The 64,098-nt window shown below is 32.3% G+C and overlaps 1 protein-coding gene, 1 long non-coding RNA gene and 1 pseudogene across 2 annotated transcripts; all 3 read right to left on the bottom strand.

The window, feature by feature from the left end:
* Positions 1–29,890: 29,890 nt before the first annotated feature.
* Positions 29,891–31,827, bottom strand: LOC114179892. The gene is made up of 4 exons (XR_003603544.1): positions 31,263–31,827; positions 30,965–31,020; positions 30,566–30,605; positions 29,891–30,058 (listed from the first exon to the last, which is right to left on the bottom strand). It is a non-coding gene; the product is annotated as an uncharacterized LOC114179892 (long non-coding RNA).
* Positions 31,828–41,050: 9,223 nt separating this feature from the next.
* Positions 41,051–42,792, bottom strand: LOC114175087 (berberine bridge enzyme-like 18). The gene has a single exon (XM_028059845.1). It carries the CDS (start codon positions 42,763–42,765, stop codon positions 41,131–41,133), a length of 1,635 nt encoding a protein of 544 aa, XP_027915646.1. The 5' UTR covers positions 42,766–42,792; the 3' UTR covers positions 41,051–41,130.
* A 7,223-nt stretch (positions 42,793–50,015) lies between these two features.
* LOC114177454 lies at positions 50,016–51,919 on the bottom strand (annotated as a pseudogene).
* Positions 51,920–64,098: the final 12,179 nt, after the last annotated feature.

Here is a 64,098-nt window from a genome sequence, read left to right as displayed (position 1 = left end):
GTTGATAATGTACCAATAGTCAAAGAAACTTTATTGAATGATAATTGGTGGATGAAGGTTGACTATATACTTGTTTTTACTGTCCCTATTTATGATGTTCTTAAAAAACAGATACGAATATGACTACTCTTCATTTAGTGTATGAGATGTGAGATTCAATGATTGAAGATGTGAGGAAGATTATATACCAACATGAAAGAAAGGAAAGACACAAGTTGAACATTCATCTATTTTTGAGGTAGTAAACTCAGTATTAATTGATCGTTGGACTAAAAGTATATATATATATATATATATATATATATATATATATATATATATATATATATATATATATATATATATATATATATATATATATATATATATATATATATATATATATATATATATATATATATATATATCGCCGAGTCCGTGTCCTACACTTTTTCAATTTAGACGTTTTCCCGTGTCCGTGTCGTGTCCGTATCCGTATCCGTATCCATGTCCGTGTCTGGACTTCATAAACCATAACTCTTTTATGTAACCTTTGTCGGTTACTATTTTCTAAAAGTCAATATTCCTAATTTATCTCATTTATAAAATTATAATACTATCCGTAGAAGAAAAACACTTTTTAGAGTACCACGGCGGTTATAATAAAATGCCACTATATTAGAAAAAAGAATTATATAATATGTACGGTCGGTTTAAAATCGACTGCATCTTTTACGTAGGTTTGGTCGAGGTGAATTGAGACATTGTCCTTCATTTCGCGCTTCTTGTTTACTGCCACTCGCGTTTCTCCTGTTGCCCCTCTTCATCATTTGTTCTTACATCTATTCTCATCTTCATGATTCTTCGCGCTTCCTTCTAAGTGCTATGTACAATGAACCTACATGCTGAACAAAACAGAATGCAAGGTAAGTTACATGAAAACCAATTGCTCTATAATTACTTGTGATTTTTGTATCAAGAGAATTTATTTTAACTTCGAAGTTTAACTTGTATGATGTAGTTTTTGGAAGATCATTTTAAAGCCGACATTTGGAGTGAGATGGGGTTGTACTAAACTATTAGCTTTGAAGCTTATAGTCTTTGGAAGCTATTTTAACACCGACAATTTGAAGTGAGGTAGGGTTGTAATAAACTAAGAGCTTTAACTGGTTGTATTGTAATGTCATTTTATGGTATGAAAAGTGGTTTTCCTAACCCTGTTAAAAGTGAAGATTAGACAGATTGTTAAGAAAAACGTTCTTAATTGATTAGGTATTTAAGAGGAAAAAATTGAAGGCTCAAACAATATATTGATCTGATAACCACTGTTTCACTTCCACTGGGAAATGACAGTTTTCATGTGTCTAATTTTTTCATTTATCAATTGTTGTAATTGGAAACAGACAAGATATCTTATAGAAGCAATGGAAATGTAGTTGTTGATCAATATCATCATTATAATGTACAATCCAAACTGGTATTGAGACATGATCTGCAATCTTTGTATCTTCACTACTAAAAAAATTCATATTTTCTGTTAATTTTTGTTTTGAAATTTTTTTCGTAAGAAATACTTACAAATTTTGTTATGTAAAAGAATTTGTAAGAAATTGCTACCAACTTTTTTACAAAATATTTTGTATTAAACATTTTTCGCAACAAAATTTGTAGAAAATACTTGCAAATTTTATAATTTTATAAGAAATAATTATTTATGAAGGAATTAACTTATAATTAAGATTTATAAAAATGACAGAAAAAAAAGTCTTTTCTTGTAATTTTTTTAATAAATTTGCAAAAAAAATCTCAATGTTGTTAATTTTATATCATTCTAATTTTATCATAAACAAAATTAGAATAATATGAGAATGGCTCTAATCCAAAAAGCATTGCATTAGCACTTACTGTTTTTGTTTATAATTTATCATAAACAAATTTCATGTGGGAAGATGTTGGGATCATGAAGTATATGGATTAGTTTTAATGAGCCATGGAGTTACAGTATGGGATCAAAATCCTACATGTAAGATGAGAGAGAAAAGTTATTTTATTATTGCAAAAGGAAAACTATATATAGAGTACAGAGGGTGACTTGTAGAGTCACGTGATATTCCCCCTTAAACTTATGAGGGGTTTTACAGACACCATAAGTTTATCGGTAAAGTGCTGAAAAGAAGAAAAAGATAATGGCTTTGTTAAAATATCTGCGATCTGAAAACGTGATGGCATATGAATGATCTGAATTTGCTTTTGATGAGCCCTGTCACGTACAAAGTGCAAATCCAGTTCAAAATGTTTCGAACGAGCATGGTTAACCGGATTGGCAGCAAGTAAAACTGCACCCAAATTATCAGAATAAAGGATGGGTGTTGAAATTTGAACGCGCAGCTCCTTTAATAGCAAAGTAATCCATATAATATCAGTGTGAGCTGCAGCTAAGCTTCTATATTCGGCCTCCGTACTACTCCTTGACACAACCTTTTGTTTATTTGATTTCCACGAAACAGCATTCGATCCAAAATATATGCAATACCCTGTTATGGATTTTTGGTCATCTACATCAGTTGCTCAGTCTGAGTCGCAGAAGCCCATGACAGTGAGTTGCTTTGACGGTCGAAGGAGAAGACCATGATTAATGGTGCCGGCAAGATAGCGCAGAATCCTCTTGACTGCCTTCCAATGGTGTTCTTGAGGATTGGTCATGTACTGACATACTTTATTCACTAAGAAAGCTAACTCAGGGCGTGTGATGGTGATATAAAAAAGAGAGCCTACAACAGAACGATAAAGCGTGGGATCTGAAATGGCAGTGGACCCTTCTTGGGTTAGACGTAAGGAAGATATCATGGGTGTGGGTTGAGGACTGGCACCGGTCATGTTGGTTTTGCGTAGAAGGTCACGTATGTATTTGGACTGCGAAAGATGAAGATTGCCTTCTGGAGTCCATGTAGTTTCAATTCCAAGAAAGTAGTGCAATTTACCTAAATCCTTGAGAGCAAAGTTAGTATGGAGAATTTTAATCAAGTTTTGAATGGCTAAGGAAGAACTTCCTGTGATAATAATATCATCTACGTAAATTAAAACAAAAACAGTAGCCACTTTTGAAAACTTTATGAATAAGGATGTGTCACTCTTTGTAGAAGAGAAACCAAGAGTGGTTAGAGTGTTAGCAAGTTTTAAGTACCAGGATCTAGGGGCTTGTTTTAAGCCATATATAGCTTTGTTTAACTTGCAAACAAGATTTGAGTCAGGAGGAGAAAAACTTGGTGGGGGTTCCATGTAAACCGTTTCTTCAAGCTCTCCATTAAGGAAAGCATTATTGACATCTATCTGGTGTATTGGCCATTTATATGAGAGAGCTAGGGAGAGAATGATACGTACAGTGGAAAACTTGATTACGGGGCTAAAAGTTTCATTATAATCGAGACCCTGAGTTTGATGATACCCTTTGGCGACAAGTCTCGCTTTATGCCGTTGAAGCGTACCATCAGCGTTGAACTTATTTCGGAAGATCCATTTACATCCTATGATGGTAGCGTTTGAAGGAGGTGATACAAGAGTCCAAGTGTTATTTTGTTGCAGAGCTTCATATTCCTTTTGCATGGCTTGAAACCATTGTGGTTGAGATAAGGCTGCCTTGACTGTGGTGGGTTCACGTAGAGCATTGTCAGCTTCCACACTAAAGGCCTTTGGTTTGAAAATCCCTGCCTTAGAACGTGTGATCATTGGATGGTTATTTGAGGGAGAAGGTTCTGGGTGTTCGGTAGATGTTGCAGAAGATGAAGTAACAGGAGACAAAGCAATATCATTTTGTTCACAAGCAGGGTTATCCAAAGAATCATGTGGGGATGCATTATCAATGAAAGTAGGTATACGAGAATTAAAGTCTTCGGGAGAAGTGACATTATCATGCACATGTTGAATAGGTTGAGTTTTAAAAACAGTTAGTGGAGATGTATGATATATAGTAGAATCAGTAACCAAATCATGTTTGATAAAAGGATTAGAAACCATTTTATATGGAAAACTTTGTTCATTAAAAACAACATGTCTTGATATATAGGTTTTTCCAGTTGGAGATTTACATATGTAGCCTTTGAAGTTAGAAGTATATCCAAGAAACACACACAAAGTAGACCGCAAACTAAGTTTATTGGTGTTGTAAGGTTTTAACATAGGATAGCAGGCACACCCAAAGGTTTTTAAAAATTGATATTCAGGTACTTTGTTAAACAGAAGTTGATAAGGAGATTTATTGTGCAAGACAGGTGTAGGAAGCATATTGATTATGTATACAGCGGAAGTAAAAGCCTCCCCCCAATAACTCATAGGCAAAGATGAGTGAGCTAACATAGATAACCTAACATCAACTATATGTCTATGCTTACGTTCAATAGAACCATTTTGCTCATGAGTGTAGGGACAAGTTAAGCGGTGATGAATACCATATTCACATAAAATCGAATTAAAGCATAAGAACTCTTTGGCATTGTCTGTTTGAATACTTTTTAACTTATGACCAGTTTGGTTTTCTGCAAAAGTTTTGAATAATTTGAAAACAGCCAAGGCTTGAGATTTGGTATTGATTAAATACAACCAGGTATAACGTGTGAAAGCATCTAAAAAGGAGATGTAATAACGAGCACCACAAGTTGCATTAATAGGTGCTGGACCCCATATATCGATGTAAACTAATTGAAGAGGAGTATCATACACAATATTAGATGTAGAAAAAGGGATTTGATGAGCTTTAGCAACAATACATGAGTCACACATAAAAGATTGCTTATTACACGTAATATTACAATCAGTGAGCACACGTTTAACAACAGCCATAGATACATGGCCAAGTCTTGAATGCCAAAGAGAAAAGGGAGATTGTACAGAGTTACATGTAGTAGTATTAACAGAACACATGTTTATGTTTTTAAGGGATGGAAAAACATATAAACCATCTTTAACATTTCCTTGAAGAATTATCTCCTTGGTTGCCTGATGTTTAACAAAGCATTTGTTAGCATGAAATTCAAAAAAGACATTATTATCTTGAGCACATTTTGAAACACTCATGAGGTTCTTTGTGATTTCAGGGACATGCAAAAGATTGTGAAGAAAAATAGGTGATTGTGTGTGTGTAAGTTGATAACAAGCAGTGCCTACATGACGAATATTCATACCTGCACCATTACCCAATTTGACAACGTCATTTCCATTGAAAGCTTGTTTCTTGGTGTAGTTATTGACATCATTTGTAATATGGTGAGTAGCTCCACTATCAGGATACCATATTGGATCATTTATGGTGGAGGGTGCACCCAGAATGGATGAAGTTGTGTCTTCTGTTGAGAAAAACTGAGCAGAGTTAGCATTAATCTGAGGGGATGAACCTTGATCATACCTATGCCAGCAGTCCACGGTGCTATGTCCATTCTTTCCACAAATTTGGCATTGCACGCGAGTAGTGGTGTACGTGTTATTGTGTCTAGAGGGATTGCGAGACGAAGATCTTCCACCCCTGGTAAAGCGAAATCTGCCACCTCTGAAAGAATTCGACGGGGGTCTAGAAGAGATTCTTGAATGATCATCAGATGTAGAAGTCATATGAGCTTGCACCATGTGTTGTTCTTGGAGGCGATGTTTCTCAAGCCTTTCTTCTTGAGCCAGCAGTAATGCTTCTACATCTTCCACGGTATATGGATCCAAGCGAGAAGTTAGAGACGTGACGAACCCATCAAATTCCTCAGGTAAGCCATCAAGAATGGCTTCGATATGATCTTCAGTAGTAATAGGTGATCCAACAGCTAAAAGAGTGTCTACTATCTTCTTGATATCAAGAAGATAATTAGCAATCGTTTTATTATTTTTGGGTTGACGTAATTGTACCTTTAACTCGAATCTTGGCTTTTGTGTGCGTGGCATAGTACGTGCGCAGCCGATCCCAAACTTGTGCTGAAGTACGAAGGCCCACCATTTTGGTCAAGAGAGGTTGGGTCATAGAGGCCAGGAGCCAAGCAAGAAGAAGCCGGTCTTGTTGACGATGAAGGGCAGTATTTGGAGGAGGAGTGTGGGTTGTTGTATTATCACACGAAACTAAAGATTCATCCAAGAAATGTAACAGATCAAGACCTTCCACGGTTGCCAGAACTTGTTGTTGCCAAAGAAGATAGTTGTCTTCATCCAATTTGAGACTGATGGGTGTATTGAAGGTTTGGGGGAGAAGAGAAGATTTTTCTGCAGTGAGGGAAGAAGTAACAGCGGAAGAAGAGGTCGTTGAGCAAAAATTTTAGCTCTAGATACCATGTATGATGAGAGAGAAAAGTTATTTTATTATTGTAAAAGGAAAACTATATATAGAGTACAGAGGGTGACTTGTAGAGTCACGTGATACTACATGAGCTCACATTACCAATTTCTTGCTCATGCAGCAGCTGTCAAAGTTTATAAAACCAATTATCAGGTTCACTGCAGAAAAGCTTATTTCTTTGCTTGACTAAAGTTGCAGTGGCAAATGCATACAATACAACAAATTAACCACAACATAAGATCTGCATAAACCAATATAACATTTTAAACACTACAGCACAAATTTAAACCCCAATTCCAGTGCCTGAAAGAGTCACAAAATAGTCACAAAATCTCAATCCTTCAACATCCAACCAACATAAACCAATCTAACATTATAAACACTACACCACAATTAAAATCCCAATTGTAGTGGCTGAAAAGGTCACAAAACACTACAAAACATGTTGGTTGTCTCCTGTAATTTCAAATTTCAATCCAACCAACATAAACCAATCTAACATTATGAACACTACTACAACAGAAGATAGAAGTCCAAAACGAGACAGTTACATCAGTACAGCACAATCAACTACATCAGAAACAAAAAAATCAGTCATTAAGTTCTCCCATGCCAAGAGTATTTGAAGCATCCATAGAAGAAGGCCCCTTCAATGTTCCATCTTTTAATGTGTGAGGCACTTCATCATCTTGTTAAAACATGACATGTAAATGAAACAAAAAGTTAGAATATCAAAATTAGTGCGAAAAATATAAGATTTTTACTAAATTTAAAATATAGAAATTACCTTCACAAAAGCCATGCATATAACTTACAAATAAGTGCTTCAACACATTCTGGCAACCATCGATTTCTATACTTATTTAAGATTCTTGATCCAATGCTGAATGAAGATTCTGATGCAACTATAGTGATTGGGATACTTAGCAAATCCCTTGCAATCAATGCCAAATCTGTAAAACGTTCACTATGAGTCTTCCACCATCCAAGAACATCCATAGGCTCTGTGAAGTCCATATCTAATATTGGCTCATCCAAATATACATCTAATTGATTCCTTCCCATTTTTACCACAACTTGGAATATACGCTTTTTAATTTCCTAACATGAGAAGAAAAAAAAACAGTTAAGTCAGCATCAAAAATAATAATTAAACTACAAAGGTTGTACTATGGTTAGAAAACTTACATCAAAATGTGGACGTTTGGAGGAAGCAGAAGCTGTTGAGATATTACTACGTCTTGCTTCAGTTGAACTTGAAGTATTTGTAGAAATTGAGAGAAAAGCCTGTACAACTTTTCCTTGATGGTATCTAACTTTGCTTCCCAAGAAAGGGGATCAATATGCTCTAAACAATATCCCAATGTTTCCAACTTCACTATTGGGTCTAAAATAACACCAAATGCAAGGACCTCACTATATTCATCCCAATATTTATCAAATTTGATCATCATCCTTTCAGCCATATGTCTTATAAGGTCATCTTCATCTTTTCCCTTTTCCATTAAAAGAGTTTGAATATCCGCACTTGTAAGAAGTATAAATTGGATGTGGGATAACTTGAGGTAGAAATAAGAGTTGTGATATCATAAAAAGGCATCAAGAAAGTACAAATCTTTTCTGCTCTCTTCCATTTATCTGGAGATGGACAACACTTATAATTCTCATCAACTAAGTGTAAACTTCCAAACACTCGTTGGTATTGAAGGGCACTTTGAAGCATCAAGAACGTTGAATTCCATCTTGTTGGAACATCTAAACACAAAGTACTTTTTGCATCAATGTCCCCAACTTGGTTAATGCATTGCTTAAATTTTATCATTCTTCTCTCTGATCCCCCAACATACTTGATGCTTTCCCTTATTAGATCCACACTGTCACCAATCACCTTCAATCCTTCTTGCACAATGAGGTTTAAAATGTGTGCACAACAATGCACATAGAAGAATTCACCATCACAAAGTAAGGAATTTTGCAAAACAAGCTTCTCTTTTAAGGTTTTAACCAAAACATCATTACTAGAAGCATTGTCCAAAGTGATGGAAAAGATTTTTTTTTCAAGCCCCCACTCATGTAAAAACTCATTTATCTTCTTACACAATTCAAACCCAGTGTGAGGTGGAGGTAGATGACAAAAGTTTAAAATTTTGCTAGACAACTTGCAATTACTACCAACATAATGAGTTGTCAAACATATGTAACCCTCTATAGTAGAAGACGTCCACAAATCTGAAGTTAAGCAAATCCTAGATGGAATGCTTGTCAGCTCTTCCTCCAACAAGTTTTTCTCTCTCTGAAATATTCTCAAAACATCACTCTTAATTGTATTTCTAGACACCAAAATAGCATAATGATTCAAGTAGGTTATCCAAGTCCTAAGTTCTTCATACTCAACAAACTTGAATGGCAAACCATGTCTGATAATAAGATTAGCACACAACTCACGGGACACCATTTGATCTATTTTTTTGGATTTTAAATTTTCTTGCACATCCATCATCATTTGACTCACATCTTCAAACTTGATTTTGTTACATTTTTCAAGATGACGCTTTAAATGAAAGGTCCCATACTTTTTACTCCCAACAAATATTTTTTATTACAACCATTACATTGTGCCCTCTCTTTCCCATCCTCACCGACCCCTATCTTAGTAAAAAACTTCCAAACGTCAGAAGTGGTTGTCTTTTCCTTTTCTTATTCAATTCAACACTGTCCTTATCCTCAACATGACGGACATCGACAACAGGTTTACTTATAGCTTCACTAATGGGTCTACTAATTGAGTCGTCCTTTATTAATCAATTATCCCGACAACAATGCACTACAAAAAAAATATACTACACCAGTTCCAGTTTCAACAAACTCAATTCACTATAATTTCAAGTAACCTCAATAAAAACATTTTCAGCAAGCTCAAAATGCAACAGGCTTCGGCAAGCTCAATAAAAAACAATTTCAAGTTCAATCAAAACAATTTCAACACATACACACATCAAACAACACATACACATTTTGAACAAAATCTCCAATTAAATACAGTTTCAAGCTCACTCAAAACAACCATAATTACAAACATAAGCCTCTCATACAAAAAAGTACCTGCAATTTCAGTAGCTCATAGCCCACACCCTCCAATAGTTGAAAAGAGCACACTCCAATCCAATATGTGTCACCATTCCACAAATCCAAAGTGATTGCTACTATTTTTCACTACAAATGAAATGAGTAAACAATGTAGACAAAAATTAGGGCCAATGTTTCATTATTTAGGGGAAATGAAAGATCAATTGGAAAGTTACACTAAATCAAAGAACTACGGAGAGGAATTGAAAAAAATTAGGGCAAATTCAAGACAAAGAAACCTACCTCTCCACCACGGTAGCCTTTGTCGCCATTGAAATTGGTGGTCGTCCAAGACAAGGTTCAACAGCATCCCCTACATTCGTGCGAGATTGGCGTCGTAGAGATGAAAATCGAAGAAGAACATGGACGTCGTCACAGAGGAGCTTCAATCAAGAAGAAATCGAAGAAGATGAGATGTTGCTTGAGTGAAGATTGTGTTTGGGTTCGGCTATTCAAGGAGAAGATGTGAGTAACTCTCTCTCTTTCTCACAATCGCACATAGAGAAGAAGGATCTCTCTCTCAATCACAGAAGTGACTTGGAAGTTGGATGGAAAGAAGTAGAAGAAGTAAGTATTATTACTTACTAAATGAGGGGTGAACGGGTTGCGGGTTGGCCCGTTATAACCCTACCAACAACCCGTCGGGTGTAACATCCTAGCCGGAAATTACGTATTAAAAACAAATAAGAAATAAAATATATAAACACCTCATTTATTATCGCAATTTCCCAAGACGCGGGAAAATTCAAACTTCACAAAACGCATAAGTAACGATTAAAATCCGAAATATTCAGTCATTACAAAACCAATTTCTCCAAAATAAAATTACAAAAGAAATTCCATAATGAAGTCTAAAAAAAATTGTCCCATAGTGATCCCCACTCCGTCTCTATGCCTCAGCATGCCCACCTGCATCAACATCTGCTCCCATATAACAAGTTACATGATCATCACCACACACACATAGATAGGGTGAGCTCATTTAATAAATCAAATACACATCATAAAAATAAATTACACATTTCCACATCATATCCCGGGTTAGTATAATCCTTTCCTTTTTCCTTAGATTCTCATTCCCAAAACCTGCATTAGACGTCTATTATTCCTATACCCTTTAGGTGAGATCAATGATCGGTCTTTGTTGCACGAGTGTCTACTCGCCCCTCCGACTACAGGCCACCACCTGATAGTCCACACGTGGGAATAACTTTGCCACAGCATCTCACCGTGACACCAAGTGGAGCTCCCCAAAAAAAACATAAGTTTATAGTTGTCCCAGACTACCAAAACTCTATCAGAATGCACTGAAGAGGGCAATCACCCGAACCTCGCTGTACGAGCCACAACTCGCACACTCCACTAGACTTCCTAAACCACCAGGCTGCAACCTAGAGTGGTCACGTGTTACCCCAATACAAGATACACTCGTAATTGGGCCCCCAGCCAAAGCCTCGCATCATGAACATCACCTAAAGATGTATAGAACCCTTCCTCGCGCACCTTCACTGGACCAAAACTGCCTGGCGCGCATCTCACGCCGCTAGGCAGAATTTAGCTCCAGACCGCTTGGCGGGTATCACGCACCGCCAGGCGCCAAGCGCCTATAAAATCACCACTGCACCATCACTGCCTGGCGGACACTTCCCTACCGCCAGGCGCCTCGTGTTGACACTGGCCCCGCACCACTAAGCGCCATACCAGTAGCGCAATGCTACTGGGTTTTGACATTTTTCTCAGGTCTTAAAAGACCCCAAACATAGCATGCATCATTCTCATACCAATCATAATATTTACATCATAGTATTTACAGACACAATACTATAACCCAAACTCAACATATATCAATAACTCATGCCCAATTCACATATACACATTTAGACCATACCAATTCAATTATCATTTTGCACATTTAATCTTCATCAATTTCTACCCTATACCTGCCACATACACTCAAGATACTCCAAGCATTAGGATCGAATAGTCTAAAATTCATATAAATCATGTCACCACAGTTTGGACATTTTTCTGCTCAAGCAATTCATTCACTCATACTCCAAGCACAACCACACTACCAAGTATTCATAGTTTCACAATTCCAAAACCACTATTCCTTAACAATATAATTTTCTACTACTCAATCATCATCTTATACATAAGTATTTCTCAATCATATAACCCAACCATACATATCACATTATTACAGTTTTCTAATAACTGAAGTTCATATCAGCATGCATATGATTTTCTTACACATATATCTCACACGCACACCACCACTCACCATACACACTGGATTCACACTCTAGCTGGACTGGGGCGCTGCCTAGCAGCAGCTACTAGCCGCCAGGCGGCTCACAACTTCTGGATTCAATCCAGATCCTTCCTGCAACGATGCAAACTCTAACTTTTTCAATTACCACTCTTCTACACGTATTGACATATTACCATTAGCAAACAAGTTGTTCAATTCAGTATTAACTTCCATTTCATTCTTGATATTCCACAGAGTACCAATCAACCCATATGATACATATTATCTTATCTCTTATTCCAGCGTAACCTCACATACCCAATCAAACAAAGATTCATGCAATTTTCGCAACTAGTCAATACAACAAATAATTCATCAAGCCAATAATTCACGCACAATTAGAATTTCAATCCCGTCATCATCACACCACGGAAACATTAACAGACAGAGAAAACTGGGCAACCCAGTTCGTGCCGCCTGGCGATTCTCCTTCGACCGCCCGACGGTTCATAAAAAAAACCCAAAAATGAGCTTAAAATGCATGTGCCGCGTGGTGGCAGTTCATGCGCCGCCAAGCGGTTTCTGGAGAAATCCAGAAAATGTGAACAGAACCAAAATATACAGATTATGCAGTTCAAACATGAATCATAACTCATCCCTACACGATAACAGAATTATAACGCACAACAGGAACTCCCCTAACCTGTTTTCCTCGTTTGGACTTGGAAATTAAGAATTTTTCCTTGGATCACCAATGGACTCCCCTTGACTCTCCTCCAAACCAGTATCCTCTTCCGCCTCAAAACTCACGTTTCTCCTCTGTAAAACCCTCCTCACTATCCGCAACTGTTAGACTTAAAAGTGCTCTCTTTCTCCCTCAATTCTTCCCTTTAATGATACTTTAATGGTGATTAATAAAAAAAACGAAAATGACCTAAAGCTTAGTTTTAATTGTCATTCAATTTGTTATTCTATTTGATTTTCCAGCACCCTTGGCTGCTCCTCTAGCTAGGGTTTCTCTTGCCCCTTCACATTCCTACCAAAACTAAAATTGACAAAAAGAAAGTTTATTGTCTAGTCCAAACCAAGGTTTGAACCCATCTCCACACAATTGCATTTCAAGTGCACAACCAATTCAACCAAGTCTTCTTTCATGATAAAATTCATACATCAAAGATTATATCCCTACTTATCATGCTCCAAGCACATCATCAAAAAAAAATAATAAAATTAAATAACACAAATGGCATACACAGGACTTAAATCCAAGTCCTCTTACACAATCAAAGTACTTTCAACCATTTGAGCTAGTACTTTTCCACATCATGAAGGTGAACATTTAATGTCATAAAGGCTTTTCGTACCCGCATTTATTAAATAATTATTTATTTAATTATTTAAATTTAGTGGGTCTTACATCGGGCCAGCACAAAAAACAGGTCGGGCTGTAGCGGGTTAGAAAATCTGTTCCGGCCCCCCTTTCATGTGTCGGGTTGACGGGCCGGTCCGTAGGGCCCTACCCCATTTGACACCCTTAATTATATTATGCACTCAATTATGGATATCAAACTTTCACCGAAAAAATGATAATTAATACAGTAATATAAAAGCTTAATGAAAATAAAGGAACTATTTTATGTATTTACCACTTTTTTTTTCCTCATAACCTAATCCTTTAGGACAAAGTTTGTTATGCGTTTCCCGTCAATTTTTCATCTCATTTTCTATTGAATTTTCTTTATGTTAGAATATGTGGTTCTCGTTCAATTCCTTAAGCACTAATTATTAATTATTACTCTTTTTAAGTTTTGAAGACTCTTCATATGGCCTATTTACTATTTAAGTTTTGAAGACTCTTCATATAACCTATTTAGTAGTTAAGTTTTGATGACTTTTCATATGACATATTTATTGGTTTAGTTTTGATGCCTATAAATAACATTTTCATGACTTAAAAAAGAACATAGAAAAACATTTAGAGAGACACACTTTGTAATATACACTTGAGTGCATTTTATTGAGGATTCTTGTTCCCATTCAAGAGCTTTGTACTCTTTTTTAATAGTGGAACTTTGTTTATTATCGTCCCATGGTTTTTCCTCTTACATTCAAAAGAGGTTTTTCACGTAAATCCTTGTGTGTTATTTCTCTTACTCTTTTACTTACTTTTTTTAAATTTTCAATTGTCATGATCATGTGCTTTCGCATTGTTCGATACCATAACAAGTGGTATCAGAGCTTTTAGTTAGAAATTCCAAAATGTCTGCAAAATTTGACATTGAGAAGTTTGATGGCAAGATTAGTTTTTCTATTTTGCGAGTCTAAATGAGAGTCGTTCTAACCTAGAGTGGATTAAAGGAGGCTTTAGATGGAAAAGAAAATAAGCCAGCTTTCATGACTGATGAGCAGTGGGATGAGTTGGGTGAAAAGGCACTATCATCAATCCAACTCTCTTTATAAAAGGAGGTTCTCCGTGAAGTATCAAATGAAACAACCACTGCTGAATTATGGCTAAAGTTAGAGACTTTATACATGACCAAGAGCATTGCAAACAAGCTTCGTCTCAAAGAACACTTATATATCATTTGAATGGTTGAAGGTACTCCTATTCAATCTCATATTAATGAGTTTAATTCTATCCTCGTGGATCTGGAAAATATTGATATTAAAATTGATGATGAAGATAAAGTTGTTTTGTTGGTTGTCTCTCTACCTTCTACCTACAAACACTTAAAAGAAATTATGTTGTATGGAAATAATGATACCTAATCTTTTGAGATGTTAAATCTAATTTATTGTCCAAAGAAAAAAATTTGATCTTGAAGTTCATTCTATGGACAAGGGTGAGGGTTTAAGTGTCATAGGTAGAACTTAAGAAAGATGGAGTACTAGTGAAAAAAAGTTCAAATCCAAGTTTAGGGCAAGCAAATCCAACATATTTTGTCGCTATTGCAAGAAACCTGGACACATAATTTCTTAATTGTTTTATCTTGAAGAAAAAAAACAAGAAAAACAAGAAAAAGGAAAAGCCACACAATACCTTGAAGCGGTTAATATTGAAGTTGAATCTGATGGTGACATTACTTTGTCTGTTGTCTCTTCTAATAAGAGGAGCAAAACAGAATGGATCCTTGATTATGGATGTACTTTTCATATGTGTCCCTAGAAGGACTTATTCACTACTTTTGAATCTGTTGATTGTGGTGTTGTCTTGATGGGTAATGATGCCCAATGCAAGATTGCAAGAATAGGTACAATTCAGATCAAGACTGATGATGATGTTGTTAGGACTTTGTCTAATGTTCACTATATACCTGAATTAAAGCGAAACTTAATTTCTCTTGGCACTCTTGAATCTCTCGGGTGCAAGTATTCAGTTGAAGGTGGAGTTTTAAAGGTATCAAAAGGTTCTCTTATTCTCTTGAAAGCTAACCGAATTGGAAGCTTATATGTCCCACAAGGGACTATTGTGATAGGTTCAATAGTTGTATCATCTTCTATGGTTGAAAATGATGTCACTAAATTATGGCACATGCACCTAGGCCATATGAGTGAAAAAGGCATGCATCTTCTAAGCAAGCAAGGATATCTTAGTAAGCATGTCATTGGTAAGTTGGAGTTTCGTAAACATTGTGCTTTTGGGAAACAAAAAAAGGCTAGTTTCTCTACAACAACTCACAGTACAAAAGGTATTCTTGATTATATTCATTTTGATCTTTGGGGGGCTTCTAAAGTTCCTTCCTATGGAGGACGCCGTTATATGATGACTTTTCCCGTAAGGTCTGGGTCTATTTTTTGCGACATAAAAATGAGACTTTCCCCACATTCAAGAAGTGAAAAACTCTTATTGAAACCCAAACAAGGAAGAAAGTAAAGAAGTTCAGAACAAATAATAGATTAGAGTTTTGTAGTGGTGACTTTAATGAGTTCTGCACAAATCATGGTAATGCTAGACATAGAACCATTCCAAGGAATCCCCAACAAAATGGTATTGTAGAAGGAATGAACAAGACTCTACTTGAAAGAGCTCGTTATATGCTCTCAAATGTTGGGCTATGGCATCGACATGATGTAAGACCCGAGAAATTTAAATAATTAAATAAATAATTATTTAATAAATATGGGTTGTAGAAGCCTTTATGGAATTTAATGCTAAATGTTGTGATGTGGAAAAGTACTAACTCAAGTGGTTGAGAGTATTTGATTGTGTAAGGGGACTTGGGTTCGAGTCCTATGTATGCCAATTGTATGATATTTTTTTGTGTGCATTATTCTAAGGTTATGATTGAATGGGAGTAGTGATAATGTATTCCTAAAATTATAGGAATTATCATGAAACATGATTGGTTGAATTAGTTATGCACTTACTTTGTGATTGAGTGGTTGTGGGTTCAAACCTTGTTAATGACGAAATTAAAAACTCTATTTTTGCTACCTTGACTTGAATATGAAAAGGGAGGCGAAACCCTGAATGTCAAGAGAGGGCAGCCAAGTGGGCTGAAAAGGCAGCCACCATTGGTCCTTGAATGACCATTAACACCCAAAATATCAAACCATTAAGGATAATTTTAATTATTTTCGTTTTGCCATTTTACCATAATTAAGGACATATAAAAAGGGCAAAATAAGGCCAGTGGAAAGGTTTGGAGACTGAAAAACCTAGAGTGTTGAGAGGAGGACGAAATTCAGAAGGGAAAAGTGAGTTGGGATTGAGAGAAAATTTGTAATTGTTTTGGGAGAGCAAAAGAGGGTTCTTGGGTATCACAAAGCCAAGGTTAGAAGATCAATTGGAGCAAGGATTTTCAGGTTAGGGGAGCTCTATACTTTGATTTTTAATTTCACGAATGAATTGCATGATTTTATGCTTGCGTGCCATGAATTTTCGTGCTCTATGTGATGAGGTTGGAGTCTTGTGGTTTTTGCATGTTGTTTGATTAACCCCTTAAGTTTTGTATGAATAAGATAAGGGTTTCTGCAATGCATGATTGGGTATGGTTTCATCTCACGTTTTGAGAGCCTAATTAGGTTTATAACCTGTTCTTGTGAATGACTTGTAAAAATAGACCATTGGATTGTTTGGTAATGGGCAAATTGTGGGTTTGGCATTGTGTTCTGATGTTCTGCGTGCGTGAACAGGGAGAGAGTCTGCTATTTTTGCTTAAGCGAGCAAGGCTCGCCTAGGCGAAGGTAGTAGAGACTTAAACTTATTTCTACTCGAGCATCTCGCTCAAGCGAGAAGCCCAGGTTTTGGGCGATAGATCATTTTGCTCAGGCGAAAGTGGCTTGCCTAAGCGAGAAATTGTGAGGGGTTGCATGTGTTTGCAAGACTCGCTGCCTAGGCCAGAGACTTGGTTTTAGGCGAAGGATGCCCTCACCTAAGTGAGAAAGGCCTCGCCTAAGCGAGATTTCGTGCACTATCACTGTCACATGTTCACTCAGGCGAGAAAGCCTAGCTTAAGCGAATCAGGCCTGATCGCTTGAGCTAAAGCTTCTAGCCTAAGCGAGATTTGTGGTTTGTGTGTGTTGTTTGGATGCATTTGATGCGAACTTGGATCGGGAGATGTTGTGCCATGAGCGGGTAGGTTCATGAATGGTGGGGAACACGTGATGATATGAGCGGGAAGGTTCATATCTAGTTACTCTCGTGTGAGGATACAAGTGAGGTAGATTCGTATGGTTCGGCTCACACTTGAGAGATGTTGCGTGTTGGGAGGTACGTAGCTGGTGGATCATGTGTGTTGGACTACGGGCGGGTAGGTTCGTAGAGTAGGACTATGAACGGGGAGGTTGGTGAGGCAAGACCACGAGCGAGCAGGTTCATGTGAGCATCATAAATCTTGAGTCTAGGGCTAACTATGTTATGTGTATTGAAGGTTGCTAAGCCTTGGGGAATTAAGGACTTGGCCAACACTAACTAGAGTGTATCAGATGGGTGTATTGATTTTATTCTGTTAAATTATATGTTATTTTTATATAAGCTCACTCTTTCTGTTTGTGCTTGGCAATGATCGTGTAATTCTTTACACGAGAGCAATTAATGATACAGGTGAGGCTGCTGATGTTTGAGACGGAGAGAGGGGCTAGCTTGGGATGGAGCTAGGAATTTTATTACGTTTTATTATTTTATCGGAATTTTTGGAATTTGTAATCAGAGTATTACTTAGCTTTAATTGAATTTCTTTTTTTTTTTGCACTGAACGATGTTTTAAATTTCTCCCTGTTTGGGAATAATGAAAATATGAGGTTAAGTTATAAATTATTTATTCTTTTATTTTAATTAAGTAATTTCCAGTAGGGATGTTACACATGATCTTTGGACCGAGGTAGTATATGCTGCATACTATTTGGTCAACCGTTCTCCACATTCAGCACTTGACTTCAAAGTTCTAGAAGAGATTTGGTTAGGTAATCCTGTTGATTATTCCAATTTAAGAATTTTTGGATGTCCTGCATATGCACATATTAATAGTGGAAAATTAGCTCCAAGAGCTATTGAGTGCATATTTCTATGTTATGCATTTGAATCTAAGGGGTATCGTTTATGGTGCTCTGAATCAAAGTCTCAAAAGCTAATTCTTAGCAGAGATGTAATTTTTAATGATGATGCATTATTATCTTCTGGAAAACCGTCTTTTCTGTCTTCTACCAATACAACTAATATGCATGGTACGAATGAGAAAGTGGAGTTTGAATTCAAATCTTCAGACCCTGGTATTGATGTCCCATCTTCCTATACAAATGAATCCAATATTGATGATCTTCATGATGATAGTGAATGTGATGATAGAACCACTTCTCTTATTCAACAATAGGGATATGATTATTCTATTGCTCGGGACAGAGCTAGAAGACAAATCAGAAAGCCAGCCAGATACACTAATGATTATTTAACTGCTTGTGCATTATCAATTGCACAAGAGGTAAATGATGGTGTTGAGACTGTCAACTACACTGAACTTGTTTCTTGTGTTGAGTCTTCTCAGTTAGTGGCTAGGGGCTATGAATGAAGAAATTTAGAGTCTTTATAAAAACAAGCCTAAAGACAAACGACCATTAAAGTGCAAATGGATCTATAAGAAGAAAGATAGCATTCCCGGGGTTGAAAATGCAAGATGCAAAGCACGACTAGTCGTTAAAGGCTTTAATCAAAAGGAAGGAATTGACTTTAATGAGATATTCTCATTTGTTGTTCGTCATACTTCCATTCGTGTTTTTCTTGCATTTCTTGCTTTGTTTGATTTGTAGTTAGAGCAACTAGATGTAAAGACAACACTTTTACTTGGAGAGCTGGAAGAAGAAATTTACATGGAATAACTAGAGGGATTTATTGTTTGTGGAAAGGAGCATTTTGTTTGTCGTTTGAAGAAATCTTTATATGGCCTCAAGTAAGCACCCAGGCAATGGTATAAGAGGTTTGATTCTTTCATGATTAGGCAAGGTTACTACAGGAGTCAATATGATGACTGTATTATTTTCAAACATTCCAAGATGGATCTTTCTTATACTTGTTACTATATGTTGATGATATGTTAATTGCATCACGTGACAAGTTTTCTATAAGGAAACTAAAAACTCAACTGAGCAATGAGTTTGAAATGAAAGAATTAGGTGCAGCAAAGAAAATTCTTGGTATGGAGATTTGCAAGGACTGTCAAGCTGGTAAAATTGTTTTTATCTCAACAAAGGTATATTGACAAAGGACTTGATAGGTTTAATATGAATGATTGTAAATTTGTTTCTACTCCACTTACTGCACATTTCAAGTTATCCTCAAATCTTTGACCAGACACAAAGGAAGATATGGAGTATATGTCACATGTTCCTTTAGGACAAAGTTTGTTATGCGTTTCCTGTCAATTTTTCACCTCATTTTCTATTGAGTTTTCTTTATGTCAGAATATGTGGTTCTCATTCAATTTCTAAAGTCACACGTTACTTAAGCACTAATTATTAATTATTACTCCGCTTAAGTTTTAAAGACTCTTCATATGACCTATTTACTACTTAAGTTTTGAAGACTCTTCATATGGCCTATTTACTAGTTAAGTTTTGAAGACTTTTCTTATGGTCTATTTATTGGTTCAGTTTTGAAGCCTATAAATAACGTCTACATGACTTGAAAAAGAATATAGAAAAACATTTAGAGAAACACACTTTGTAATATACACTTGAGTGTATTTTGGTGAGAATTCTTGTTCCCATTCAAAAGCTTTGTACTCTTTTTCCATAGTGAAACTTTGTTCATTATCGTCCCGTGATTTTTCTTCTTACATTCAAAAAAGATTTTTCACATAAATCCTTGTGTGTTATTTCTCTCGTTCTTTTACTTACTTCTCTTTAATTTTCAATTGTCACGATTTTGTACTTCCGGATTGCTCCATACCATAACACTTTATTCATAACCAAGACTAGAAAGAAAAAACACTATAAGATAAAAAATTATGATTGTTATAAATATTAGTTGAATGTTATGCCTACTGGTAGTTTAGAAAATGTGGATAGTGTGGGATTGGGTGATGATTGATTCTTATCACGGGAATGTTCAACGCTTACTTTACTTTACTTACAATATTCAAAATTTAATAGTATATTTTTCTGATAACCTCTTTCATCATTAAAACAACATATGTTAATGAAATCTTTTTCTAATTATATGAATTTTATAAATTAACCATTACCAAATCATAATCATGGAAAAGTTTTTATGATGATTTTATCAATAATAATATTGAATGAAATAAAATTAAATAATTTCTTAATTTACCCGTTAACTTTGAATTTCTATCAAAGTCGAAATATTGTAATCACATCATAAGTACTTTTAAAATTATAAATAAAATGGTAGAGAGAAAATACTCACATGAGATATTTCTTTTATTTAGAGTATAATAAATACGATGAATAAAAAATTACAACCATTACATCCCTTCTCTGGAACAGTATTAAAGAATAGTAACACAAATTTGTTGCAAGATTTAAAATATACTTTTGTAAAATAGGGTGTGCGTAAGCTAATATATTTTTTAATTAGTAATCTCAAAATTTATTTTACGTGGAAGATATATATTATCTGTACCTTTTGGAAGATATATACTCACATTATTTTTTCAGTTTTATTTTTTATACAAATTTTTATTAAAATAAGTATTTCATCAATTTTATCTTTTAAGCGTTTTTTTTAAATTTAATTTTTTTTTACGATCTAGCAGTATTTTAAACTTAATTCTTTTCTTCATTAAGAAATTATCTATAAAATAAATAAAAAATTATTTACAATAAGATTATAAAAATGATTTATATTTAATTTTATATTTAAAGTAATAATAATAATATTTTTATTATTTTTTATTATAAAATGAACCCATGTATTTTTCACTTTTTTTTATGGAGAGAATACATCAACTTATATAATAGTTAATGTAATTTGCTATCACATATTCACTCTCGTTAACGTGTTAAAACGACAGCCAAATATATCTTTAATTATGTGAAAGATATATACAGCACTCCGTTTTTGTACACACTTTCTTTTTTTAATTTTATTTTTCAAGCAATTTTTTTTTTCAAAATTTTAAATAACTATTCCTAATAAAAGAAAAACTATATAAATAATAAATTATTTATCTAAAATCAAAATTTTAAAAAATATTTATTTTTATAATTATACTTTTATAGAATTTATTTTATAATTTAATAACAATTTTATTTACTCATTATTATAAATTTTTTTAATATAATAAGAAAGAAATTATAAATATATATATATATATAAAAGGTGATTTAATATATATTTATTTTCTATTTAATTTGAAAGAGTTGTTTCACTTGATAAGACATCAAATGATTTGTTAATTATTTTGAAAGATTAATTTGTGTAAAAGACTATTATATATACTAGTGTAAACACAGGCGCTATCGCGCCTGTGTGTACGCATTTTTTGAATTATATTAATAATTGATGATATTGTAATGTTATTAATTTAATAAACAAAATAACAAAATAAAAGTATATTTATAAAAAATAAAATAAAATGTACGGAGAAAATAAGAGAAAAATAACTGTTGATGAATAGTAAGAGAAAAAAAGAAAAAGGAGATAAGTAAATAATTTTATAAAAACTTGTAAAAGTAACCGTTAATTTTTAAAAATTTAATAAATAATTAAATTATAAAGGGTAAAGTTGGAATTATGAAATGTGGACACAAAAGAGGGAATCCCCTTTATATATAGTTATATATATATATATATATATATATATATATATATATATATATATATATATATATATATATATATATATATATATATATATATATATATATATTAGTTTTTGTTACAACTACACAAACTCCACCAGATGAACTAAGTTTTCACTAATTTCTGTTTTGCTACCTTTTTCCTAGTTGGATTTTTGTGTGTGGAAATGCAGACCGGGTTGTTCCATCCCGTATAAGACTTTTTCTTAAAAAACAATTTTATTGACAAAGCTTTCAATGTTTAATAAATTGGAAAATTTAACAAGTTCACAAAATTAAGCAAAGACTTTATGAAGTTGAATGATAAATTGATAATTCATAATTTTCATCATATTCCACTAATAGAAAATCCTTGATTAGAAATCAATTTTAGAAACCAAAAATAGTTAGTTATTATAGTCATCAATTTAGATACAAATTTACAAAACTAAAAATTATTGGTTACTAAAATAGTCACGAATAAAAAATTATAATTGGTTACTAACTTTGTGAATAATTAATTAGAGACTAATTTAAAAAATAATTTATTTAGTAGCCAAAACCTTAGTAGCTAATTTTTAGTGTTAATTTTCTTTAGTAGCCAAAACCTTGGTACCTAATTTTAAAAACCAATTTAGTGACTAATTATAAATTTTATTCATAATAGTGACTATTTTAGTAACCTATAATTTTTAGTTTTCTAAATTGGTATCTAAATTGGCTACTATAGTTACTAAACATTATTGGTCACTAAAATGGGTTACTATTTAAGAGCTTTCTTGTTGTGTTCATATTCGTACTTTGATACACACGATGTATTATTCAAATGTTAATACATTAAAAAATACATAACACTTGTTTTTTCCACTTATACAAGAATTTGGAACATTCATGCAGAAGTCCAGAAGGAAAGTAACCAATATACACAATTAAAAGTTTTTTTTATGCAGACCATAAGTCAACCTCTGCGAGTTGTGGGTTATGCGGGCTAGGCTACCCCTCATTTTTTCGACGAGCCTACGAGCTAACCTGCCAGGCCAAGCCCACATTGCCACCCTTAGCTCCTTTTACAATTATAGATAGGTCACTCTTTGACCATATGAAAATATCTCCATTTTCCATGGCATACATAAATCAATATAACTGTTAACCTTGTTGCAGCCACTTATCACTACAACTTCGTCTCTTTTTTTTATTTGTTTCTTCTTCCTTACAATGCTTGTCCTCACACCCGTTGCACATCTTTCTTACCACAATACCATCATTTCGGTTTATGTTTTTGCCTACTTCATTCTCCTTCACCTCCTCTAATATTCGGTTATTGCTTCCAGAATTCAACTTGGTAGGGACGACCCTATCGTGATGGTAGTTCTCCTCACTAAGATGGGCAAGTTCATGTTCATATTGTTTTGTGCCAACTCCCTCCATATTTGATTCTCCATAGTCAGACTCTTTACTCTTTCTTGAAGCATCCAATTAAGCTTCCCCAAGCGTTTGAATCTCCTTGTCTTTTTCTTTGAGTTTCTTCTCCACGACCTCGTGTATCGCCTTCAATAACATTCTTCATTGCATCACTTTTTTTCACATCGAGCTCCATCCACACACTCTCTGTATGTTGCACGATGAAATGGTAGTTCTCAAATATCATATTGTGTTTTAGCTTGGCCATGTTTGTGTCCAAGTTTGTCATCTTGACATCAAAATCGCTGCCACCTTTCCCGCCTCGTGCGATTGCAGCACCTCTTGTTGTAACTCCTCAATTTTCTTACTATTCTCCACACCATCACTTCACAAACTGTCAAGCTCAACTTTGAACTTGTTGAGCTCTTCCTTTCTAACTACATTCTCATTCACCAATTCATCACGCTCTTGTTGGAATACTGTAATTTTTATTGTTGATTCCTTACTGTTAGTGAAGGATTAGTGACAAACTAATGTTGTAGTTAATTAACGAGGGACTAGACACAACATAATATTGTAGCTAAGTTGAAGCTAATTAGTGCGGGACTACACACAACCTAATATCGCAGCAAAGTTGTAGCTAATTAGCAAAGGACTAAACACAACATAATATTGTGGCTAAGTTGAAGCTAATTAGTGAGAGACTAGACACAACATAATATCGCAACTAAGTTGTAGCTAATTAGTAAGGGACTAGACACAACATAATATGATAGCTAAGTTATAGCTAAGTTATAGCTAATTAGTTAGGGATTAGACACAACATAATATGGTAACTAAGTTATAGCTAATTAATTATAGTTTGAGTAGAGTGTATCATTTGGTTGCTAGTCCCTTCCAAAATTAAACTTTTAGCTACAAAATGATTTTGTTGCTAATCCATAACTAAGAAATAAAATTTCTAGTTAAAAAACAAATAATATCCAAAATATTCTATAAAGAATGAATTTATTACAGAAATATTTAAAAAGAATCATTGTATTAACAAATTATCAAAATATACTTTATTATTATATAAATTAATATTTTATTTTTAAATTACATTTATTATATATGTTTTTTCTTTAAATGATAACTAACATTTAACTAATAAAATAATTTGTTTTCATTTAAATATTATTATAAAAAGTATTAAAAGAATTCTTATTAATTATATTTGAAATGAATTTGTTAATTATTATTTTTAATTATTTATTATCTTGTACGTATTTTTTATATTTTATATCACTACAAAAAAGTTTGGTTTTAACAAAGGTTGACTAGTGGAGGTTTTGAAATCCTCTAGTAATACATATGCGTAACAAAGGTTTCTAAAACTTCTACTATGTTATGTGAGTTTTTAAAATAATCCCAATAAATTTCATTTATATACTCTTATTTTCACAAACCCTTTTTTCATTTTTTGAAAACTATAAAATTTTCCTCTCTTTCATTTTGCCCGGCATAACCTAACATTTATTTTGAAATGGATAATGATATAGTGACATACAAGATTTGACTACTTCTCTTACAACCATACATGGCAGGTAAGTGTGTATTTTTTAATTGAAAATCATTTTAACGTTGGAGGTTTTGAAATCCTCTAGTAATACATATGCGTAACAAAGGTTTCTAAAACTTCTACTATGTTATGTGAGTTTTTAAAATAATCCCAATAAATTTCATTTATATACTCTTATTTTCACAAACCCTTTTTTCATTTTTTGAAAACTATAAAATTTTCCTCTCTTTCATTTTGCCCGGCATAACCTAACATTTATTTTGAAATGGATAATGATATAGTGACATACAAGATTTGACTACTTCTCTTACAACCATACATGGCAGGTAAGTGTGTATTTTTTAATTGAAAATCATTTTAACGTTGGCAGGAGGTAGAGAAGAAAGAGAAAGGAAAGGGGTTTGAACAAAGTGGGTTTCAGAAAGGTTGAACGTCTTGAATTCATCTCCTTCTTCAAGTCCTCTTCTTCTTTGACTCTTCTTCTCTAACGCCTCTTCTTCTTCAATCTCGCGCGAAGCTCTTGAACCCTTGTTGTTGGTGTTGACTATATTGTTGTTGTTGAAAGCTTTTTTGTTTCTTTTCAAATCCTTATTGTTGGATCCTGCATTTTTGAAACCCAACTCACTTGTTGAAAGTCGTCTTCATCTTTGAACCCCTCTTATTGAAAGCTTATTAAATCGTGTTCAAGTTCCAATTCCACGTAAATTTTGAAAACCCTAAACCTAATTTTAATTTTTTTCGTCTATTTTCAATTGGGGTTTTTTATCGCCCCTTTTTTTGGGCAACTTCGGTCGTTTGTTTCAAAAGAGTGGTATTGGTTGATTCGTAAGCACTTTATCGTTACGTTTTGCCTACAATGGTTATTTGTTCGTGTCTGTTAATAACATGGTCAATGATGGACACCATGGTAGTAGTCAATTCAAAGTCCATACTTTTTTTTACATGTTTAGCTATCAAATTTTTTGAATGTGAAATACACATATTTTGGGTTTGCACTTATATATATATATATATATATATATATATATTTTGGTTACTATTAAATGTAATCGAAACATATTTAAAGAGTGGTACAAATGTTGATGCAAGAAATGTTGTGAATTTCTGAACAAGATGAAAAAAAAAATGAAAAACACATAACATAGGTTAACACTTATTTGGCCCCTAGTTCACACTTACGTTTCATACTGCACTTATATGTTATTCTCACCTAAAATGCTTTAGCTATTCACGATTACATGTACATAAAAAAGACAATGACTCAAAATATTTTGTTCAAAAAGTTGTGAATTTCTGACCTTGATGAAAAAGTCAAAAACAGATCATGTGGGTTAACAATTATTTGGCCCCTGGTTCACACTTATGTTTCATATTGTATTTATATGTTATTCTCATCTAAAAAGACGGCAAGTGCTTTAACTATTCATGACTGCATGTACATAAATAAGGCAAGGACTCCAAAATTATAGTTCAAAATGTTGTGAAATTTTTACCATGATGAAAAAGTGAAAAACACATAATGTGGGTTAGCACTTATTCAGCCTTTGGTTCACACTTTGTTTAGTACCTCACTTATATGTTATTCTCACCTAAAAAGAGGATAAGTACTTCAACTACTCACGGTAACATGTACACAAATAAGGTAAGGACTCCAAAATTATTCTTCAAAATGTTGTAAATTTCTGACCATGATGAAGAAGTGAAAACCACATAACGTGGGTTAACACTTATTTGGCCCCTGGTTCACACTTGCGTTTCATACTGCACTTATATGTTCTTCTCACCTAAAAAGAGGACAACTGCTTTAGCTAGTCATGATTACATGTACATAAATATGGCAAAGACTATAGAAGTATTGTTCAGAATGTTGTGAATATTTTACAATGTTTAAAAAGTGAAAAACGCATATCGTGGGTTAGCACTTATTTGACCCTGGCAAATTTACATAATGTATTTCATGTTTCCCAGCTAAGAAAATACATTGCAAGTCCAGACCATGTACTAGAGGCGGATGACGTACAAGTGCGAGAGAATTTGACAATGCAAGCTGGACTGGTTCACATTCTTGATTCCCAAGTCAAACAACTGAGTGGTAAGGAGATAAAAACAGTTAAGGTGCTTTGGGATGAGGTAACACAAGAGATGACGTGAGAGATGAAGGACACCATGAAGAGAGCATATCCTCATCTATTTTCGGGTGAGTAATTTTTTTTTCTTTTTCGAAGGCAACAAATCTTTTAAGGAGGGGGGAATGTAAGAACCGACAAAAAAATTAAATAACTACATATTTAATTTAATATGGGAAAATGGAAGGAGTAATTAATGGGAATTAATTAAGGAAGTGATGATGTGGTAAAGTGATGGATTAAATGGTTGAGATCACTTTATTCAATTATGGGGACTTAGGTTCAAGTCTTAAGTGTGCCACTTGCATGTTATTTTCTTATTTTTAATTTTAAAGGTGATTTTCAATGTGGAATGCAGTTTATAATTAAAATATATGCATTTCTTGACAAGAAACATTGAATGGTTGAATGGTGTTTGCATGGTTTGATAATAGAAAGGTATGGAGTTCGAATTCTAGCTAAGGCAAAATATATGCTTCTTTTTACTTCTATTTTCTTTTATGCATTAGGAACCCTAGCAGATTAGAGAGAATTGGAATAGGCATAGGAAGCACCTTGGAGTGGCTGAGTTGGAGCAAAGTTAAGAATCTAATTAAATTTCTTTTTAGTATAACAATTAAGTCCCATTAAATTGAGGGTAGGTGTGGTAAGAGAAAAAGGGGGTAAATGGTGTGCAATGGTGTCATTGCATGGACTGCAGGGAAGAGAAAATTCAGAACACAAATCTGCATTAGAGAGGGAGCCATCACAAGAATTGGGTAGAGACACGGTGAGAATTATTTTGGAAGCAAAAGGAAAAGGTTTAAGCACAAAATCACTCAAGGGAAGCCTTAATCCAGGTTAGGGGAGTTCTTCTATATGTATGAATACTTTGTGATCATTTCGTGTCATATTATATGCTAAATTATACCTTGTATGATCATAATCGCCATGTTTCTGTGTTTCTGGAAAAATACCTAGAAACCGCTTGACGGCTTTGAGTGTACCGTCAGGCGATGCATGAGAACTAACCCATTCTGCTTTGAATTTTTGTTGTTGTTGCGATCAGTGGACTTGAAGTACTAAGTTCACATACCTTCGGGTTTGGGCTTGATGGACTAAATCCAATAGGGGTATGGGATGTGCTTGGTGGTGGGACGATTGATGGTCATGGAACTGTTTAGTTCTCGTCGACTAGTAATGGACGATAAGTCCTTAGTATGGTGATTACATACGTCGGACGCACGATGGACAAGGAACTGTTATGTTTCCGTCGGCTACTATTGGGCGAGAAGTCCATAGTATGGTGATTGTGTGTGTGCCTGAGTCCGAGCGAGGAAGGCTTGGATGTTTTGCTACAGGCGAGGGAGGCTTGGATGTTTTGCTACAGGCGAGGAGTCTGTGGGGTAGGACTATAAGCGGGATAAGCTCGTAGGGTCGGACCACGAAAGGGATAGTTTCGTGGGAGCATAGTAAAGTCCCAAGACCTAGTTTCATGCATATGACTCATGAAGGGCTATGAGATCAGGGATGGTAATTTGAAAGGATAAGATAAGTATGTAAAACCTTTTTGGGGATGAGTGTCATATTTATTTTATATATATGTGCATAGCTCACCCTATCTGTTTGCACGTGGCGAAGATCGGATAACTTGTTATTCGGGAGCAGATCATTTGACAGGTGAGTCAGGAGATGCTTGAGTTCAGAGAGCGAGATTACATGGGGACTTTGAAGATTTTTAATATTTTGATAGTTTCCATGTATTTGAAACAGTTTGCCATTCAGTTATTTTATAGTTTGTAATAAATTTTAAATCGCGAATAATTATAATGTGTGCGATTATATGGTTTTAAATTCTCGTGCTTTGGGAAAGTACTGATATAAATGAGGTGTGATAATAAATAAATATTTTCTTTCTTTTTCTCATTTAATTGTATTTTTTATTATTATTTTAAAAATAATATTCCTTAGGGGTGTTACACTTATTTAGCCCCTGGTTCACACTTTGTTTAATACCTCACTTATATGATATTCTCACCTAAAAAGAGGACAAGTACTTCAGTTACTCACGGTAACATGTACATAAATTAGGTAAGGACTCCAAAATTATTCTTCAAAATGTTGTGAATTTCTGACCATGATGAAGAAGTGAAAACCACATAATGTGAGTTAGCACTTATTTGGCCTCTGGTTCACACTTGTGTTTCATACTACACTTATATGTTATTCTCACCTAAAAAGAGGACAAATGCTTTAACTAGTTAGATTGCATGTACATAAATAAGGCAAGGACTCCAAAATTATTGTTCAGAATGTTGTGAATTTTTGACTATGTTTAAAAAGTAAAAAACTCAAATCGTGGGTTAGCACTTATTTAACCCCTAGTTCACACTTGCGTATCATACTGGACTTAAATATTATTCTCATCTAAAAAGAGGACAAGTGCTTTAACTATTCACGACTACATGTAAATAAATAAGGCAAGGAGTCAACATTATTCTTGAAAATATTGTCAATTCTGACCATGTTCAAAAAGTGAAAAACATACAACGTGTGTTAACACTTACTTGGCTCCTAGTTAACACATGTTTATCATACTGGACTTATATGTTATTCTAACCTAGAAAGAGGAGAAGTGCTTTAGTTATTCATGGTTAATACGATAAAAACTTCTTCAGCCATTTACAGTTACATGTTACTGATAATGTGAATCAGTCACAATCATGGTGCGACATGTGTAATCAACATTGACAAGTAATGCGCAATTCAAATTTCGTGGGTTGGCACTTAATAGCTTTAAACAAGGCACATAATGTTTACATTGAAATCAACAAACATGAGGGCACAAATTTACCTTCAACAATAGTCAAACTTTCCATAAACTTTTTTCATTGAACTTGTAATGTTAAATAAAGATATTCATTTACAATATATTCAAATGGTAATGCTACAAGTTTTTACAACTTCATTCCTCTATTAGGAAATAAAAAGGTGTTGTACTCTATTGCGTGAAGAATCGTATCACGGTGAATATTATCTGTATCCAAAACCAATTCGCATATATAGTATTGTTTAAATTGTTGAAGCTCTTCCTGTGATGAAGAAATATTTTGTTAGTATAACCTATTGTAAATAATTCATAGTGGAATGCAATATAATATTTAGTAAAAATAACTTGAAATACTTCCAGAATGATGACCAAAACTTTACTCATTCACCCAACTTGTCAAAATGATATTTTGTGAAGTATTCTTTGCCTAGGAACATAGTGTCCAAATACTTATACATGGGTTTGCACTTATTTACTCACATGTTATGAGTAAATGCAGGAAATATCAAGTTTACTTGAAAACCTTAAAGTGAACACTTATTTAATCAAGTATGCTAAGAGGTATCACAAAAGTGCTAAAGAAATCACATGGGTTGGCACTTATTTACATTTGACTTTGCAAGTACTTCTGATAGTAGGTACCTAAGTTAATTTGAAAAACATCACCAATTAAGGGATTATGATTCACTTTTGTTCTTAATCATTGAAGGAATGCAGAAGGGGCTGAATAAGAACACAAATAACCATTGTATAACGAGAGAGTGCTTACCAATCAACCAATACCACTCTTCCGCAATGAATGACTGAAACTGCACAAAGAAAATTACGATAAAACCCCAATTGAATACAAATGAAAAATTAAAATTAGGTTTAGGGCTTTCAAAATTTACGAGGAATTGGAACTTGCACATGGTTTAACAAACTTTCAATAAGAGGGGTTCGAAGATGAAGATGACTTTCAACAAGTGAGCCAGGTTTCAACAATGCGGGATCCAACAATAAGGGTTTGAAGATAAACAAAAAAGCTTTTAACAACAACAATGTAGTCAACACCAACAACAAGGGTTCAAGAGCTTCATGTGAGATTGAATAATAAGAGGAGTTGAAGGAGAAAAGGAGTCGAAGAAGAAGAGAACTTGAAGAAGGGGAGGAATTTAAGATGTCCAACCTTTTTGAAACCCACTTTGTTCAAACCCCTTTTTCTTTCCTTTTCCTCTCTGCCTCCTGCCAACGTTAAAATGATTTTCAATTAAAAAAAAAATACACACTTACCTGCAATGAATGGTTGTAAGAGAAGTAATCAAATCTTGTATGTCACTATATCATTATTCTTTTGAAATATTCATATGATTGTAAGAGAACTAGTCAAAATCTTGTATATCACTATATCATTATCCTTTTGAAATATTCATATCTATAAAAAAACTCCTTTCCCCTGGAACTCTTATTGCCTGTTACAGTAATACCTAGTGTCGCCTTCTTCCTAGGTCAAGAAAATAGGCCCAAATCCTCCGGCGAGACCAATGCTCCGATTCGGGCCCGATAATCATCCTTCCGGCAACCTATAACGGTGTTGTACAAGGCGACAAGACGACAAATTCCGACGCCTCTTGCCTTTGCGAAGAAGTGGAGAGAGTCCAGAGGTCGGCCGAAGAATTCAGTTTCGAGCTCCAACGAACAGGCGATGGTGCTGACAGCGTAGCCACCGCCAAGGAGAAATGCGAGCCACGAGAAAGTGGTGGACGACTTGCCGGTGGAGGTTGATGAGTTCGTGTCGAGGCACGAGCATAAGAACTACCTAGGTCAAACATTCACCAAGTTTAGATATTGAAATATTTTTTTAATATCTATTTGAATATTTCTCATTCGATTCATTCTATTCAGTTCAATATAAATATTTATTTTCATTGTTTATACATTTTATGATTCTCGTTGCTAGTTTTTTAATATTTGTATTTTAGGTTTTTCACTTTCGATCTCTTGATAAAACCAAGGAAGATAACTTCTAACTCGTGATGTAAGCATTATGCAATTTATTGAGCAAATAATTGGATCTAATACATTGTAGTTTTTGTTGACAGAACATGTAAGTATTTACTTATTATTTTTGGTTGGAATATACTCTGTACATTAATTGACTTAATGCATAATATTTTATTTTTGTCTGAAATGTTGGTTAACCATTGGCATGATTAAATTTTACTTTTTTTTTAAGATCACAGTTCATTTTTTTGTTCCAAAACTACTCTTCCAGTTAGGTTTAGAATCCATTCTTGTGAAAGTTTCTTTCTGGGTGGACTTATGTTAGGTTGTTTGATAGGAAACAAAAACATTTATCTAATTCTAATTCTAGTGTTTACATTTCTTTTATGATACATAAATTTTATTTTTTCACTACAAAAAAAAATTGTTAAATAGATGATTATTTGGAGTATAAAATGGCGGTTATAACAGCCATATTTTGTGTGTATGGCGGGTACATGTAATGCCATATATCTTTTATGAGGACGTTCTCCTAGTTAGTAAGGTATAGGTGGGGATGGATTAATCTTTTATGAGGATGTTCTCCTAGTTAGTAAGGTATAAGTGGGGATGGATTAATCTTTTATTTGATCAATTCGTTGTAGCAGTTTCTTAGTGTCCATTAGTTTTTCAATAAATGAAGATTGGAAAACGACATATTCCCTCTGGTCTCAAGTTTCCATATTAGTAAACAGTGAGAGACTGTGAAGCACCTATCTATGCGAATGTCTCAAAGAATAGTAGCAAACACACAAGCTCGGACCTTTTACAAGTTTCCATATCAGTAATATGCTATTCAAAAGTCAAAATAATATGCTATTCAAGACCCAACTCAATTAGGCACCTCAAGTTAAATATTTTAACTCTCTAAAAGTTCTTTACCTCCACTTGAAACGCTTAATGACCATCGACCAGATGTTGAATCTTCACTAGACAATACAACCTTCACTCTTGGTGTTCAAATTAAAGAGTTGCAGTTGAGAAGCATGTCTTAAACATAAACAAAGCCTCCCAGAGCATGCATCAGGCAGATAGACAAAGCAAGAATGACACAAACTCAATCACACAAATAAGACTATAACAATTCAACTTTCATACTCAAATTGGATTTAATCATCCCAAAACACAAAGCAAAGAAACCTTAATAGGAAAAACCCCAAACTAAGAAAGAGAGGCATAAGGAGTTACTGGGAATTGAAAATGGAAATTGAAACCTCTTTGCTCCCCTTGTTGGCTCATAGGGTGGCCGAAACGGAGAAGCGCGAGTGTCGTTGGAAGGGGCTTTGGAGGTGAGCGCGAAGGCGATGCTCTCGGGCCAAAGTGGTGCGTGATAAGTCGTTGAAGAGTGCAAAGTGACTTGAAGAAGCCCTGACGGTGAATGCAGAAGCAAACTCACAGCTTTACTCACAAACGCTATTTGCAATTGCGGAGAAAGGAGGAAGGAAATGTGGCTCACTAAAGGCTCACTTCTGCCATTGAAGCTCGTCGTAGAGAAAAGGGGAAGGAGTTACTTACTCACTTGCTCACTAACTCATCGTCATTGAAGCTTCACTCACACTCATGGCAGATTGGGTGAACGAACTCACACTTCACAAGAACCCCCGATTCTGCTTAACCAATTCCAAACCCTGAACTCGAACTCGTTGTAGAAATGAGATGCAAAACATTCATAAATGAGATGCAATGGTTGTGGCACTCATTGTGTCGTAGAAAAAGAGGGGGGGGGGGGGGGGGGGGGGGGGGGCAACAGGTTATTGTGAGACAAACAAAATGGAGCCAAAATGAAATTAGGAAAGGGAGAAACTTGACTGCGAAACATAACCTAATTAAATATTTTTTTTTTAATTAAGAGATGTATGCGTGGGCCAACCAACGCCAATAATTGAATTAATATGCGTCAGCCATCTAACGATTGTATTTTTAAATTATGCGACGACCAAGCCGACGATAAAATCAATTGCTCTTATTTTTTTTATAAATACACTTCAATATGTATAGAGTGGGTTGTGCTTAGGTTTAGCCCTTGCCCTTTTGCATCCCCATTACGATCGACACCATTTTTGGAAGCTAAATAGTAACATTCGCTTAATTCATTGTAATTAAGAATGAAGAATGGTTGACCATGATTTAGATTTTTCGCTTCTATGTTTGTCTAATCTTTTATTTCTTCATTTTGTATATTGCTTTTTTTTCTTTGAGTCGTCTAATAATTTTACATTACTTAACTTTTCTAATGTTTACTTTTTATGGTCATCTAATGCCTCAATCGACTAGTCTTTATTTTATGAGTCATCTGATGTTTTATATTTTCTAGTCGTCTAATGCTTGCTATTTTCGAGACCTCTAATGTTTGTTATTTATGGGTTGTTTAATACTTGGTTAATATATAAGACACAACTCTAGTTGTTAATAGTTTGGTAACAAGTTCACCTTTAAAAACTAGTTTAGTAATAAGTAACAAAATTCAAAAATCTTATATTATTTATCTTTATATATATATATATACATATATATATATATATATATATATATATATATATATATGTATATATATATATAGAGATTCAAATATATGCATGTGAGTATATGTTTTCACCAAAATAGAGTTTCATTGTTATTTTTCATACTCTTTTTCTCATATTATTATTTGTTTTTCTAATTTACTTAGAAATATAATAGAGTTTTTTGCATATGAACTTTATTCAATGCTAAAACATGAAAAAAGCGTTTAAAGCTTGAGAAGTTTAAATTTTATAGCTCAATCTTAAGATTATGCAACTTTTGGTAATAATACAAATAAATATTATAAATTAAAAGATTAAGTCGGTATGATACATGTTTTCATTTTAAAAATGTTAATACCATAGTATAATTAGGCAAAAGCAGCGTGAATTTTTTTTTTCAAAATTTTTGAAATGGTGCAAGTTTTAGGAAAGCAACAAAAATGGGCAAGTTGTGTTATTCGAGTTCATTGTTAAGAAGTTGTTAAGATCAGTAACCAGTCAAAATATTACAAATCAATTTATTACACATAAAAAGGAATATTTTGAAAATATTGATGAATGTTGCATTTTATAAACGTAAAAGTCAAATAATAAAGCAACTTATTATGGGATTCCTTGAGGTTGGACCGCTAGGGTTGGACCGCTGTCTTGGACCGCTGTCTTGTCTTAGGGTTGGACCGCTATCTTGCCTTAGGGTTGGACCGCTATCTTGCCTTACATACAAACACTGAATATCATACTAAGCTCTTCACGCATATAATACTATATCAAATCGACTACGCTCTTCAGGCACAGATATTCAACATTCATCTTTTAAATCATCAATATTTTTAGGTTCTAATTGTGAAATAAAGTAGCTTAATTCATAATGGCATGTGGTGCGCCCAAGAATGTCTATTTGTGTCCCCCTTTTGGAGATAAGAGGAGGTATGCTTTGTTCGTTTCTGAAGAAGTTTCGAGGGTCACCCTTGTCTTCACGCGCGCCAATCTGTTAAAGTTGTTACCAAAATACTTAAAGCCCCAAAGGCTGGCTTGGCTGAAGCTCGTGTAACCAATGTTTTAACCCCGATGTCATGGTCTCTAATTTAGATATGCGACTCTTGGAGACTTTGAAACATAAGCTTTCATATAATTGTACACTCTTCTAATCCAGTTGATAAGCCTCTTTAGCCTCATCTTCATAAAAGAAAGGCCATAATCAGATTTTTCTTTCAAGAACAACAAACCGATTAATTGAGTTCTGTTAAGCAAAACGTAGGTTTTTTTACACATATGTAGCAGATTTGTTTCAAAATTACATGAATGGGCAAAATTTTAAAACATTACGGGACAAGTCAACTGGGAGGAAGACGATTTCAAAGTGAAAGTCATGTAGATGCATGATGATTTATGTGTAAAAGCGAGAAAAAGGTAAAGTCGAATGGAAATGTGACGACTTTAGTTAAAATAAATTTGTCCTGAAATCGCTATCCGACTTGACGACTTTAATGAAATTAGAAATTGTTAGAAGATATGACAACTTCTGTGTAATTGGTTTGAAATCGGGTGCGTGAGGAGTTTTAATTCGTATCTGAAATTAGAAATTGTTAGAATTGACGAGGACTTCGACATAAATAATTCGTACGGAAGCCGCAAGGGCATGTGACAACTTCACTTTTATTTTCATTTTAGGAAAATGATATAGTGACATAAAAAAATAACAACTTCTCTAGCAACCTTACGTGGTAGTGAAAATTTTATTTTATTTCTTCTTCAATAAACCCTAAATTTAAATAAAAGCGTGATTCTGAATCCTATTTTCAATTGCATCTTCTCTAACTCGTCTTCTTCTTCCTCGACTCATGCTTCCTCAACTTTTGCCTTCTTCAACCTCTCGATAAACTGTTGAACCCCTTTTTCTCTAAAAACGCTTTGGTTCTTCGTTTCTCCTTTGTTGCGGTTGGTGGAAATGTTTTTCGTTTACCTAGTGTACAAAAGGTGTGGTGGTTCGTCATTGGTATCGATTTTGGCAGAAATGTTGTCACCGCGCCACTACAATCTACATAAAAAGTGGGTCCTTTCTGCCAAAACCGATACCAACAATGAACAATCACACCTTTCGTACACTGGGCAAATGAGGAACGTTTCCACCAACAACAACAAAGGGGAAACAAAGAACCAAAGGGATTTCCAGAAAAAGAAGGATTCAACACTTTGTCGAGAAGTTGAAGAAGACGAGAGTGGAGGAAGTGCGAGTTGAGGAAGTAAGCGACATAGAGAGGTAAGCACGAGTTGAGGAAGAAGAAGACGACTTGAAGAAGATCCAGTTGAAAATGGGATTCAAAATCACGCTTTTGTTTAAATTTATGATTTATTTAAAAATAAATAAAATAAAATTCTCACTACCACGTAAGATTGTGAGAGGAGTTGTCATTTTTTTTGTCACTATATCATTTTCCTCTTTTTAATATGAGTGATATGTGCTGTCTTTTGTTTAAGTTTTTACTTTAGTATTTTTAACCATCTTTAGTGTGATACGTAGGTAGTCACTAGATATTTCCAAGTTGTAAGTTGTTACCGAATTTACAAATGTAAAAAATTGCACAATGAATAAATTAGAAAGTCCAAATATCTTTTTTCAAAAGGCTTGTACAACATTCGACAACTCTTACAATTCATAACTCAATTAGACAACAAATACCACAAAAAACAAAAATAAAACTCTTTTATAATTTTATCAAACATATGGTGTGCAACAATATATGATAAATGCTTTATTGGAATTGAGTTTCATGTTTCAATTCAAATAAAAAACACCAAACAATATACTTCTAATTCCTTTTCTAGCATTCACACATTTTGTAACAAGTTGTAATATCTTACGACTAGTCTAAACTTGAATAATAAAAAACCTTATGTTTAACAAATTTTAGTATAAGTTTGCATTAATAAGCAAGATTGTGATGTTATATTCTTATCTATGTCTAGCATATGAAATCTATTATAATAGTTGTCGCAACCGGAATCGCGACGAGACGACGAACAAAAAAAGAAAACGGGTTTTAAAAAAAGATTTGGAGTCGCCACCATAGTTATTCTAGAAAACTATGGAAAACCATAAAGATAAGACAAGTCTGCAAAAAAACCAGATTTTGGATCCGGGAGTCGGTTACGCGTAAGGAAGGTGTTATCACCCTACAGCGTCCGCCCAAGGGCGGCACCTTTAATTAAAAAATGCAAAGACGATGTGATTTTCAAAATGTTAATTTTCCCCAAAAATAATAAGACAACGATGCTAAAAAGAAATAAAAATATTTTTTTATTTTTTGGGCCCGACAAGGATTGACCTTGGTTCTACGTATTCTCATTCAAAATGAGAAATCAGGGTTACGAAGTTCTTTAAAAAGAAACGATTTGGAAAACAATTGAGAAAATGATTTGATTTTTGGAGGTGAACCTGACAAAGACTGGCCTTGCTCCTACGTATCACATAGGGGAGAATCAAGGATCATGTAGTTCTTAAAAGAGACTTTGTTTAAAAATGGTGATGTTTTTATATTTTGAAAATTCATATTTTTTTGGTATTTTTGAATTACTTGAAAATATCTATCATACGACGCGAGCAGCCGGACAGACACTAAAAGAGAAAGAAAACTATTTTTGGTGTTTTTTAGAAAATAAGTGTCATGCGAGCGACCGGACAAACACAATGAAGTGAAAGAGAACGTTTTTATTTTTTTGATTTTCTATTTTTTTTTTGCAATTTTTTTTTTAATTTTCAAATATTTGGTTTTTTAGGAATAGAAAAAAAAACGAAAATAAATAAATAAAACAAAATGAAAATAAACAAATAAATAAATAAAAAGAAATAATTTAATTAAGAAGGATGAAAGTGAAAAACAAAATATGGGGGTACACGAGTGATTGATGGGAGGTACATGAAGTAAATCAGGTGTATACAATAAAAATGGGAGTGCAAATAAAAAAATACAATAGAACACAAATGGGTGGTGGAGTTAGTGAACATAGGGGTGCGGCAGGTAGCAAACTAGTCCAAAAAAGGGAGTGTGATGCTAGCAAGTAACAAGGGTGCGCAGAGAGAAAAAGAAAAACACAACAGGAACAAAACAAATTAGTGGAGGTGCAGAGATAAAAAAAAGGGTGTGAAAATCAAAAGTGGGGTGTAGAAGGCAAAACTGATCTGACACATAAACTAAGCCCTAAACGAGAAACCTAATTAATCTAACCTAATCTCTTCTTGATCAGCAAATCAGATCCCAAATCACCAGGCCCTCTCCTTCACCTCACGCATGAACAAATCATCACCCATCTACTCTGCGCTCATTCTGGCCGGCGACGAACCCTAACGACAACGTCGACCACCGCCAGGAGCTTAGCCGGCAGCGACACGTCCTTCTCTTCCTTCCTCCCCAACGCGAGATAGCGGCGGCATCTCGCTTGTGTGACCAGCGGGGGCTACGTCAACGGTTCCAGCCGTCGCCGGCGCCCACTCCGGCGCCCACTCATCCCCAATCCTTGCTTCTCTTCTTCCGCGAGAGAGAAAGGCGCCGTGACTCCCTCAACTCGCCACCACCGTGCCAGCCACCGCGTTTGGGTCTGCAACCATCACGCGGCCACGCTCCTCCGTTCAGAGCTCCTCGCCGCCGGCGAGGGTTTCTACTTCCTTGTTCATCTATGCGCTATGATTGGATGTGGCTGATTGGGGAAAATGAGACTTGAGTGCTTGGCACTGGAATGGGGTTCCGGTTTGTTGGTGACCGTGTGGGAGGGGTTGGTTTGTGGTGTGAAGGAGATGATTGAAGGTGAGGTGAGGGATAATGGATTCTGTTTTGTATTCTTGGGCAGGGGAATGGTGTGATGTTGAAGTGGTGAAGACGTGAATGGGGGATTTGTATGGGTATTTTCTTGAGTCTCTGTTTCGTGTTTTTGTGCAGATGGATGATTAAGATGAAGGGAGCGTGACAGTAATGGAGGAAGCAATACGAGGGTGGTTTTTGGAGGATTATTAGTGAAGAAGATGAAGGATGGAATGTGTGCGAGTTGTGTGAGGATGGAAGTGAGTGAAGGAATGATGGGGAAAGGTTCTGTTCTAATGATAGAGAATTCAAGCAACAGTACTGTAATGCACACAACAGCCAAATAAATGACAAGCAAAGCCCAATATATATGACTACATTATGTTCATTATTCTCAAGCACAATGCAACTGCGTCATCAAGTATTCATATTCATATGAAGTGCTTACGATTCTTCCTTCTTTTTTGCTCGTTTGCGTTTTCTTTCCAAGTGTTATTCTGTCATTTTCCAGTTCTTCTTCTGTGATGAAAATCTGTTCGAGCTCCTTTGTGCTACGAAGTTCTTTTTTCTTTTGTTGCTCTGGATATATTTTGAAATCTTTTCTCTGCTGCCAGTTAGCTCTGTGTTTTTCGTTCTCTCTTTTTTCATATTTATGAGATCTGCTTTTGTTCATTGTCTGAGAAATGTAAAAAGGTGTGAAGCGGCGGTTGCTTCTTCGCCTGTTCTGTCTGCAACAGAGTCCACTTTCCCTCTTCAATCAATCCATTGTCATCTTCCTTCAGTCACCCCGCGGTTTCCTTTTTTGTGTGATGAGTAGCAGCCATGGGACGTTCCAGGTACCAAATGAGGAACGAGCTAGCCTCCTCTGTTCAGAAAATTAAATGCTTATGCCAAACCTCTGTTCCATTATTTTTTTCTTTGCTTTTTTTTTTCAGATCTGTTTTTTCCTTTCACTTTTTGTTAATCCGTTAATTTTTGCTTCTTTTTTTTTTGTTTTTCTTTTAATCCGTTTTTTTAAAATAATAATAAAATAAAATAAAAAATAAATATGAAGAAAATTGAAAACAAAGAAAAAGAAAAAAAGAAGAAAAAAAAGAAAAGAAAAGAAAAGAAAAAATAAAAGAAATAAATAAAAATAAAATAAGATAAAAGCACATAATAAAATCAAAGTAAAATATAATAATAATAATAATAATAATAATAATAAATAAAGAAAAGACAATTCGGACGAAATTGGGTGTTGACAATAGCGGTTCTATTCTAATCAGGTTTTTCAAACTATCTTTCAATTAACAAGTATTTCCACATATGCATTCAATCTAGAATATGCAATTAAAACAAGAATAAAACACAAGAGTGATGGAACAAAATTATATTAAATATGAAAATTTACAAAGAGTTAAGAATGCATTATGGTCAATAAAACAATGATAATAAGCCAGCCTGCATTTAAGTAAAACAATGATCTAATTAAGTATCTGAATTTAGTTTATGTCATCAACTATCTCTTTTCAATTGAATCTACTAGACATTTTTAGCAGTTCTTTAACTTCATTTAATAGAAAACACTTACATCTAAAAACTCTAAGACGTCCTGAACAGTTCATACTGAGTTTCTTAAGAACAGACTTAAGTACCATCTATAAGTAGATAAGATGCACTATTGACAACATTTCCATAAGAGTGTTGTTTTAAATGTAGTAGCTTTATTTTAGAAGAATGATATTTTGACTACTAAATTTTGACAACTTTCTCTTACAACATGAGGTGTCATCTTCTAAGTGATTTTAAAATATTGAGAATAAGAAAATGGAAAAATGAAAAACCACTTAGAAGATGTCACCTAAGGTTGTAAGAGAAAGTTGTCAAAATTTAGTAGTCAAAAAATGATTTTCCTTTATTTTAATAGCTTTAAGTAGATAAGATGAATAATTGACAAAATTACCAAAAGAGTAATGTTCATACCATCGCATGCACTTCATTAACACCTTTAATAGTAAATAACAAAGTATTTATAATGGCACCCAAGAAGGTCTATTAATGTCCCCCTTGGAGATAAGAGGAGGAATGCTTTGTTCGTTTCTGAAGAAGTTTCGAGGGTCAACCCTTGTCTTCACTTGTGCCAATCTGTTAAAGTTATTACCAAAATACTTAAAGCCCCAAATGCTGGCTTGGCTGAAGCTTGTGTAACCATTGTTATTAACTCCGATGTCAAGGTCTCTATAATTCATATATGCAGCTCTTGGAGACTTTGAAACATAAGGTTTCATATATTTATACACTCTTCTAATCCAATTCATGTACCTTTGAGCTGCCTCATCCCCTTTTTCTTCCCAATACACACCGTATTGAATGTGGAATATGTAGCCCGATCTGTGTGCGAATGGAGTCTCGGATTCTGAAATCTCATCCATCCTTCCTCCATAGGGAGTGAATTGAATGTAAGCATATTTAGCCTCATCTTCATAAAAGAAAGGCCATAACCCTTCTAACCCATCATCTGGAATAGGATCTCTCACATAATCAGATTTTGCTTTGAAAAACAACAAACCGATTAATTGAGTTCTGTTCAGCAAAACATCGGTGGGTTCACCGTCTGCGAATCCAGCCTTCCACAGAATCGATTCTATCCAACTCATCTCAGTGCACTCTTCTCTCACCAAACCCAACTCCGGGAAGCTCTTTTGCATCATCGGAATCAGCTCATCAACACGTCCAAGATACAAGGATATAAACTGCGCTTCTACTGTTGGATTCCCACTTTTACTTGAATTTACCCTTACCATGTTGGCCTTCATGGTTATGCTCTCGTTAAATTTGTTTGCCACACGCTGCCACTTATGAATAATCTCCGTTGCATTTTCTTCCAACGTCCTTGCAACTTGGAATACTGTGACAGTTGATGGAACTGGAACTACTTTTATCTTCCAAGCCACGATGACGCCAAAGCTTGCTCCACCACCACCTCTAATGGCCCAAAATAGATCCTCGCCCATTGTTTCTTTATCAAGGAGATTACCATTGACGTCAACAATCTTAGCATCAATTACATGATCAGCAGCAAGACCGTACTTACGCATCATGTATCCATAGCCACCACCGCTAAAGTGGCCACCAACGCCCACAGGGGGGCATTCACCTGCTGGGAACCCAAGTGTTTTACTTTTCTGGCTAATCCTGTAGTAAAGTTCACCTAGGGTCGCCCCAGCTTCAACCCATGCAGTTCTGTTTTCTATGTCAACTTCGATTCTTCGAAGTTTTATGAGGTCAACGACGACAAATGGTACCCCGGCAACGTACGAAAGACCCTCGTAATCGTGGCCTCCGCTTCGAGTTCGAATTTGAAGGCTATGGCGTTGGGCACAGATTATGGTGGCCTGAATGTGCGAAACGTCAAGTGGTGTGACAATGACCTGGGGTTTTGAGGTTATGTTTAAGAACCTGCGATTTTGAATGGAAACATCTAAGACAGAGGAGTATGAAGAGTTGGTTTGGATGTAAACGACATTGGAGATTGAGTTGGTTATATGGGGATAATTGTAAAGACATTGAACAAACTTTTCATGAGAATCTGCTGTAGAAGGATGAAATGAAAATAGAAGAAGAATGGCAGTAGCAAAGGTAAAACAGGAGCTTAGATACTTCATTTTTATGGATGGATTGTTCTTGATATGAGAAAGAGGAACGCAGAGCCTCTAATTTATAGTAGTATGGACTATATATATATATATATATATATAGAGAGAGAGAGAGAGATAGAGAGAGAGAGAGAGAGAGAGTTCACAGAGTAAAATAAATATTGTTATAACTTTTTCAAAAAACATATTAAAATTGAATATTAATATTAAGCATTATCTAGATGTAGACATAAATAGTGAATGAGTTATTTCATTCTACCTTTGTTGTCAGAATACTTTTTATTTAATTATGTGGTATTTCAAATCATAAAAATTATATATTTTATGTATGTTCAATATTTTTTAGTGTATCAAGGTTTAACATAAAGGGCAATAATAGGATTAGATGATGGTTGACATATATATAATGGAAAAGTTTTGAAAAATTACCTATTGCCAATTGTTTTTTTTTTTGACAAAGTTAATAAAGTTTCTAAAAATAGAATTAACAAACTTAAATTTTTATTTTTTAATTAAAATAAAATAATAAAATAATATTTTTTTACTTAAATAAGAAAGTTTGTAAAAAACTTTGTCAATCAATAATAGTTCAAAAGTTTTATAAATTTTATGGAGCAACGATAATCAACAAATCTTAATCACGGAAAAGTCTTTTAAGATAACTTTATTGATAATATTGAATGAATTGAATTAAATCATTTCTTAAAATACCAGTTAACTTTTAAATTTATCAAATTCCAAATATTATAATCACATCATAAGTATTTTTAAATTATAAATAAAATGGTGGAGAGAAAAAATCACATGAGATACTTTTTTGATTTAGAGTTCAGTAAAAACGTTGAATAAAAAATTATCACATTCAAAATAAATATTGTTATAAACTTTTTCAAAAACTATATTAAAATTGAATATTATTATTAGATATCTTCTATATGTACAAGTGATATCACCTATTACAAAAATAGGTAGGTAACATGTAAAATCTATAGATAAAATTGATTTATTTATGGAAAAAAATTCGTAAAAAAATTGATTAGTGTTAGAAGAATAACATAATTCACCATCTTTGAATTAAGATGGTTGGATAAATCTTCTAACACTAAAAATTAGTACCACATGAGGAATTGTGTTATTCTTCTAACACTAATAATTAGTATAACTACATGGTGAATTATGTTGTTCTTCAATGTTGCTCTTGTTGATTGTCCTGCACTTGATTTACTTGTTGTTGAGTATTTAGTGGTTGAAACATATTTTGTGTAGCAATTGCTAGTTGAGGCAGGAGACACCGGATGATTGTACCCATACAATTTTGTAAGGTTTGAAACTAGTAAGTTAATTGACAAATTTGATCGGACATTCGATCCTTAATAGTTGTTAGTTGCTCTCGAAATTGAATAATCTCCTTTAAAGGAACTTGATCACTACAACTTACCTATGTCTATTGTAAGTAATTGTCTACACAATCTTCGTGAGGATCAACATGTCCAACCTCATATATTCGTTCCTTAACCTTCCACTTGTCGCCTCTAACCAACGCATGTTCCTCAATTGCTCCTCCTCAATAGGATCTAGAGGAGTGCATTGTGAAACACCAACAAAATTGGCCTTAGAAAACACTTTAGAAGATCTACTTTGAAAATCTTTCCATCAAAATCACTTTGGTAGAAGTGTGTCAATTTGGTACTCGTGGGAAAAAAGTGTCAATTGTGTTTCCACTTTTGAAAAAGTGACTCAATTAGATCCCTTCAGAACAAAAATAATTAACACCGTTAACAACACGTCACATATCAATCTTGGAGAGAAAGAAATTTGATCTAAAAATACTTGAGGGTATAAGCGCTTCTGTTCTTCTTTAACTGAGAGATAAATGATTATGTAAAAGCTCAAATATAATATGCTTAGACAATTAAGAATGGATAATACTAATATCGGTTCAAAGAAGGGATAAAGTGTGTATCCTCTTTCTTTTCCATAGTTGTTTGGGCTTATGCCTTCTTGTTTGTTTATAACTATTTTTTTACTTTTTACAAATACTTCGTCGATAGTAAAACTAGTGTGATTGTAAATTAAAACTATTTAATAAAAATGAATTATAATAAAAATAGCAATATTGATAATTTTAATTTAGTTATTATAATTAATATTTTAGTGTAAAAATATTATTAAAATATTTATTAGCTACCCTTAATATTTATAAAAATATTATAAAATTACTATAATAAAATATTAGGTATAATAAGGACTTTTATTCATTACGCAAATTTTCTACAATAGTAATAGAATAATTATGATAATAATAATAATATTATTATTATAATATTATCGTTAAAAATAATAAATGTTATTATTAAGAATAATATTTTTATTATAAAGTTAACAACATATATGGAAAGGATCAATCTTCTTTCTTTGCTACCCACTGCGAGCAAGAAGCTTAGCCAAAATGAAATGTTTAATTATTAATTTTGTTTTTCCATTATGGTATATTCCCATATTGGTTGGTATGATGTTGGTGTTGGGTTTTGTATTTCTGCCACAAGACAAGTCCCACTAGATGAACTTAATTGTCACTTGTTTCTGTCTTTCTACCTTTTGCAAGCTAGGTTTCTGCGGATGAAAATGTTCCACAATTCCAATATTTTCTTGGTTCTGTTTCACGTTGTTTAGGATAAGAAAAGTTGAATGCTCCTTTTGTTGTGAAAACATGTGGTTCAGAGGAAGTCCTTTGATTTCATTAATCTTCAACAGTTCTTTGGACGTGTTTATGGCAACTATTCTCAGTTTTTCCGTACCATTTCAGAGTTAACACGTGTTTATACCAATAATGTATAGCCTTTGACTGTAGATGAGATGTAATATTCAGGAAGAACTAAAATGCTGATGAGATTCTCCATTTGTTAATATGTTGCACTTTTATTTTATGGATTACTTTTTGTGTCTTACGATTCCGTGGCAGATGATGAAACAGAGAAATGTTTTGTGGTAAACGAGGAGAAACAGTAAATTCCATTAGTTATATATGTGGTCAAATATATACGTATTTGGCAATTTTCGATCAATCGGTTTCATGTTTCAGGTCCATAAATTAGTGTGATTAAGGGTTTTTTTATTAAAATGGTTTAGTTGTTTATACAAACACATATTTAAAAACAAATTATCGATTATGGGCACCGGCGGATCTATAAAAGGGTCATGAACCTTCCCCAATTTTTTAATATTTATAAAATTTAATATATATTTATATTTATATATGTAAAGGAAAAAAAATTTATTGTTTATGTTTATTTTTCAATTTTACTTTTTAAATATTTTTGTAAATTAAAATAATTATTTTATTAATATTATCTTTAAAGTAATTATTTGTTTAATTTAATACTTTATTTTTATTTTTATTGATTTTTTAAACTTAATCATTATAAATGAAAATTAATTACAACAAAATAAAAAAATTATTTATATTTAATTTTACAATTATAATAATAATAAATAATTTTATTATTTTTTATTATCATAAAAAAGTAAATATAATGTTTTATTATTTTATATAATAAATTTGGAATTATTATTTTGGTTCATATTTTCATTATTCAAAAATAAAGTTGGTTCTCTTGTCTTTCAATTTTTAATTTGGTCCTTAATTTTAAAAAATTAAAAAAAATTATAAAAATATCAAATTGAATTAATGTTTAAAATATTTAAACTAAATTGAAATTGTAAAAAATTTAAAAACCAAATTTTTAAACGAAAAAATAGATAAAAAGTAATTTAATCAAAATTTTGATATTCCCAAAATATTAGTAAATTCCGCCACCAATTATGTTTCGTGCAAAAACCACACGAATTTCTACTTTATTTTATAAACATCGTCATTCATAAAAACGACTTCTGAATTTAATTTTCAAAATTAAATGTTGCTTGCACGGGAGATACACTCTCTCTTGCTAAAGTCGTGAGCTAGTTGCAAAATATATATATATATATATATATATATATATATATATATATATATATATATATATATATATATATATATATATATATATATTTTAAAAATCAGAAGATGTCTGTAATAATAACAAACACTATTTATAATTTGCTATGACATAATATAATAATTTTGTTATTGATTTTAAAAACTATTTTTCTTTAAAAAATTTTCAGAAATATGCTTCCTTACAACAATTGAAAGAGTTTAATTTATACACACTATCACTATAAAACATCTCAATCGTCTAATATATATTATATAAATAAATAAAATAACAGTAAATCTTATTAGATATGAAATATTTATGTGTATACGTATATAAATTAAAAAAAATATTGCATAAATCAATTGGGCTTATTAATTTGAATATATTATCTGCATAATATATATATATATATATATATATATATATATATATATATATATATTGTAAATGAATAGAATATTAGTAAATCTTATAAAATATGAAATATTTATGTTAAAATATTAAAAAAACTGTGTGCATATGTATGTAAATTAAAAAACAATATCAAATAAATCAATTGAATTTATTAATTTGAATATATTGTCTGCATAAAATATTTTTAGTAAGAATTTAGTTACGAATACAATAAAAATTTTGTAAAAAATATTTATGAATTATATAATTTTATATGAAATAATTATCTAAAAGAATATAATAAAATTTTATAAAAAATATTTACGAATTATACAATTTTATAAAAAATAATTATTTACGAAGGATATATCTGTTACTTAAAATAAAAAATAATAATAATAATTAAAATATAATTTTTGCTTGTATTTAATGTAGTAAAATACGTTTAATTGCTTACAAAAGATTCCATAATTGATTAATATTGTTAGATATGGTATTCCACTTCTTTGCTTTAATCCATTATTAAGAGTACAATCTATTAACATGGTTTGGAACCCCAAAAAAAAAAAACATGAAGACTTAATTGATTAATAAATCCATAAAACTTTTCACATATATTTTTAATATAAAAAACATATTGTTTCAACTGATTTTTAGTATAGGTTATGTGTTGGAATAAAAGATTTTACCGTGTGCGAAAGACTCAAACAACACTCAAAACAAAAACTTATTTTAAACACATCTTGTTCTTCAATCATCAACATAAACATCTTCACATTGAATTTGATTCTTGTTTTCAAATCCAACAAAGATTTATCAGACATTGGTCAAATAGTTTTTCCCGAAAATTGAGTAAAGTGTAGCACCTAACAAGCTGACTATCTACACATGACTCACATTCCCCCTTTTCGTAAAAATTGATTGTGTGGAACAACTTTAGGTATTCAAGATTTTTTACGTAGAAACTTCATAGTTAGACCATCTGGTATGAAAATAAGAGATAGACACACATAATTAACATTTATAAGTGTTCCACTCCATAAAATGCTTTAGATTACGTGTGCTTATCATTTGTAAACAAAAAAGAAAACCGAAAAAAAAAAAACTTATCAAATGAAGTTATATGAAGAGTGTTATGCATCTGTTCGACCAAACAAAACACTAACGTCTACCACTGCGAGGATCTAATGGTTATAAAACCATTTTTTGATAAGAGATAATAAAAAGAAAACAGAGTTTTTCTTCTTATATATTGATGATTTTGTTAATCTCAATTCAATATGTAACTTCTAACTCATATTTAAATTTTTAACAATTTTTCTCACAAATGTGAGTCCTATCTAACCACAAGTATATCATGTTAACTTACGAACAATTTAAATCATATATTTCACTCTAATTATTGTTCGATTATAAATTATCTTATAAAAAATTGTGTTTCTTTTGTTTCAATAGGTAAAATAAATAATTATAAAAAATACATAAATATATAAATATATTAATTTATTATTGTATTTATATATAATTATAATATAATAACATCTTCAAAAGAATTTAATATATCCTAGACGTAAGTATTACTTTCTTAAAAGTATACAAGAGATTATTATGTATCTAAAAACATACACTACTAGAAATTCTCATATTACATGAGATTTTTCTTGCAAATTTGTTAAAAAAATTTGCAAGAAAAGAGTTTTTTCTGTCATTTTTTCTAAGAATTTTAATTGGTAGGTAATTCCTTCGTGAGTAATTATTTCTTACAAAATTATAAAATTTGTAAGTATTTCCTACAAAATTTGTTACGAAAAGTGTTTTATACAAAATATTTTACAAGAAAATTGGTAGTAATTTCTTAAAAAAAAAATTTCACAACAAAATTTGTAAGTATGTTATACGAAAAAATTTTCAAAACAAAATTGGCAGGAAATATGAGTTTTTTTAGTAGTGATAGAGAATATAAATATAAATGTCTGGTGGAATATGAAATAGCATGTTGTCTAAAGTAAAAAAAAAATCGTGATCTTAAGTTTAGGCAACGATTTTACCACAATTTTCCGAATGTGGAGTATATAGCCGTGGTCACAATTTTTAGCCATGTTATTTCATACCATTAAGCTAAAAGTTATAGCTAATAGTTAAAATGTAACTCTTTTCTTCTTAAGATTGTAACAAATAAAGTGTCATAATTTGATTGTGACTTGACCGAGCTATCCTCCACCACAAGATAATTGATCTATCTTACAATAATTTAACTAGTCACATGATGGTAATTAAAAAATATTTAAAGTTAGATTATCATAATTTTAAAGATGGAGTCTAAACTATCTATATTTTAACAGTTGTTGCCTATAATTATGAACATTTTCTACCATATTTCTTAAAACAAATAGACATCATTTTCTTTGAAAGCTTTCTAGGTTTAAGGCAAATAAAACTCACTATATGAGCAACAATAAAAAAATTTCTGGCTTATTGCTATTTTACGCAATGGCTTTCTAGTTGTTGTCATGCCTATCGTTGTCTAATCTATTGGTATGAAGAAAATTCATAGTGCATAGTACAACTGATAAGGAAATAACAGAAGGAAGAGGCCACAATTTTATTGTTTTGCCCACATTTTCTATGGGCAACTTTTAAAAAAATGTTGCCTAAATAATCATCGATTTGTAAAATGTGATTTTTAGTAGTTTTAAGCCATGCATATATATTTGTGGCCATTTCTATATTTAGACAGCACTTTTGTACTTGTGAACTAGTTCAATGTAGTCTAAAGTAAAAAATGATGTAATATACTTACAAGAGCTAACTCATTAACTACTCAAACTGATTAACTAATTTATTTAAATTTATCGTAAACCCAACATTTATCATTATTTAATAAAAAACACTTACATTTGAAAACTCTAGGATGCCCTTTCGAGTTTTTGTAAGAATAGACTTAATTAACATCTATAAGTAAATAAGATACACTAATGATAACATTACCATAAGAGTAATGTTCTAAATAGTATCTTTGTTTTAACAACGATAAGAAGATAAAATGCACTACTGACAAAATTACTAAAAGAGTAATGTTCATACCATCGCATGCACTTAATTAACACCTTTAAGAGTAAATAACAAAGTATTTATAATGGCACCCAAGAAGGTCTATTTGTGTCCCCCTTCGAGATAAGAGGAGGAATGCTTTGTTCGTTTCTGAAGAAGTTTCGAGGGTCAACCCTTGTCTTCACTTGTGCCAATCTGTTAAAGTTATTACCAAAATACTTAAAGCCCCAAATGCTGGCTTGGCTGAAGCTTGTGTAACCATTGTTATTAACTCCGATGTCAAGGTCTCTATAATTCATATATGCAGCTCTTGGAGACTTTGAAACATAAGGTTTCATATATTTATACACTCTTCTAATCCAATTCATGTACCTTTGAGCTGCCTCATCCCCTTTTTCTTCCCAATACACCCTGTATTGAATGTGGAATATGTAGCCAGATCTGTGAGCGAATGGAGTTTCGGATTCTGAAATCTCATTCATCCTTCCTCCATAAGGAGTGAATTGAATGTAACCATATTTAGCTGCATCCTCATATAAGAAATGCCATAACCGTTCTAACCCAACATCTGGAATTGGATCCCTCACATAATCAGATTTTGCTTTCAATAACATCAAACCGCTTAATTGAGTTCTGTTCAACAAAACACTGGTGGATTGACCGCTAGGGAAACCAGCCTTGTACAGAATTGATTCTATCCAACTCATCTCAGTGCACTCTTCTCTCACCAAACCCAATTCCGGGAAGCTCTTTTGCATCATGTGAATCAGCTCATCTACACGCCCCAGATACAACGATTCAAACCGCGCTTCTACTTTTGGATTCCCACTTTTACTTGAATTTACCCTTTCCATGTTGGCCTTCATGGTTATGTTTTCGTTAAATTTGATTGCCACACGCTGCCACTTATGAATAATCTCCGTTGCATTTTCTTCCAACGTCCTTGCAACATTGAACACTGTGACAGTTGATGGAACTGGAACTAGTTTTATCTTCCAAGCCACGATGACTCCAAAGCTTGCTCCACCACCACCTCTGATGGCCCAAAATAGATCCTCGCCCATTGTTTCTTTATCAAGGAGATTACCATTGACGTCAACAATCTTAGCATCAATTACATGATCAGAAGCAAGACCGTACTTACGCATCTGTATCCATAGCCACCACCGCTAAAGTGGCCACCAACACCCACAGTGGGGCACTCACCTGCTGGGAACCCAAGTGTTTTGCTTTTCTGACTAATCCTGTCGTAAAGTTCACCTATGGTCGCCCCAGCTTCAACCCATGCAGAGCTGTTTTCTACGTCAACTTCGATTCCTCGAAGGTTTATGAGGTCAAGGATAACAAAGGGAACCCCAGCAACGTAGGAGAGACCCTCGTAATCATGGCCTCCGCTTCGTGTTCGAATCTGCAGGCCATGGCGTTGGGCACAGATTATGGTGGCTTGAATGTGGGAAACGTCAAGTGGTGTGACAATGACCTGGGGTTTTGAGGTTATGTTTAAGAACCTGCGATTTTGAATGGAAACATCTAAGACAGAGGAGTATGAAAAGTTGGTCCGCGTGTGAACAGCATTGGAAATTGAGTTGGTGATATGGGGATAATTGTAAAGACATTCAACAAACTTTTCATCAGAATCTGCTGAAGAAAGATTAAATGAAAATAAAAGAGCAATGGCAGTAGCAAAGGTAAAATAGGAGCTTAGATACTTCATTGTAAGGATAGTTTTTTTGCTGATAGGAGAGGTGCAAGTTGAGCATGAGTAATGCCAATGTAATTTATAGTAGTCTGGAGTTTCGTGATAACGTTCTTAGGTGTAGACGCTAGAATTATGAACCGAAGCCTACGTATTAACGCATGAATAATGCCGCCAAATGAGAGAAGACAAGTCATTAACGTAAAGTAATATGCAACCCTTCAACACATTTCACATGAAGAATAATCGCTCTCATTTTATTGAACATTACGTTCGAGTTATCCATTTCAACTCAAACTTCGTAATAATAATCGCTCTCATTTTATTTTTAATAGATATAAATTTCTGTTTCATCAAATACTAAATGAGAATATGTCCATTAACCACATTATGTCAATATCAACATTTTTTATTTTAAAAATTAATTAAATAATTCGTTTATAAAACAATAAAATTAGTAAAAAATATGAGAATATTAAAAATTCAATATGAAAAAAATTGACACTTTAAAACTTTTCGCGAGTCAACGATTAAAATTGAGAACGTCAGATATTTTGATGTAAAAAGATAAATCCTAAATAAAAATATTAGGAAAGAATAAAATCAAATATTTTTCCAGAAAAACTATTTAATTTAAAAAAATAATATATAGTCAATTCAGTACAACATATTGTATTTAAATTTTAATACAATAAAAAAAAAGTTTTAATAAAAAAAATTATTTCTATTAATTTTAGATAATATTTCCTAAAAGTCAAACACAGACAACTATTAATAGTTTTAAACAAAATTAATAAAATTAAAACTTTTATATCAAAACAAAATTTTGTTTTCTTATTATAGTAAAAATAAAATATTAAGCACGAACCTACTATTTATCTTTATTCTTTTATTGGTTTTGCTGTGTGCATCCAAATCTAAGATCTTAAAGTCAGTAAACATAGTTTACTTTTCAAATCAAGTAGTATATTTATATACTAGAGTGGCCAACAGATTTATATATATTAGGAAGACAAAATATTTTTTTTTAAAATACTTAGGAATAATTGTAACGTAATTCCAATATATATATATATATATATATTAAGTTTAATTTAATTAGGTTTAATTAATTTTTAATATTTTTATGAATTCAAATATTTTTAATTAATTTTTTGTTAAGTTGTTATCGTTTAAGTTTTCTTTTAATTGGTAAGTGTTATTTTACTCTTTTAACTTGTTTAGTTATGCCACATGTTATTTTATAAAAGTGGTTGAATATATATTTTATTCCCAAACAATTATAAAAAACTATATATAATCTTTACACTTATTGTAAGTATTTTGTTCACGCCCATTGTTATATAAAGCATATTGATTGTCGTATAGTAAAGGAATTAAATACTTTATTAGAAGATAAATTTATCAAACAATTATCATAAAATTAACAATTTTATTTCTACCAAAGTCGGAAATTTAAATTTAGTTTATAAGTGGTTTTTTCTTTAATTATGAATAAAATGGTAGAAACAAAATTTCATAAAAGATACTTTCGCGCTTTATTGAATAAAAAATTACTACCATCTGTCCCTACTAGTTTCTAGAACAATACAACGGAGAGTAAAATATTTTTTAAGATCTAAATTGTGTTGAAAAATATGGGGTTGTGAATCAACTTACATGAAATTATTATATTTTAAGTAGTAATCTCAAATTTATTTCACGTGGAAAATATATATATATATATATATATATATATATGTGGTTTATATATAAGAGAATATATCAAATAATATTGATGAAGCTTACCTTAATTATTACACTGATAATAATTTTTTTATAAAATGTAATTGTATTAGTCCAACTATTTAATTATATTTATATATTAATTTGATTGTTGATATCAAATTTTATAAGAAAACAACATATGTGAATTAGAAGTGAAAACATACTTAATTCATAATAATAAAAAAGTAGATTGGTTTGATTTTTCAGATCTTTTAAGAAAACTGTTTAATTATTCCTTATTATTCTTTTATCTGTTATTGACAATGGGATGCATAAATAGAGAAGAATATAATGTCATATAACGTATTTATATAAAGATAAGATTGTCCTTTGATATTTTTATTTATTCATTATAAAATAGAATCACGCTTTAATTATCAGACATAAAAAATTTCATAAACTTTAATATACAATTATAATTATATATATATATATATATATATATATATATATATATATATATATATATATATAGATATATAAGGATTAGGATCTAACCCCATCTCCTTTAGTACAGATTAGAGCTCCTACTTTTTTAATAGAAGGGCAATGACAATAACTTCGATTATGACTAGTTCCTTTTTCAATTTAGTCACTTTTAAATTATTTTATATAGGATTATAATATTTATTGCTTAAGTACATCCAAGTGTACCTTAAACCAAAATTGAATGTCCTACTTAAGCGAAAATTAAGTACTTTTACTCGATAAAAAGTGCTATTGTTTCGCTTCAAATGACCTATTATTTATCTATTCTTTTAGTGAAATATAACTCCTTTTCCAATCTTATAAATTCTTATAATATAAAAAGTTTCTATTTGAAGTGAACAAAGACGAAGAGCCTCAGTCAAGACATTGCGTGTTGTGTTTCTCTTCCGAAAGAAAGATAATAACCACTACCTTTTATATCTTGTCCAATAACAATCTTGTTAAGCTATAGTTTGCTCTTTTTGAGGTGCTTGCTCAATCATATACTTTTGATCACAGTATTAAGTTTTGTCTCTTTTTAAGAAGAAAAAAAAGCTATATACAAATATTTATTTTTTATATATAGCTTTTTCTTTTTTCACAAAATGTTTAAAAATTAAAACAAAATTTACTTTTTCATAAACTAAAAGTCATTTTTTATATGAATTAAAAGTAAAATTTTAGAAAAATAATTATGAGGTAATTTCTACAAATTAATTACATTGTTTTAGTGTGGAAATTTTAATTTCTGCAACTTATCCCTGCCACAGAGGATATTAAATTTTGGATAACGTTAGGTGAGAGAAGAAAATAACATGAATCAATTATATGATTGAAGAAAATAACATGAATCAAGTTATAAGACAACTTTCTTTTATAAATAATTGTGACATATAGATGTGTTGTTCCTAAACACTCGTCGTAGAAGTCATTAACAAATTGTATTAGTGATGAAAGTTTATCTCTAAAATTATACATCACAAAAGTTGTCTAAAAAATGTACAAAGAGAATGGCAATTTTTGTGATGACATCACTAACTACAAGAAACATGACAAAAGACAAAGAAATGAAAGAAGAGTACAAGCCATACAAGAATGTTTTATAGGAATTATCACAGGTAGTAAGATTAAAGAGCTAAAGGAAAAACCTCGTTAAGCAAAGGAGACTTTGTACTAAATATAAAAAGATTAAAGAAGTAAATGAACTAAATTTGTACATTACCTATAACTTTGTCAGGCAATATACCCCTTAGAGTTCATTTGTTTCTTTGTTAAAAAAAGCCTATTTTAGGTTGCGATAAAGAAACCCTAGGATACAATGATAAGAGAAGTCTCACATTCTCTTTTAGGCTTGACTTTGTGTGGATCATCATCCTATATAAGGAGAGCCACCCTACAACGTTCTTTGAAATAGGAAAAAAAAAATAAATTTGAGAGCCTTTGTAACGCCCCGTAATTATGAAATAATACTTTTTCAATACTTAATTTAAAATGTTGAGTCTAATACCTTGTCTAAATAAATTGAAGGTATTAGTTTGACATACTTCATCTGTCGAATCCTAAAGGACATATGAAATCGTCGTCTAACACGCTTAATCTATAACAAATTCTACAAGACAAAGCGAACTCAAAAGGTTGTGGCCAAACACCTTTGAAGAACTTTGTAGTTAGATGAACTGGATTAGAGTAAATGATGTTTTCTTGGAGATTTGTACCATATATAGTCAAATGAATTGTGTTGGTAAAGCCTGCATGAAAAATACAACAAAATAATTATTTGAATAAAATATGTTAGTTTGTCTAAATCTTTGATGGGAGTTACACCACAGTTCAAACCAATTAAATTTGTATAAGATCTATAAAGGTTTTAAAAAATTAAATAGCAAGAACACAAATTAATATCCATGGCTTCTTACAAGATTTGTTCACCTAGATAAGAACAAAGCAATAGATTCTTTTATCCTTGATTACTATTCATGACATGATGAATTTAATGGAAAGGATAAGCTTGACTGAGATTCTTTTTCTTATACTCCATTATTAACCTTTTAAGTGGAATGAAGTTGTGCATGTGACTGTTGTTCATGTGACCTGTTGGATGACTGCATAAGAAGCTTACCTAGCTGCCAAAGTGACTTGTGTGTAACTTACTGCCAAGCTAGACTTAATAAGCTGACATAGAACCTGATGCAGCTGGCGTGGTGACCTGGACCAAATAGTTGGGAACTCCAATAAGTAAAATGGATGAGCTGTAATGACTTGTGCCGACTAGTTGCACTTAGGAGAAGCTGACTTCAGAACTTGTTACTTAGATTATAGGTTAGAGTAGTTTAGTTAGTTAAAACAAATTGTACAAGTAGGTGAAAGGTTCTAGGCAGTTTGCTAACTTTTAGTAGGTTGTATTTTTCAATTAGTCGGTTACCTAGTAGTTAGAGATATATAAGGTTAGATTTTCATAATTGAAAAGGAGGAAAACTGCACTTTTACATTTAAAATTTTAGTTTCGAAACTTTGCATGAACTTTTCTCTCAGAATAAGATTGTCTAGACTACAAAGTGAGCTGGACTTCAGGTTTACATAATTCAGTTTATACGAATCAGTTTTAAGTGAGGACCAATCAAATACTAAATTGCAAAAAGTGGAACATTTAGTTTATTCAAGACCTTTGGTCTCCAAAAGCATAAAGCTAAGGCTAAGGGGCGATTGGTGTTAAGTCCAATGTCGATTCAGTCAAATAATTGATTTTGGTTTGAAGAACTATCAAGCCTCACACTTCTTAAAATTAAGACTTGGGATTGTGTATTGATAAGTCAAATGGCCGATCTGATCACTAATATGAGATGGAAGGAATTATCAAGACCCACAATTCTTAAAGCTAAGGCTTGAGAGGTTGTGTGGTGATAGATCCAATGATCAATCTGATCAATAATAGGATATGGGTCGTTTTATTTGTTTGAGGTTAATGAGTTTCAAGGAAGATTAATAAAGATATATAACATTGAAGAGCCAGAGGGACAAAGAGTAAAAGACCACATAATGAAGCGGTCTTTGGAAGAGAAAGTTAACAGGTAGGAAAATGGGTGGTTAAAAGGGGAAGAAGGATGAGCAGTAGGAGAGATCTACTAAATACTTCTGGCTGACCAATCCTAAACATGTTTGGCTAGAACAATAATAAAGAAAGAAAGAAAATCATAAAATCCCTTACTCCTCTCAAAGTAAAGGAGGTATAGTAGTCATCCCAATAATAATTTCTATCAACCCTTAGGTACCATTACTTGATTCTGATGACAAATCCTTCTTGTTAGGGAGGCAACGACAGGTAACCATTCGATGATCATACCTATGGCTAAAAAGGTCGAGAGAAAAGAATACAAGAAGAAGAATTATCGTAATTTCCCCTCCCACTCTCTAGTTTTGTAAATAAAAATGTAAGAGTAAAACTTTTTTGTATAGAAATAGTTAATTTTCCTTTGTAAGGAATAAAAACATAAGAGGGCTACATTTGGGCCTCAATTGGGTCTACAAGCAAAAAACACTCACAAAGGCTTGGAAAGAAGTTTTGAGAGATCTAAGACTTGGACGAGTTGGATATCGAATTAAGGGGATTTCTCCCTGCACTTCCAAAGCTTTCACCTACTTTGGTTGTTGGAGGTAATTAAAAAAGTTATTGTGCCTTTTGTTTTTAATGGAAGAATGCACCTCCAAACTTCTTCTTTCGTTTCCGAATAGTTCCCTACACTTCCAAATTTCTCCAAATTTCTTCCGTTACGTGTTGTGTGCTCTCCACACACTTTGCTCTGAACTTTTGTTCACTGACCTTGGTCCTTTTATTGTGTGGTCCCTCTTCTCCAAGCTCGTAGCAACTGCCTGTGTCTGTGGTCATTATTCGAAGCTCTTAGTGCAATTTCTCAATGGTCCTTCTTCCAAAGTTCTTGTGTTTCACACAACCAAGTTAGTGTTATCATTGCATCTTATTTTAAATGATGATAAATGTTCTTGGTTGAGGTTGATAAATGTTGTTGGTTGATTGCTGTTATTTGTTTCTGATGTATGAAATAATAATCGAAATAGTAGTTGTCGACATCCACAATAATGCTAATTAGAAGCGGATATCGACATCCGTAATAATGTTGAAACGAATGTCGGTTTTGTGTTGTGGATGTCCACATCTGCAACTTTTTTTTATTTTTATTTTTTATTTTTTTTTCTTTGATTCTTGATCCATTTGATGCAGTAACCATACTGTAACATGTATAAACATTAATATAATAGTTTGTTAATTTATTTTCAATTATATGAAATTGATTTAATTTTAAAAAAAATTAAAAATGATTTTAATGAAAAAAATTGTATTACGGATGTCGACATCCGCAATAATGTTGAAACGGATGTCAGTTTCGTGTTGCGGATGTCCACATCCACAACCTATTTTATTTTTTTTAATTTTCATTTTGAAATTTTTTTGGCTTTGGTTCTTGATCCATTTGATGTAGTAACCATACTATAACATGTATAAACATCAATATAGTTGTTTGTTAATTTATTTTCAATTATATGACACTGATTTAATTTAAAAAATATAAAAATGATTTTAATGAAAAATTTTATTGTGGATGTCGACATGCACAATAATGTTGAAATGAATGTCAGTTTCATGTTGCAGATGTCCACATTCGCAACCTTTTTTTTTAATTTTCATTTTGAATTTTTTTTGTTGCTTTGATTCTTGATCCATTTGATTTAGTAACCATAATATAACATATATAAACATTAATATAGTAGTTTGTTAATTTATTTTCTCGATCCTAAGAAAAAATATAAAACAATAAAACAACATAACAACAATAAAATAAAACATTTATAAAAACTTCTAACTAACCTAGCCCTCTCATATGACACGTGCAACATGATCAACATAACGAGTCAGTAACGATGTATCAAATGGACCACCAGGAAATCCTCCTCCCTCATTCCCAATCCCCTGCTCCTGGTCTTGAGCAACATCGACATCCCCGTGCTCAACAACATCCTCATCCTCATAATCTGACGGTGGGTTTTTGTCACGTAATGCGGGTATAGCCTACTGAGCCCTTCTACGAGCTGAAGCAGTTGGTCTCCTCTGTGTAGCACCCTATGCAGAACTATCAAGTACATTGTGTGTAAAAGAAGATCCACCACTTCTAGATAAATCAACTCGTGTCCTAGCCATATCTATAAAATTGAAAGTTTGAGTACATAGCAGGTGGAGCCATCACCACTCACGGGCTAGGTTGGATTTTCATGCAATTGGACAAAAGAGAAACAGACGTCGACATCAGCAACTCGTATATGCAAGATGTCAACATCCGTAGTGCTTCAAATCAAAACCTCACTATTTATTATTTTCCTAAATATCAGCTACCAAACTAAAGTTTATATATATTTCTTTATTTTTTTTTCAAAATTGGTTTTGTAGTCAGCACAAATAACAGATAACCAAACATAAAACAATTCCAGGAAGCATAAAACAAGAATCTCTGCTAGATATTATTGCATATATATAATTTATAACATTAATATTAATTAATTGGGAATTGTATTTACTATAATTACAAATGTAAAATTTTTCAGCATTCGAGTAATCACACTCACCACGTTGCTTGCTTCTTAATCATGTCTCCAATGTTAATTTAATCACATGTTCCAATATGATCCAGAAATTATTTGCAATTTAACATTCGATAATAAGATATATGATACACATTGAAATTAAATGGATTGGCTTCTTATATTTCACTCACTATGTGCATGAAAAAAAAAATGAAACAGATGTCAAAATACTGAACCGGATGTGGACAGTACTCGAAATAAAAAAATAAAAAAACATGTAACAGATGTCAACATTCACAGTTCAAACCACTGAAACGGATGTCCACATCCGTAATGCTCGAAAAAAAAATGAAATGGATGTCGACATCTGCAGTTCAAACCACTAAAGTAGATGTCGACATTCGTAATGCTGAAAAAAAACATGAAACAGATATCGACATCCGCAATTCAAACGACGAAAATGGATGTTGACATCCATAATAACCATTTTCAGTAAAGAAAAAAAAATGTGTTACGGAACTCAACTTCCACAGTTGACATAAACCGTTTGAAACATGATTTATATACCGAATTAAAAATGGATCTATTGCACAGACAAAACATTTAAGCATTCATGTCATTACCTAAAAATATAATTACCTAAAAATATAATTACCTAAAAATATAAATCATTAAATAGGTGTAGAATAACTTAACTGGATTTGAAACACAACAATGGCAACACTGGAATGGGATGTGGAGGCTGCGCCTGCTGCTGCGAGACAAGGGGCTACTGCGCGAATAGAAGAGAGAGAGAAAATGGTCTACTGTTCGAATAGAAGAGGAAGAGAAAAGGGCCAGGTCAAATGGTCTACTCTTTCTTCTTTACTTTTTAATGTGAGGATAAAACAGGAATTAAAATAGTTTTTTGGTACTGAAGAAACGTTTGGGGGTGCAGGAACGAACAAAACTTATGCAGCTGCACTCTGTAACTTTTAGTCCACGTCCTTCAGTTTTTTTGAGTGTTTGAGGCTTTCTACTGTATAAATAAGATGTATCCGCCTTTCGTAATTTTCACTTTGAAATTGAATGATAATTCATGATGCTTATTTATGAAATGTCTTTTGTCCTTCAAAGTCACTAAAATGGGAATATTTCTCCTAGGCTCATTACCAAGAACCTGAAAGGAAGGGCCTAGGAGTTCTTCAAGAACTTGGAGAAGTTCAATTTTTTTAAGTTTCTTCTGCAGCGTCTTGCGTGCGTGAAGAGCCATGGAGTGTAGTATGGATATGAATGTGTTATCTTAGAGTTTAAAGCTTAAGGATATGAATGATCTTTATTGAAGCCATCTATGGCATACTTAAGTCATGTTAATTGCTTCATCTATGTTCATGTCCCGAAGAAAAGGAGGATCTATTAAGTGAATGATCGATATGCTAAAAACTAGGATGATCCTACTACGAAATATGTATAAATCCAATAATGTTAAAATGTTTCCGGCACTACAAGACAATTTATGAATTGTGACACTTTCCTTTGCTTCTGTTAATTAGGTACATGAAAAGTTTCCTAAAGATGGTTCATCACCAAAGTCCATAAGATATGGTTGAAGGTATACAGACTATAATAAGGATTTTAATTTTGGTAGATAGTTGTATGTTGATTTCTTTTTTTTTTTTCTCAAAATCTTATTAAACTGTATTTTTATTTTTCTAAATTTCTAACACTTTATAGTTGACACGATTTTTTTTTTAATTTCTCATAATTGATATTTTTATGTGTTGATATTCTTTTATAAAGTGATATGATATGTATGCGCTTTTGTTCATCATAAATTTATGGTTTTGTGAAAATTTGTAATCAGTAGGCTTTGTTATAAATAATTTTACATTAGGATGTTTAGGATGCAACATCGACGCTATTTTTTCATTAGCTTAGCATCGACTTTTTAATTTTGCATAGACATTTAACTGATACTAATACACTATTTTTTGTAATGTTTGTATATTCTAAAAACAATTAACTAAAAGTTTTAAAAATATTCAGACGAAATTTATAATAAGTTAATAATAATAATAATAATAATTAAGTAAATTAGTTTTAATCGAAATTATTAGAAGCAGTCTGATGTATAATATTCTGTGGTTAACATAGAAAAAAAAAAGGTATAGAAATCGAAGGATGTACGTTACCGGATTTTCCAAATAAATTCTGAATGTTTTGTTGATTAAATAGTAATGATTCGATATGTTTGTGGTTTTAAATTTTAATATAAAATTGAAATTATTTTTTTTATTTTTGTTTAATTTAGTTTTTTAATTTGAAAAAATATAAATTTAATTTTTTAAGAAATTATTATTAAATTTATTTAATATTTTTTTAACGTATTTCTTAATTAATATTAAGAAATAAATAATTTAAATGAACTAATATTAAAATAAAATTGTATAAATTAACATAAATAATTCAAATAATATTATGAAATAAATTTAAAATGTTAAATAATTTCAATGCAATTTTTTTTTAAAAAACATTAATTCTATTTTTTACGAAAAAAATTAAAAATAAAAATATACTTAAACTTAGTTGTAGAAGTTTCCGTACATGTTAAAAAAACGACATTGACTATAAAAGTTTTTCTTTTGTCTGGATCTTCACTCTTCAACGCGTTTCCAGTTATGATATTCTTTTTCTCTTCTTCTGTGCACATTTTACACAGTTGCTGCATCTTCAATGATATGATTGGTGTCCAATAATGTTGTCGCACTGTGCTCACACGTTTTCGGAAGCAAAATATCTATGGATAAAACTTACCTGCACTAATATAGGTATAATGTAATAGGAATATAAAACAAATAAAATAAAGTTACAAAAACTTAAAATATAAATATTCAATTTTTTATAAGAAAAAAAATAGAAGGATTTTGATTATCGTGTATTAATTGTGACTTAGACAATCAATTATAAATTGTGTCATAAACATATAAAAAGTTGTATTTAAATATATACAATAAATAATTATTTATAAAATATATGGATACATTTATTAATTTATTATTTTATTTACATATCATTCTAACACAAATAAAAGTTAAAATAAAAATAAAACTATAACTTTTACTTTATTATATATATATATATATATATATATATATATATATATATATATTAAAGTATAAGAGAGATTACTATCGATTTAAAACTTTTCAAACATCAAAAAAACTTTTAGATGGTCTCATGTCTTGGTTGTTTTGGAAGAAGATATACGATATGAGAATTTTATTTATCCCATGATATGGGAATTTTATTTATCCCATGTATATTTATGCAAATATTGTATACATCTTTTGTATACGTGGGTATTTACAAGAAAATATAAATTGTACTTTTTTATATATTAGTATGGTCAAATTGCGACACTATTAACCTAACTTAATTATCTATAATATGACACAAAAAATTTAAAATAAATTAAAAAATAAAATTATTTTTAAATATTTTTAATAAATAAATATTACTATTTGTACTGGATTAACTCGTAAATTAACAAAAAAAATGTAAAGTCACTTTTAAATTTTTGGTATTAAATAAACAATTGTATTAACATCAAATTTTAGCAAATGTCAGATAAAATAAATATTAAAATAAATAATATTAACATCAACTTAACATATTATAATCTTATTTATCTAAGATAATGTCAACTAAACAAGTATTAATTATAGGAAGAGTATAAAATAAATGAGATTAGTATCAATTTAATAGCCATTAACCTTATTTACTTTTTATATTTATATTTATTTAAATTAACATTAGCTAAAGAGACACTGAACAAAAATAAATTAAAATAAATTATATTTTTTAGTTAGCATAGTCTTAGACCGATCTAAAAATATCTGTGTGTATGGTATGAACCATATATTATTTTTAAGCAAAAGGTTGACATTTTATTCACTTGTAATTGTTTTACTCATTTTCTATATAAATTTCATCACACTCTTCTTCTTTTTATCCACATTTATAAATCTCCTCACATTCATATCTTCCATTTACATCTTCATTCACACACCTCTTTTTCAATCATATACATCTCTTTGATCTCCTCATATTACATCCGCATTCTTTTCATTATCTCCTTCATTCATATTTGATGAAGGATTATCTTGTTCCTTTTTAAGATTATTGAATATGGTGTGAATTGATTAAGAAAGCTAAGCGAAATCCCCACTGGACATTAAGATAACAAGCTATCTAGATGTGAAGGTTCCTTTCACAAAGCTCAAGAGAAGAAGATGATGGATTGATTCAAAACAAAAAGGAAATGGAAAGCAAATAAACCATAGAAAACAAAGAACAATTAAAGGAAGAAGAAAACATAAAATGGAAAGGAAAGAAATGGTAAAAATGTGAGAAGCACGC

This window comes from Vigna unguiculata, chromosome 3 (assembly GCF_004118075.2).
Source record: "Vigna unguiculata cultivar IT97K-499-35 chromosome 3, ASM411807v1, whole genome shotgun sequence".
Taxonomy (NCBI): Eukaryota; Viridiplantae; Streptophyta; class Magnoliopsida; order Fabales; family Fabaceae; genus Vigna; species Vigna unguiculata.
This window is presented reverse-complemented; position numbering and strand designations above follow the sequence as displayed.

Bases quoted from the DNA above. Each gene is read 5' to 3' on its own strand.
- LOC114175087 (XM_028059845.1), bottom strand. From the start codon at position 42,765: ATGAAGTATCTAAGCTCCTGTTTTACCTTTGCTACTGCCATTCTTCTT.